The following is a 72,089-nucleotide window of genomic DNA, read 5'->3' on the forward strand; positions in this document are numbered from 1 at the left end:
TAAAATTTTGAATTTATGCTTGAGAAATCCCTCTATTAGTATGAGCTCTTCCTTTCACTAGATTCTATTTGCAACAACTGCTACCAAGTTCATTTAAAAAATTCTCCCTCTTTCAACAAACTTCTTTAGAAAACTTCTCCCTCTTTGGTTCCTTACTTTATTCTGGTTCCAAAAATTTCTCAGAGATATGACAGTAAACTTCTCCCTCTTTGACAACACATGCCAAAGACAATAATTCTATAAATACCAATGTACCTTTGGTACTTATTCATTTGCAATATGCCCTTTGCTGATTTTGCACCACCTGATTGATCTTCAATAGGTTCTAGTTGATGCATCACTAAAATTTATTTAGAGAATTTTAGATAGGGGAATGAACCCTAGCTTACCTCTTAGATACAAAAATGCATGCTTAGGTAATGGCTTGGTGAATATGTTTGCAATCTATTCCTTTGTATTAACATATTCCAATCTTACTTCTTTATCCAGCACTTATTCTCTTAAGAAGTGGTATTTTATAGCAATGTGCTTTGTTTTGGAATGCATTACTGGATTCTTTGATAAATTGATTGCACTGGTTTTATCACAATATATGACTACTGGGTCTTTGATGTCTACCTTCATTCCTTTCAACATTTGTTTAAACCAAACAATGTTAGAACAATTGACTATTGCTATCACATATTTTGCCTCTGCTATGGATTGAGATATACAATTTTACTTCTTGCTTGTCCAAGATACTAGTCTTTTACCAACTAGTGCTTTTTCTATCATCAATACTTCTTGCCCAATTAGCATCAATAAATACTTTCAGGTGTAAATTGCCTCCAAGTTTATACCATAAAACATAGTCTTCAGTATCTTTCAAATATCTCATGATTCTCTTGATTTCCATCATGTGATTTTCCTTAGGATTTGTTGAGAATCTTTCCACTATTCCAACTACTACAACAATATCAGGTCTTATGTGTACTACATAATGCAATTTTCCAATCATTGATCTATATGTGGTCTAATCTACTTCTTTTGAATCATCATTTTTGAAGAACTTATTTCTACTAGACATAAGGGTTCCAACTAGTCTTAAATCTTCCATTCCAAATTTCTTCAATATCTCCTTGATATACTTAGATTAAGTGATGTAGATACCATTTTTGTTCTATTGTATCTGCAATCCAACAAAGAATTTTATCTCTCCAAACATGGACATCTCAAATTCTTTACTCATTTATTCTAAAAATGCTTTGCACAGGTCATCATTTCTTGTAAATAGAGTATCATCAACAAATATTTCTACCAACATAATCTTCTTATCTAGTCCTTCCTTGATATAAAAACTACCATTACCATTTGTTCTTTGAAAATTAATTTGTATGAAGTAATTATGAAGTCCTTCATACCAAGATCTAGGAGCTTGCTTGAGACCATATAATGCTTTGTGTAACTTGCAAACCATATCTCTTTTGCTAGGATCTACAAAACCTTCTGGTTGTTCAATATAGACTTCTTCATCAAGAATTCAATTCAAGAATGAACATTTAACATCCATTTGATATACTTTAAATCCTCTATGTGTTGCATATGCTAGTAAGGTTCTAACACCTTCTAATCTTGCCATAGGAGCAAAAGTATCACCATTGTCAATACCTTCTTCTTGAGAATAACCTTTGCACACCAATCTTTCTTTATTTCTTGAAACTAATCCATCTTCATTTAGCTTATTTCTAAATACCCACTTCGTACAAATTACATTTTTATCCTTGGGTATAGGAACAAGAGTCCAAGTTTTTTTCTTTTCTATATGTTCTATCTCTTCATTCATTCCTTCAATCCAACTTTTATTTGCCAAAGCATCCTTAACAGTTCTAGGTTCAAATTCACCAAGTAAACATGTACCTTTTAATTTGCCTCTTGTCATTATTCCATTTGATTTGTCTCCAATGATCTAATCAGGTGCCGCATGTCTTCTGACATATCTTGCAAACATAGGCTCTTTGGTCCTTGAATGAGTTCCACCATATTCTTTTTGAATTTAAGTTTCAATCTTGGGTCCTTTTGTTTCTAACTTGGGTCCATTAGGCTTAGTTTGGACTAGCTTGGTAGCCTCTTATTGTGACTTAGGTCCTTAAGACTATAGCTCGGGTTGCACTATTTGCAACTCAGTAACTATTGGGGTTTCTGGGGACTTAGGAGATGAACCTTCTTTTCTCTCAGATAGATTTGGTAGGGTATTAGGTTCATAGAAAACAAATCATCTATAATATTCTAGCTCCTTTTGCTTTCTTCTTCACTCTTTTCTACAAACTCATCAATTCTAACATGTGCACTTTCTATAATTTTTTGAATAGACAACTTCAAACATTTGTATGCATTACTTCTATAGGAGTATCCTAGAAATATGCCTTCATTACTTTTACATCAAATTTTACTTTTCTAAATTTTTTTAATGTATAACATTTGCTACCAAATACTTTCAAGTAACTTACATTAGGCTTGTAGCCATACCATAGCTGATAAGGTGTTTTGTTTGAATCTTTCTTTAGCTATACTTTGTTCAAGGTATGAACTATAGTGCTAATAGCTTCCTTTCAATATCCGAGAGAAACCTTCTTTTCAATCATTAGGGTTCTTGCATAATCCATGATAGATCTATTTCTTCTTTCAACTATACCATTTTGTTGTGGTGTACCAAGGGCTGATACTTGTCTTTTAATTCCTCTTTCAATGCAAAAATTATTCAATTCATGGGATATGAATTCACCACTTCTATCTAATATTAAGCATTTAAATCTCTTTCCAATTTCCTTTTCTACTTTTTCCAGATACCACTTGAATTTTTGAAAGGCTTTTGATTTTTCTTTTAGATACATTATTGTTATCATTCTAGAATAGTCATCAATAAAAAAATAAAAAACTTTTCTCCACTATAGCTTTCTATTCTAATAGGTCACATAAATATGTATGAACAATTTTCAAGACTTCTTCAGACTAATAGTTTTTTCTTTTGAAGCTAGTCTTTCCCATCTTACAAATTTGGTAATTCTTGCATAGACCCATGTCAAGCTTCTTCAAACTAGGAATACCTCTTACTCTTCTATGTTTTCTTATCTTAACCAGATTATCAAAGTTCACATGACATAGCCTTTTGTGTCATAACCATCTTTCTTCTACTTGAGCAATAAAACATGAACAATCACTAAGATCAAGATAAAATAGGTTACCTTTTCTTTGCTTTCCAGATCCAACCAGATTTCCTTTTCTGTCTAGTAGTTTGGCCTTTCCATTCATGAATTCTACCTTGAATCCAATGTTATTCAACTATGCCACACTCAGTATATTATTCTTTAATCCTTCAAACCAATATGCATTAGGACATATAAGTTCTTTAGTAAATGAAATACATCATTTTCCTCTTATGTTACAAGGTTCATTGTTTCCAAATCTCACACTACCTCTATCATAATATTCCATGTGTTCAAATTTTGTTTTGTCACCAGTCATATGATGTGAGCAGCCACTGTCAATAATCCATATATCATTTTTGCTAACATGAGAGATAATTTCCATCTTATCTCTTTCATCATCAGATTCATCTTTCACAGCAATATATACCATTTCATCTTCGTTGTTATCAAAATATTTAGCTATAAAATAAGATTTCTTACCTTTTTCCTTGAAGTTCTTGTAGTTCTTGGAGTCCTTATTTCCTTTATGCTTATTTATTTTCTTCTCATCCCAGATTTCCTTATTTGGACACCTAGCAATAGTGTGACCAACTTCTTTACAAGAAAAGTAGATAAGAGGAACTTTACCTTTGTACTTTCCTCTACCTTTGGAATACTTTCTTGCGAGTAGGGCTTCAACAACTTCAAGATCAATGTCTGGACTTTCTTCTGATGTTACATCTTATTCACTTCCTAATTGACTAGACTTTGATTTCTTACCCTTTTCTTTGAGTGAGAGTTTAGATTTGAATGCAGATTCAACATGCTTTAAAGCAAAAACATAGTTATCATAGTTGTCTAATTTAAAAGTTGTTAGCCTTCCTACTTGAGCATCCAAGCCTAATTTTTTATTTGGATCACATCTCATTTCTTGAATAGTAGACACTCTAATTACATAAATAGGAAGAAGATATCTTAGCACCTTACTTACAATAGTTTCCTCCTTAATGCCTCCTCCAGATACTTTGATTGCACTTACACTAGCCTTGATTCTTTCCACATATTTTGCAATATTTTCATCTTCTATCATACTCATTTGATCAAATTGTCCTCTAAGACTTTCTGCTTTGGCTCTTCTTACATTTTCATCTCCTCCATAGATATATTTTAATTTGGTCAACATTGCATGAGAAATTTTTCAATCCTTTACCTCATAAAATTTAGCATAACATAGAGCAGATGCAATATCAATCATCATGATATTATGATTCTTCTTTTCAGCAATATCTTCAACTGATAATGTTCCAATGGGAGTCTTGTATTCAACATCAGGATATTTGCAACCTGAATCACTAATGGTAGTTGGATTTAACCTCATAAGTCCTTTCCATGTTGTAAAATTATCTTTGTTCAACTTTGGAATCTCTCTTTTGTAAGACATCTTGATCTTTAGCTTAGGTCATTGAAGCCTTCTCTGCAAGCACCAAAAGATCTAATACCAATTGTTGTAAATATAAGAGGAGTAACTAAGAAGGGAGGGGTGAAGCAGTTACTACTAAAATAAATCAAAAATCTTTTAGATGTCAGTACAGAAATGCAAATTGAAAACTAAATATTGTTGAAGCTCGATAAACACACATAAAATGTTGTAACTCAATAATAACTGAATTAGTTGTATAAGTGCTTAACATATAAGCTTTTGGATCTTTTCTATGATTACCATTACTTTAACTAAGTTGAAAACATATAAACTAAAATAACATGAACACATATGACACCAAGATTTAACTTGGGACTCTGATTTGGGAAAAACCACCAATTGCAACTAGTTACTTTTTTCACTCTTCTAAAGTGAGCCCTAGTAGGAGCCAACCTTATTAAAGGTTACAAAATACACTATTAGTTGTGACCCTATTAGAGGATATAATCACCCTATTAGTAGTGGAATTGTTAGAGTTCTTTAGAAAATTCAATGGTACTGCCACCTTGTTAGGGGATTTGCAAATAACTGTTAAGCCAACTTAGTTAAGAGATTTAGATCACTACTAAAATGGTTAGAGAATAATAATGAAAGACTAGATTTGAATGCAACTGATTTTCTAATTATAGATCTTTTTTCTAGCTTGTACTTGACCCTTCCTAATCAAATATAGCTTTTCCACTCCATAAGGATATTTTGCTTATCCTTTAAATTTTCTTCCTCTTCTCATCACTAAATTTTCAATAACATCTTCATGTCTTGCACAATTTTGAAATTACAACTTGACCTTATACTTATATCTTCCACTTTGTCAAGTTGGCTCAAATACAACTTAGAATAATTAATATTTGTCACTTCAGTCAGCTGGAATCAATGGATAAATCAATTAGGCTTAATATGCCAAAATAATAAAATTCTTTTTAGCTAACCCAACTTGGTAGAAACTAACTTAGAAAAAAATCCCTTTGTTAACCAATAGAAGCTCGGTTAACACTGCAAACTCATAAAAATCTTTTGCCAATCGAGTGAGCTTGGTAAGCACTGGTTCCATCCAACTTTCTTTCATTAATTGAGTGAGCTCAATTAACACTCACTTTTTGCAAATTTTCCTTTGATGCCTGAGTGAACTTGGTAGACACTAGCTTCTGAACTAGGAAAACATAGGAATGCTTGGTAGAAACCAAGAACTATCTTCACTACCCGAGTGAGCTCAACATAAATTGACTAATAATGATATGACATTTGTATAATAGCAAAGGAAACACACAATTAAACAATTGTATCCAACAATCTATGGAGGTGATGATAATGTAAAAGGAGCTAAGGTAGAAAGCTTGAGAGGTCAGTTTCATTAGATGAAAATGAGAGAGAATGAAAACATTGCAAAATATGTTGAAAGAATCAAAGCCAGTGTTAGTGCTATCAAATCCTCTAAAGGAACAATTGAAGATGTGACAATGGTAAGAAAGATAATTAGAACCCTTCTTCCTATCTATGAAATTAGAGTGTTTGATGTTCAAGAGATTAGATGTGATCCAAATAACAAAATAATTTTGGATGCTTTAGTTGGAAGATTGACTACATTTGAACTAGATAACTATGACAGTTATACTCCTAGTTCTTAGCATCTTGAGTATGCATTTGAAGCCAAGGTATCACTCAAGAAGAAAGATAAAAAGTCTAAATGCAAATAATCTAAAAGTAGAGGTGAAGACAATTCTAACAGTGATCTTGAAACCATTGAAGCATTGCTTGCAAGAAGGTATCTCAAAGGAAAAGGAAAGTATAAAGGTAAAATCCCTTTAGTTTTTTTCTCTTGTGAAGATGTCAGATAGATTGTTGTAAGATGTCCAAAAAGAGAAGACAAAGATGAAAAGAAACTAAAAAGGAAAGAAGGATTATAAGAAATCCAAGGGCTACAATGACAAAGCTAAGAAATCTTGTTTTGTGGCTAAAGATTCAGATAGTAGTGAAGATGATGAAATTTTTTATATTGCTATAAAAGATGAATCTGATGATGGAGATAAAATTACACTTAGATCTCATGTTAGGAAAAATGATACTTAGATTATTGATAGTGGTTTCTCACATCATATGACTGGTGAAAAAACAAAGTTTGAACATATGGAACATTATGATGGTGGAAATGTGAGATTCGGAAATAATGATCCATCTTGCATAAAGGGAAAAGATTTAATCTCACTAACCATAGATTTGATAATGCTTATTGGGTTGTAGGACTAAAGCATAATATATTGAATGTAGCACAGTTGAATAACATTGGATTCAAGGTAAAATTCATGAATGGAAAGGACAAACTATTGGATGGAAAATGAAGTCTGGTTGGAACTGGTAAACAAACAAAAGGTAACTTATTCTACCTAGATATTAGTGAAAGTTCATGTTTTATTTCTCAAGTAGAAGAGATTTGGTTATGGAATAAAAGGCTATGTCATGTGAACTTTGATAATTTGATCGAGATAAGCAAGAAAAAAAGAGTGAGAGGTATTCCTAGTATGAGGAAACTTAATATGGGACTATGCAAAAATTGTCAAATTGGTAAGATGGGAAAGACAAGCTTCAAAAGAAAGAACAATCATTCTAAAAAAGTCTTGAAGCTAGTTCATACAAACTTATGTTGACCTATTGTAATAGAGAGCTACAATGGAGATAAGTATTTTATTCTTTTTGTTGATGATTATTCTAGAATGATGACTATATAATATCTGAAAGATAAATCTAAAGCATTTCAAAAGTTTAAGTGGTATTTGGCAAGAGTAGAGAAATAAACTAGAAAAAAGCTGAAGTGTTTAAGATTAGAAAAATGTGGTGAATTCATTTTCAATGAGTTCAATGAATTCTACATTGAAAAAAGAATTAAGAGACAAGTATCAACCCCTACTACACCATAGTAGAATGGTATAGCTAAAAGAAGGAATAGATCCATCATGGATTGTGTAAGAACTTTGATGATAAAGAGTGTTGTAATCAAATACTGGAAGGAAGCAATTAGTACTATATTGCATATCTTAAATAGAGCATAGCTAAAGAAAGACTCAAATCAAACTCCTTATGAACTATGGTATGGCTACAAACCTAATATAAGTTAATTGAAAGTATTTGGTAGAAAATGTTATATTTTGAAAGAGTCTAGGAAAGGTAAATTTAATGTCAATGGTGATGATGACATATTCCTACACTAGACATTTGAAGTCATTTTTTGACCATTATTGGTTGAAATTTCAACTCAATTTTTTACCAAATTCAACCATCCCATTGGTCAAATTTTTTTTGGTATGTTGGTTGAAAACCTTCCAGAGCCATGGTGCAAGTTCTGCCACAAATTGGTCAAAATTTTGACCAATGAAGGTTGAAATCACCCAAGCGTTGGTAGAAATTTTGACCAATGAACATAGAAAAATTTGACCAATGAAGGTAAAAATTTTGACCAATAAAGGTAGAAAACACCCAGGTGTTGGTAGAAATTTTTACCAATGAAGGTAGAAAACCCCTAGGCATTAGTAGAAATTTTGACCAATGAAGGTAGAAATTTCTACCAATGCCTAGGTGTTAATTTTTTTCAGGCATTCTATAAAATAATTCACATGCCTTGCATATGATATGACATTTTACATGTATCCTACACTCTCTCATCTTGCTGATGATGGATTATGAAGAGTGATCTGAAACCATGATGCTAATAAACACACACAATTAAATCTAAAATGAACTTGCATTACAAATGGATTGTGGAAATATGATATTGTTAATTTTGCATGCATGTCTACTAGGAAAATCTAACAATATCAAATTTCCACAATCCATTTGTAATGCAAGTTCATTTTGGATTTGATTGTGTGTGTTTTTTAGCATCATGGTTTGAGATCACTCTCTGTTATCCATCATCAGTCGGATGAGAGAGTGTAGGATGCATGCAAAATGTCATATCATATGCAAGGCATGTGAACTATTTTATAGAATGCCTAAAAAAATTGATAGTAACTAATCAAACTATCTTAAACATTTACAATATCTAATATGCTTCTTCATTAATATGCCCGATAAAATAAGAAAACTTGGAAACTATGCACAACAAGTTATATGCTAAAAGGAAATCATTTAGGAGAAATAGAATATGGGAGAGTGGGACAATCCCAATCTAACACTTGTTCCAGAGTATGAAGCTACATAGATTGAAGTATTTGGGCAAATATTTTTTCAGAACCACATTTATAGAGGCTTGAAATTGATTCATTTGAGTCCCTCATTTGGCATGGCTTTGGCTAAGGCTGAGTTGGAGTATCCAGAGGGACACATATCAAGAAGTGTTGTGGGTGGAGATTACATAATGACAAAATCTAGAATAGGGCTAGTTCATACTGCTCTAGCCCATAGCCAAGAAGATTTTTAACTAGCATGAAATATAAGCTTCCAGTGTTGTCTCTTGTAGATGATAATGGAAAGTTTACTAAAGAAACTAAACATTTTGTTGGGTTGGATATCTTGGGTGATGGAAATGTGGCAATTGTTAAGAGCTTAGATGAACTCAGGATTGATTGCAATCAAAGATAATTACTATTATTTTCAAGTTTGAGCACATAATCATGGGAGATGAAGGAAGATTATTTCTAGTTGTCTAGCTAGGGATGGTGAAGATTGATTAATATAACCATCAATTTAAGACTTAAGTGAAGTGACATACTATTGACCAACAATTCTATAAAGTATGGTCGCAAACTCTTAGCCAACAATCCTATTAGGGATGAAATCTCATAACTTGAAGTCCTATAAAGTATCCTAATGAATTATAATCATTTTTTATTTTAATAAATATAGCGATTAAAAAAGGCATTACAAATAACTACATCCAATCACAAATGTCATTGAACTGTAAGTAGGGAGCCTTTCACAATTTCAGTAGAAGTCAGATGTAAATAATTAGAGGAAAGAGCATTCTTGTAGATGTCACATGCTTTCAAAAGAAACCAATTTCAACTTGAATCACATATATTTAGAATTTAACATGATAGAGGCATCCTATTATAAATTCAGCAACTAGGGGCTTTAGCTTAACATCTTCTTTTTTTCAAACAAGGTGCACAACTTGATCCACCATCATTAATCTATTACAATCTTGTAGTCTCTATCACAACATAAAGCAAGGCTCAGCTTTGTGTAAGTATTAATCAATTCAATACAGCTAATAAATAGACATAAACACAACTTAATATGACAAACACCTGCAACAGAAAATATATCTTTGCTAAACTATAAAGATCATGAGTGTTCCCTATGTTTATCACCCTTGCAACCTCATCCACAGTTATGGTCTCCTTGTGATTCACTATCATATATTGACTGAATGCACCAAAGGTTGCCCCAGTGTAACTTTATTTCAAGAGATGCTTTGGTTCAAATAATGACAAAAATAGGTAGCTTAAAAGTAGAGTAACTACTTAAAGCTATATGCATACATCCTAAAAATATAGAGAGATAGCCACATGATTAAAGTTATAAAGAAGATGAGCATGGATCCAAGTGATCTTTTCAAAGGCCTCAGAAGGCTAAATGACATTTTTGGTTATTGTAGTGCAAAACCAAAGATTTATAATTAAAGGGTTTCTCACCTAATTTCTTGACTTCACCTTTGCATGAGTAGTTGATAGATGAATTATAGTCTTCAGTGTATGGGCAATAACTGGTAATGTGCATCCTCTAGACTACAGCCCAAACATTAAAAAGATTAAATCAAGAGTGTACAAAAAGAAATAGATTGTTCTAAAAGTACTGAATAATGTCTTGAATAAAACTAAACATTTCAAAATGACTAGGCACACTTATTGGAAACCTTAGCTTCTACACCCGCATTGCACAATTCAACATATGTAGTTGCAATATGTTCTAATGCCTATAAATTATCATCATTAGCACACAACTATGAACGTGATAGTTTACTTCCATGTGGGTTTGGAAAACAAAGAAACATAAGAATATAAAACAATTTACACAAGAGCAATGTAAAAAATTTAAAACCTTAGAAAAATCACCTCATCTGTTAGCACAGGTTGATGCCTACTCTTAGCATAATGAATGTATTTCTTCAAGAATTTTATAGTTAGAATTTGATTTTTGAAATGCTTGGTCTTTTTCTCACCATGCAATAGATAATTATATTTCACAAAAATGGATGCAGAAGTCTCTACTTCATCTTCTTCCATGTTTCTTGAATTTTTGTCAGCAATCACTATTCCTTTAGAATATTTTGGTCAATCATATCAACTATCAAATATGAAGACATATTCCAATTATATTCAATGAGCAATGAGTAGACATTTATACCACTATATTATGATAAATACCTATAATGATGCATATGTAAAACATGCTCAGATATCCCACTATCAATATCAGGATCCATTTGATCTAGTACAATAAAGGGCAAATCAAAATGAGAGAGTAAAGAATCTAGAAGTCCAATATTCTTGGTTGGAGTAAGTGAGCAATCATACTACACAAATTTGATTTTGAAGATCATATTTAGCATCAAATATCCCCAGAAAACACAACTTTGTGTTGTATCAAATTATAGGCAATACGCATTACCTAGGGGTAAATAGTACTAAAGCAAAGAAAGCCTATATTACTAGAGCAGAGGTATATACTACTGCGAAAGGCTTGGGAAGTTGAAAACATGTACAATTCCATAGATAGGATTTGCAGTAGCAACCACACTACATCATGCATTAAGAGATGCATGAATTCCTTCTTTAGCAATTGTTACTATCTATTGCTCCATAAGCTCATGTGTAGACACATGGTCTTGATCGCTTATCTTGTCAAATTCATCAATGCAAACGACACCATAGTCTACTAAAACCATTGCTCCAACTTCTAGCCTATGTTCACTTGAATTAATTTAAACTAATTAGCCAAGAACAAAAAAAAAAAAATTCACAAAACCATCCAGTCTTTGACCAATGAAATAATGTCAAATTGGTCATCATCAAAGCATATGGCCATGAAAAACTAGGCCTCTTAACAATAGTAAATGCATAGATAATAGTCAAGCACACAACTAAAATCTCTAAAAACTAATTACCTGTCTCTTGGTCAGAGGTGACAATGGCTGTCAAACCAACTCCAGAAGACCCTTGTACTGTAGTTGATATTTCCAAGGGAGCAATATTCATGATGGCTCTCAGGAGTTGGGATTTGACAATAGAAGGATCACCAACCATCATCATGTTTATATCCCTGCAATGAAGTTGATAGAAATGCATGAGCTCAATAACCATTAGAAAGAAAATTATATTAAAAGTATAAAATTAAGGGTTTTTCCCTCTCAAATGAGTTCCATTCTTTAGATTTGTCTCAACACCCCCTAGTAGCTAAAATACAACAACTTTCTTTATCCAAGTATGCCCATAGATTGAAGGTGCAAGTAACTCTACTAGTAGACTAAATATATCCTTCTTATTTCCTATTTTCTTGATGTTTTTTATGTCATCACTTGTAAAAAAGGGGGTATTTATCTCTTTATTGAGCTAAAACACATTATTGGAAATAATAATAGTCCTACATTGAATGGAACGCTAAATATGTCAAACATGCCTGAATTGGAAAAAGGTTCCAAACTAAAATGGGGCTACCATGAATGAATTGTGCCACTTGTGATTGATTATTCAAAAGGAAAGGTACCTAAAGACACCATAGACACTGTCTTTTCTTTTCCCATGAATTTCCTTGTAAATTCCCACCACTGTTATACAATCTCTAGGCTTTCAAGTGTCAACAAATCATCCTCTATAATAATATCTATTGATCTAGGTATCTAACCAGGAGTAGAGTTCTTAGGTACTTCCTGCATAGATATTGTTTAATGGTCTCTATACTTGCACAAACCAAACTCAGTAACTAAGAGATTCCCTTGATCATCCTATCACAACATTAGAAAATTCACTTGAATTAATCCCTTAAAATTGTATGGCATCACTAGCTACTACAGAAAATATTACCCCGTGAAAAAGTAGTAGAAATATTATGGTAGAAATGTATTGAATACTTACTCATGTAGGATAAATAGACCCTATGGGTAGGCCATGTAGGTAGGTCAGTCAATGATGTTATATCTCAATATTCATTAGCTTGAAATTCTCCAGTGATAGGGAAATAATGGACACTTTTAACAACCTTTGGCTTTACTAGAGAACCTATTGGTCATAAATAGGCAACTTCTATCACATAAATGCCCCAGAAGAAGTGATCTTAGTTAAAAAATCAAATAGGTATAAAACCTACAATCCTAAGATGAAAACATAGCTAAAAAGTTGGCCCTAACAATTGAACCAAATGAGAACATATCAAAAATATAGTGATGTTATGTTAAGAAATTAGTTAATCATACATTGTAGAATCCCTAGGGCAAGGTAAAAAAAATTTAAGAAACCAAATCTTGTGCAAGGAAATTATCACACAACGTGACAGTAATCAGAATTTTTCTTCATCCAGTCACAAATTCAACAACATAAAATAGACAAAATAAAAAGATGGAAGGCAATGTTTTAAACATCCTTTTCATACCCTAGTATCTAGAACTCCAATCTTCTAACACAGTGACAAGTGAACTCTATTTTTTGTTTTAACACCTTTTTTTACAAGTGAAATTTGTCAAGAATTTTCAAAGTAATTTAAATAGGGGGATCATGTGTATGACAATATATACATACATTTAGTGACAATACCCTCAATGCTAACCATGATGCCAAGAAATGGAGAAAGAAGCTCTTGAGGAGTAAGCATGTGAAAGCCAAAATGACCTTCAAAACCAACTTGAAATTTTTGGCCTTCCTATAAATACTTGGGATACACATTTCTTGTCACCTCCCACAGTGCATCAGATAAGGGCTGAATGTACTCACTAGGACTCCTTATCACCCTGCGAGCTAAATCATGGCTGAAATTCCTTAGATCAGCCATTTCAATGAGTAGGTGATGGCAACCCTGAGTGATCATGCCTTTGATCTTGTCCATGTAAACAACTTGCCCCACCTGCAAAATGTTGCCACAAAGATGTTAAAAGGATATGTCATGCATTAATGGCTTCTACCATAGTACATTTGACTAGTAAATCTTTTAAAAGGTTGATGAGATGAAATGAGAGGAGAGAAAAGAATTAATTTACATCTTGGTCTAGAAAGTCCAAGAAAGTGCACTTGTGTGCCAAACTGGCTTCCTCATTGATATCCATCACTGACAATGTAGCTTCCTACAGTGGGAAAATGAGGTGCTGCAAACTATCGATCCAAACCCCCCTTACAAACACCAAAATAGTACTGAAATGAAACGATATATACAAGATTAGTATTTTAATTTTTCTACTACTTTAAAATTTTGATTGCAATATATACAAGATTAATATTGTAGTTGTTCTACTATTTTTTTATTTTGACTCCCTTATGTCTTCTGCAGCTTGTTCTGCTCATTGTAAAACAACAAATATATTTGTAGCTCTCTTGACAATCTACTGTCTTCTCATCTTATTCTTTTTGCATTTTTTCAATTAGAAACAATAGAGAAAATTTAGTAACTAATAATTACATAAGCTTGCCCAAATTAAATGTAGCTTTTGAAGTAATTGATTAAAAATTATTTATGTAGCCTTTAGCAGGGATTAGAACTGCATTCCATTTTCTCAAGTAATGAACATCTATATCTTTCAATACCCAAAAGAAAAAGCTTAGCACAAGTCTTGCATGAAATTTGATAGAATAAGTAGAGCTAGCCATCATACTTCTAAGAACAAAATTTTGAGGCTTGATAGGCTACTCCCTCTGATGTTAAAGAATTTGGTGAGCACGACTATTATGTAATTTCCAAAGCAAACAAAAGGCAAATAACATTTATATTTAAAATGACCTGTGTCAATTTAGCCTTGAAAGACCTAGATTTCTAGCCATTACAATAGTTGATGGCCATTACAATAGTTCTTGGGGTCTTCTCAAACTATATTTACTATGAGAAGAGGACTCAATTGTGCTATTTTTTATTCCATTGAAAAGGTATAGTGGAATTGGTATATGAATTTTTGGAAATATATTTAATATCTTCCATTACTATTTCTATTGTGGTCAGAAAGATAATTAGTGTTGGGAATTGTTAGCATTTTACATCTGTACATTGGGCATTATTGTCACTGTGGTTTGGCATTAGTTTTCTTGACATAGCATAAGTGACTTTCTAGTTATAGCTACACCTATCCCTATTTGGACAATTCTCCCATTAAGAACAGATGTCAATCTTCCCTATCTTTTGGTGTAGAAATCCCTACACTTTTAGGTGGAAATTCTATTCCTCCTAGGTGCTGTTATTTTTAGACTTCACTGCACCTTAGCAAGTAGATGGAAGGTTTACCAGGCTGTAAATAACAGTGTCCAGATTGGGCTTTAAATCTGGCATTGGTTATGATAGCTGGCAGTTATTGGGAGGCTAGAAAGGTTGCTATTTGGTGCTACAATTTATAATCACTGGGCACCTGAATACCCCTATGATTTCTTGTATTTTTCACACATACGGGGACATGAGGATTAGCAAACATACCTTCAATTGTTTATTGCCCAGGTCTCCAGCCCTAGAATGCCATTAGCTTGGCATTCAAGTGTATGTCTCTACTACAAGTCAACCATCTGAACTAAAGTTACAGGTTCTATTACTAGTACTTGTGTATTTCACCAATTGCATTAATAATAATTTGTTAGTTTAGTGGCTAGGTGGAAATGTTAAATTCAAAATTTTATTTCTAGTTCCCCATTTGAATGCATTTATTTTTCTGAAAACACAAGAGCAGAGTTTCAATTATAAGTTCTAATAATGGACTTAATCAGCTATGAATTTCCTTGCAAAGTCTTTGACGAAATGTCAAACAAATGAATTGTAAAGGAATTAGTGCTTGTTAAGGTTATAACTAGTTGGGGTTTTTACAACAATATTACTTGAATTGTTAAATCTACATTTGACATCATTCCATCACATTCCACACCTCTAGACTTAGTTTAATTAGTAACTCATAAACAAAATGATTATCTTGGATCTCAATATTAAAAAAATGTCAAATTTCAATGAAAATGGATAACTCCAAGTTATACCTATTTCTTAGAATTTCAAAAGTAATTCTAGAGTTCTATATTAAAATTTAGATAAAATTTCCTACAAAGAAGTTGATTAATCACCTCAATCACAAGATTGTCACACCACTGAATAGTTGGATTCAATCCATTTCTAGTGGTATACCCAGATGAAATTAAAGAACAAAGAAGAAGGCTTGTAAACAGATTGTCTTCTATGAACTTTCAGGGAATAGAAAAGATTGGTGCCACAACATGATCATTCTGCATATAACGCTTAAGGCTATCAAAAATTGAAGCTCAGTGAAGCCACACAATAATTTTGTATGTAGGCTCATATAAATCAATGTAATAGCTTCAATAAGAATAAAATCATGCATGAATGTAATAGTAACATGTGCCATAAGATGTCCAAAAATATAAAGTGGGACCAGTTGATGGTTCAATTAGAACTTGTAATCAATGGAATACAAACTTCAGTTGACAAGGAAACCATCATATAGTCCAAAGTCCACACCAATTGTATCTTTAGGTGTCATTTCATATCATTTCACATGAATTAAGGAGTTCTCATTATTGATAAAGAAAATTACTAATCCAAGTTTTGTGTAAAATAACATATATCAAAATTGTGGGAAAAAACCTATAAAAAGGAAAAAGCAAAGTAATCCAATCGATGAAAAAAAAATTAATACCCTTAATTTAATCCAAGATGCTTGTTATTTTATTTTCAGTTTAAACTCATGAATTGAAAAAAACCTTATATCTGACGAAAATATATGAGAATCATTAGCTAAGTCACCAAGTTGCGAGGAAAATGCCCACCTATGAAAGCTACCATATAAATTGATAAAGACTTAAATTGGACCTTTAAGTATTAATAATCAATAAAACTATTAGGTTTTACATATGGTTGAGATCACTCCTATTGGGGTTTCCTTGATTTTCAAACTTACTCATGCCCCTTCCTTCCTCACCAATTGTGATCATTTCTTGTCAACTTTCCTTGTTGCAATCCTATTATCTCCATGTCATGGTTTTAACCTACTCACACATCCTACTGCCCTTATTGCTTTCATCTTTTTAAATGATGTCTAGCTCTATGTTATTGATGCCTCAAAGACCAAAAGAGGTTTAAGGGACAATGGATCTACTCTAGTGAAAACATGGAGTAAGAGGATGACTCTAGATGTCCAGGGAAACCATTCTTATAGTTTAACAAGGATACTTATCTATCATTTCCCTCACCTCAATGCTTTGTCAGGCTCCCCTAGATGGTTGAGATCATAGTAACAAGACTCACCGCAAGTCAAGCGAATCATCCAAGTTAGCGAGTCAGGTTACCTTAGCCAAGTCAAAATGACCCATGACCCTGGCTTGGTAGGTCAACTGAGCTAACTCAACTAACTTGCCTAGGTGACTCGACTGACTCATTTGAATCGACTGATTTTTAATTTTTTCCTTTATAGTTACATAATTGATGTATGTTATGCATGTGATCAAATTACCTTCTATTTTATGATGTTATTATTTCTTTAATCTTTATTCAATAATGGGTGCATGGAATTAATTTAAATCCAAAAAAATCTCTAAATTTTAATGGTTTTAATACTTTGTCGAGTCACTACTGAGTCCGAGCCGGGTCACCAGTCAAGTTACCCTTGCTGAGTCAGAGTCAAGATCCAAAAAGATGACATTGGAAGATAGGAACTGAGTCAACAGGCATCTCAATAAAGATATCTTCTCTTTGGAGTAAATTCACTACCTAGGCCTCTGTCAAATCTTTTTAAGTTGGATAACTTCAACCATTACCATTTTCCATATAGTTACAGATATAATGGATGTTATGGAAAACTATTAGTATTCTAATAGTAGCAAAAGCAATAAACAATTTAAAATATTTTTAATAATAACCAATAAGTATGTATAAATCTTTAAATAAGCCCAATTTCAGTGAATAAACCTAAAGCGGCAGATTTAAACTCAAAAAATCAATTAGAATTGCAATCTTCCCAATCGTACAAAATTGGACACACTAAAAAGCATCATAAAAATAAGTTATGATTAAGTGAAATTAGACTCATTATAAGCCCTAAATAAAGATAGCACTAAATTTCAAAATGCATTTATGTATCAATCATACCACTCTAACTGATCCTCACAATTATAGTGAAAAATGCCTATGAATTTGTAACAATTTTTAGATTCACGGTAAAGTACCAGCTATCATAAAAATAATGGAATAACTATAATTTCCATAAATGTACTAGGAACTATTAAGCAATCAGATAGCAATTATTGGGCAACTTGCAGTAATCAAGAATCTTACAAGTAGTGAATTAATTTTACAGCCAAGAAATTTGCACATTAACTCACCTAGCTCAGTTTTGGTGAATTTTTGGCAACTTTTGACTTGAAAAATCATGTTATGTATTGCAAGTTTTTATTGAGTGATATTTCAAACTATAGATGGAACAAAAAAAGTAAAATAATAATTTCACTACCAGCCATTTAGAGCCCATCAAAGAAACTTAGTAAACATACTCTCTAGAAGATTGTTATAATATGAGTCTTCCATCAAGCCTGTCTTCTAGACATTCTTCACATATTGCAAACAAATAACAAACTGCAAAACCCATGATATGACTAAAACATTGCTTGTCAATTGCTACCATAGTATTATTCTATACTTTTTTTCTTTGTATAAAAATGAAAACCTCTAACATCTAGCATCAAAAAAAGAACATAGGAGAGATGAGTATCATAATCTAAGAGATACCCAATCCATAAATTCATGTTTGACACAATGAACAAAGAGATTGAAAATACCAATCATGTTGGATCATGCGGGCCAATAACAATGGTGAAAATGATAACAATGTATCATGTGGAAATCAAATCTAGATCCTATAACAATGGAACAAAATAGATAAAAGAAAAGAGTATCTTCCAACCAAAATATATAGCAAATGGAAACACCTCAAAGTTTAATATTATGTCTTTATGCTTCTAGTTTAAAAAAAGAAAAGGAGGATCAAGGTATCTTAGCTTCAACTAACCATATGTCCAACTAAATTAAAAAAGTACTAACTGAAATAATTATGATAATTAAGACATTTAACAAAAAAAAAGTATATACATAAAAAGAATGTGAATATAGGCCTTCACATTATTACATACTGAAAATGATATGGCCAAAAACACTTTTCAAGATTTCAGCAAAATATATTTTACATCACTAAGTATTTAACCCTAGCTTTGCATCAGATATCTAGGAAAAATGACCTAGGACTAGTAGCCTCAAAATCATTTTGCAATAACTTGGACTTAGGTAATCAGGAAGTGCCTATCAAAATACACAATACATAAGTACAAAATATAACTTGAATGAAAACTTGGTAACTTGTTTGATATATAAAAATATGATATGAAGCTTTGTGACTCAATCCCTACCATTATTTCAGCTGTTAACCTCTCAAGTTGTATTTGTTCAATATAGGAGCAAGGAATATATGACCCATCAAGGCCTAGTTTCTAAGCAACCTCTGCAACTAAGGACCTGTCCTTACCTTGGACTTGATAATGAATTCACAACAATTCAAATCAACAATTTTAAAAACATCAAAAAGACAACAGTACCTCCCAAATGAATGTCTTTCATAGCCAAAAAAGTCTTGAAATGTGTTGAATACCTCTATGTACTTCTATTGTAATTGTTCAAGCTTATCAACTTTCACTATCACCCTATCATCTGTGAATATACAACTTGTTTGCTTCAATGATGAAGTTTTTGTCTATCCTAAGGCCATTAGGCCTCCAAGAAGATGGACACCAACTTTAGATGTTATCCTTAGAGATATGATAAATGGATGATTTGTAACCTACTCCTACTATCACAATGAAATTCTATCACTTCAAAAAAGTAAAGTGCACCAAGTACCAATTGTATATGAGCAATGTTAGTATGCTAATAGAAACCAAATTTAAATAAAGCTTCTACAAACTAAACAAAATTCATAAACTTCAAGATAGACTAAGATGAGCTCTCAATTGAGAATATGAGCCATTAATGGGCTCTCTCAATAAGAAGCTCTCTTGTTGAGTGGCTTTTTCTAAATAGATAGGATGTATGCTGAAGCTTATGCTTCAAAAATGGCTTCAAATGGAGTTGGAATTTGGGTGTGAGTGTATGGTTTTGATGTAAAATGGCTTCTTAAAATGGAATTATGACTTTACTTCATGGATTGTGTTAAAATGGCTTGGGAGAGGATTCTTTAAATAGGCAAAGGGCTTGAGGGATCAAGGGCTAGGATGCAAGGATGAGAAAAAGCTCATGGAGGGCTCAGATTGCATGAGAGGAGAGCACATGGATTGTGCTTCCTTACAGCCAATTAGGGAGTGACACATGTCATAGGCTGAGAGGATGGAAGAAAGGGGAATGATGAGTCAACAAAGGAGGCTCAAGGGATAAAATCTTCATAAAGACCCTCATAATGGCTTGTAAGAGCAATAAAAGGGCTTGGAAGAGTCATTTATGGCCTAGTGGGCTTCATAAAGATTTATGGTTGAGATATTTTGAAGGAGATGAGAGAAATTTTGACTTGGGCTCAATTAGGAAAGTTCTAAGCTTGATTAGGATTGTGCAAATGATTAGAGGATGGATTAGAATGGTTTAGGATTAGCTTAGGGATAGGCAAGTGGATGGCATTTAATGAGGGTGGGTGAAGGAGGAGATATTTATTAACTTTGGCTTGGGTTAGTAAGTCTTAACCCATGTTTAGATAATGTGACAAGGTTAGGAGGGGATTAGGATTAGGTTTAAAGACATCTTCTAGAAGAGTCTAGAGTTTGGATGAGGATAAAAACTTTCTAGAATAGTCTAGAACTTCCTAGGATGAGGATGAAGACTTTTTAGAAGAGTCTAGAACTTCTTAGGATGAGGATAAATTAGATTTTTAGGAAATAAATAAAGTTTTATTTATTTCAAGGGTTTGGGTTGAGGAGATATTTATTAAAACTTTTCTAATAAACATGAGTATTAATATTTAATCTTAATTAAATATTTTGAGTTGGGATTAGGGGTAGGAAATGATGAGATTAGCCTTTAATCAAAATTAAAGAAGGATTAGAAGATTTTGGAAGAGGTTAGTGGTCTTAAGGAAATTGGCCAAGTTTTGGGCAAAAAATAATTTTTTTAATTTATTTTGGGTTTTTTGGTCAATTTATTAATTAAATAATTAATAAATAAGGAAATAAGGTTTAAATAAGATTTAAACATTTTTGGGAGGGATTCCTTAATTAAATATTTTTAATTAAGATAAAGGGATTTAATGGCATAAAAATAAATTAATTAAATAATTAATTAATTAATTAATTAATGATGATGTCATCAAAAAATTTTCAAAAAATAAAAATACTTTATTTTCTAAAGGTTTTTAGGTGTCTACATTTTGCCCCTCTTTGATGTGATGCCGCAAGTGGCATGGCATCGAAGATAAGAAAATAAGATGCCCAAGGCTAGAGCATAAGAGGAGAGAATAGACTGCAAGGTGCCCCCTCAAGAAGGCGACGGGGAGAGAAAGTGAGGCTCGACAACTTCTTGAAAAGTACAAGAATTTGAGATGAGCAAGAAGACTCAAATTGGCTTAAGAGAAGAGGTTTAGTTAGCTCAAACTCTCACTACGGGAGAATGATAAAGGGAGAATTAGAGGCACAAGAGGAAGCAAGCTTAAGTTCTCAGGGATTGCAGAGGATGAAGGAGCGGAGCGCTATAAAAGGAATCTAGGATGGGGAGATGGATGAAGGGATTAAAAAGCTGATGCAATAGGATTTCAAAGAGTCAGATTGGCAGAAGATGGGTTTCGAAGATCCCTAGGACTAGGATTGTGGATCTCGAAAGATGAGGCTTGGTGGATTGATTTGGATTGGTGGATCCCTAAGACTAGGATTGTGGATCCCTAAAGCTAAAGGTGAGGAGTGATTCAAAGAGATACTGATGTATAAGCTAGGGTAGGAGAGACGAATGCTGGATATGGATGGGGGATAATGGAGATGAAGGAAAACCATTGAATCTTTTTGAGCGGGGGGATACTTCAAAGAGAAGTACCACCATGTAGTTGAGCACTAGATTTGCTATAGGACTGTTGGTTAATTGCCAAGGTTACCAAGAACATCAAGGCCTTTTCACCAACTGTCCAAAGGACTGACGAACTGACTCAAAACAAACACGTAAGGATTGCCCCAGTATCACACATGAATCCCAGAGGAAGCAGTGTGGAAATGACACTGGGTAACCCACAAGCAAAAAGGAAAACAAGAAAAAGACATGATCAAGACCTTATCCTCTGATTGCCCCATTTGTAGCATACCATGATATGGAAGATCATGGCAACCTTGAGGAGGGAAAAAAAAAGATTTCTTGGAAAAGATACTTCAAGACCCAAAAGGGAAGATTCCAAATCAAAAGAAAGTGAAAATCCAAAAGAGAACCATTTGCCAATGAGATGGGTAGGACGAGGTACTAACAAACCAAGATCAGACATGAGGAAAGCTATATCCTGCAAGGATCTATTGGAGAGCACCTAAGCTGGTGGATTTGGATGAGTGATGCGTCTGGCAAGCTGAACTAAGAAGGATAACACTTTGGTGACAGGAGATCTAGTTAAAGGATGCATTGGAATAGCTAACCAAGGGTTGTGCGATGTGTGCAAGATGTTGATCAAGGAGGAACTAACATGAAAGCTAGATAGATACAATGGTACTAAGCTAAAGAGGATGTACAAGCTAACGAACCAAGATATTTACAAGCTAAAGCTGATCAAGATAGTTACAAGCAGGCAAAAGCTCAGGATGATAGGATAGCGGGATGGTTTGATGTTGTGCAAGATGCGAAAGCTAAGGGTGGGGTGATAGCAAAAGATATGGATTTGGCAAGATGCATCCAATGATGATGAGAAATTTTGTGACGAAGGATAGCTAGAGGAGTAGGATGAGATGGCTAGATAGGATGGTAGATAGCTAGGATTATGATGGATATAAAGAGATGACATTGGGTTTGCATGAGGATAGCCTAGAGCTAGATACCAATGACAAGGGAGGATGGACAAGACAAGATCTCCAAGGAATATAGTGCCCCCAATTAGAATATAACTTGCGGAAGGAGGTCTTATGATGTGTGTGATAGGATTGAAGCTAGGATGGAAAAAGATGAAGGGGCTAGGGAGATGGATGATAGCTGGGATGGTTGGTTGAAGCTGCAGGAGATAAGTGGATGGTGTGAGATGGAAGATGGAGGGTGGAGGATAGGTGGATAGATTGGACGATGGAGTTGGATGTCAAGAGATGACCAAAAGCATGAGGGTGATAGGCTAAGCTGGGGATGGTGGGATTATGCATGATGCTTGTTTGCCAAGTTTTCAACATGGTACTTGTCCAAGGTGCTTGCATTGCCAATTTTTCACCAGTGGACGCTTTATTTTTCTTTACTTTTTTTTGACTTTTTGACTTTGGACTTAGCTGGAATGATTTTGGCTTTCTTCAGCTATTTTTGGCTCATAGATGTTGGTTGGATGGATGAAAAAGGATTGGATTGAACAAGTGGAATGGTGGGTGGGAGTTTGACAGATAATGGATGCGAAGACATAAGGCTTGTAGGTAAATGGATGAGGAAAATGGAAAGATCATCATTGGCACACACCTTGAGACGTCATAAAGTAGTGGGAAAGATGGTTTTGAGTGAGGTTGAGGAGAAAATGGAGGAAGAGAAAGATAATGACTAAAAGTAGAGTTGGAAGATGGAGGATGGAAAATTTAGGATAAGAAGCATATGGACTAAAAGTGGATTGGGGGGTTGAAGGATGCTTATATGGGGATTTGGATGAAGGATGGATGGATGAGGCTTTTTGAGTAGCATGAATGGATGCCAATTGAGATTTTTCTTTGAGATGCATTTCTTTTATGAGCATATTGGGTATCCACATGATTTTTGACTTTTTTAGCTTGGGCTTTTGTGGCCTCTTGACTTTTTCTTTGATTGGGAATAAATGTTTCTTGTTTTGAACATGTATTTTAGAAGGGACATGTTGAGACTTGGATTCTTGTGGATTTTTGGATTTATGCTTTTGTATTTTGGCATCCAATATGCTTCTATTACCCATGGGATGGGAACAAGAGCATGGAGGAGATGGAGGGATAATTGATGGAGTGATAGGATTTAAAGGTTGGAAGGGATTCAAGGGTGAGTGCCTTTGATGATCTAGCTGGTGGATTTGAGGGGATGGAAGGATAGATTGGAACATAGGATATGGATGGATATAATTGCCCAAAATGGATGGAGGGAAGGAAGGATATGGGCCCAAAATAGATGGAAACAGGGAAGGTGTAGGTCCCAAAATAGATGGAGGGGATAAAGGATTCATATTAGGTATGTAAGGACCCAAAATGGATGGAAAGGGTGTGGGATTTAGATAAGGGATGTATGGACCCAAAATGGAAGGTTGGAGATAAGGAGTAGGATGAGGGCCCAAAATAGATGCGGAATAAGATGGATGGGAACTTTGGGGTGGAGATGGAAGGACTTGGGACCATGCAGGAATAGGGGGGATACCAACATCTAGAAATACATTTTCATTTCTTTTTTCAATATGATGTTCATTATTTGGAACACAAGATATGAGTCCATTAGTAGCTGAAGGAGTTGGAGCTTTGGATATGATAATTAGTTCTTTTTTTATGGATCTATCATCATGGATTATGGGAGATGTATGATCATGAAGTAGAGGAGATGGGAGGATAGGATCTTGAGTTGGGTGGGCTAAGGGAAAGGGATCTTGAGATGGAGTAAGTAAGATGGTAGGATTTAGATATGGAGGGGATGGTAAAAGTGGATCATGTAGGGGAATAAGTGGGATGGTGGGATCTGTTGTTCTATCGGAGGATATTTCAACATGCTTTTGGACAAGATCTTGACAGGAATGGTTGGGGGTGGATGCATGAGGTTCATTATATGGGTTTTGGATAATGCTTGGACAAGGAGATGTGGATGGGATTTGGAGCAATTCAATGGGTGGTGGGAATTTGATGCTTGCAAGAAGTGGAAGGATTTTAAGAAATTTGATGGATGGTATGGGGATGATAGCTATGAGAGATGGGGGTGATATTATAGATGGGGAAGCTTCATCACTGACTACTTCACATGGTTGGATTAGATGACATGGCTTATCGACTTTTGGAGGCGGCTTTTCTTGTATTTCCTCTAGGAGATTCCTTGGAGACTCATGTGTCAAAGGTGGAGGTGGTGGATTGATAGGAATAGCTGGTGTAATGAGGGTGGAAGATTGGAAGCATGGTTGATTGAGGAGAAGTTGGGATATCAGATGGCATGAATAGATAGTTTGGAATAACTCTTGGATTTTGGGGGATGCTTGGATGATTTTATAATGAGGTAGTGACTACGCTAAGTATGCCTTGAGCTGGGAGATTTTTTCTTTTTTGGGATTTTGACCAAAGTTGGAAAACATTCATTCAAAAGCTATGAACAAACAAGCAAAAAATTTTTTGGAGCAAGCACGTCAAACACACCAACATCCTAGGAAGCTTTCTACAAGGATGAAATTTGTTATAGCTAGGGAGTCCTCGATATATGCAAGGTACATGAGGCCCAAATATGAGAGGAGCGGTAACCCACTTCTCCTCTTTCACTTCTCAAGGGTATAAAGTTCCTTGAGGCTTAGCCCAAGTGAAAAAATCTTGATTCCAAGAGAGGTGTCTTTGCATTCACCTCCCAATTTTTATACTCCGCTGGAATGATAGAGTTGAGGTCGTCCCAAGGGGTGATGAAATCCCTAAGAAGGCCTCCTAAAAAGTGTAAAACAAGACCACATACATGATCTTGGGCTTTAAAAGACACGCATTTATTCCAATTGATGATTTAGATTTTGTAAGCTATGATTGAAGACACTTGTGATTATGGCATACAATGTTCATTCCAATTTGACAGCATCGTTAGCATAATGAAAGTTGAGAGATCGTCAACATAAGAAATGAGAGTGTCATTGAAAATGTGTCCAAACCATGCAATGTTCATTGATTGTTAGGCATTCAAGATTGAGTGTGAGTTTTTTTTAAGCCCAAAACAAAGATGTGTGAAACTCGATTGCCAAGCACACGCCCCAGAGGCCCTCCATGTCAAGATTTGTCCAATTTTTATGCCCAAATGAAGTGTGAGCGAGACTAATGTGCATTCAATGAATTTTCTAACTTAGAAAAACCACTAAAGACCCAAGTGAGTGGAGTTTGATCTTTGTGGAGCACTTAACACCCTCTTAGGTAGACCCATCCCCATAGATGGCGTTGAAATTGCAACCAATGGTTAAATTGATGGGTGATTAAAGAGGGTGAGTCCAACTACAAACTTACTAAAAGAATCTTTATTAGTTTTTATAACTTAGAAGATTTCAAAAATGTGGATTCTTTTTATGCCCCAAAAGATGATTATTTGATCTATGGCATTCAAGATTAGATTTTTTGTTTTAATCATGCATTCATAAAAAAAAAAAACTTGATTTTAATCCATGGCACTCAAGAGTTATTTTAGCAACATGCATTCAAAGAAAAGTGATTAAACATTCAAATTTTTTCCTTTGAGCATTCAAGATTGAGATTTTGTGTGTTGTTTTAAGAACTTTGAAGTGCTTTGTTTTAACCTTAGATCATTCAAGATTGTTTTGGACTCAAAAGTGAAAATGACTCTTTGGACTTTGGTTTTCATTCAAAATTTTGTGTTCTAGTTTGCATATTTTAAGCCCAAAAATGATATTTCTAGATTGTTTTGATGCATGAAAAACCTAAGAAACATTCAAGATTTTGCAACAAGACATTTGTTTGGAACAAATAACAAAGCTTTTAGGACAATTTTTGGCAACCATTTAGAACTCTTAGTTTTCATGATATTTTTAAAAGAACTTTAAAATATTTGCAAATGAGGTTCATTTTATCCTTGATTGATGCTTTGAGTTTGATTTAGATTTTAGTGTGCACTTAGTGTTGATTTTGAACCTTTTGAAATGGAAACTTGAAGTTCTTTTTAAATTTCCAAAAATGAAGTGTTCCTAACTTTGCATGAATGCATCTAAAACCTTGATGTTGCAAGGATGCAAATGATTGGATTGGTTTAGTTTCACTTGTTAAAAGATTTTTTCTTTTTTGCAAATTTCTAATTTTTTAATGGATTTAAGTATGATTTGGGGGTTCATTTTAAGCACTAAAAAGAAGTGTGTATGATTTTTCTTCCTTAAAAAAAATGGCCAAGATCTCCCATAAGAAGAAGAAGAAGAAGTAGATGGAATAAGAAGAATATAGACAACAAGAGGAAGAAGAATTCCAAGTGCTTTGTCCACCTATAAGCTTGAAAAATATGCAAATACTATGAGATAGACTATGAGTTCCTTTGTCTTCTTCATGCTCACATGGACCTACAAAACCAATTTATGCAATCCTACCAATCACAAAAACAAGAAAAATTAGCCAAAATTAGCAAATGACATACAAAACTTGACTAAAAAAGCTAATGAAGACGACCCATGCAGGGTCCCACCGGGCGTGCCAAAATGTATACGAGCAATGTTAGTATGCTAATAGAAACCAAATTTAAATAAAGCTTCTACAAACTAAAAAAAATTCATAAACTTCAAGATAGACTAAGATGAGCTCTCAATTGAGAATATGAGCCATTAATGGGCTCTCTCAATAAGAAGCTCTCTTATTGAGTGGCTTTGTCTAAATAGATAGGATGTATGCTCAAGCTTATGCTTCAAAAATGGCTTCAAATGGAGTTGGAATTTTTGTGTGAGTGTATGGTTTTGATGTAAAATGGCTTCTTAAAATGGCATTATGACTTTACTTCATGGATTGTGTTAAAATGGCTTGGGAGAGGATTCTTTAAATAGGCAAAGGGCTTGAGGGATCAAGGGCTAGGATGCAAGGATGAGAAAAAGCTCATGGAGGGCTCAGATTGCATGAGAGGAGAGCACATGGATTGTGCTTCCTTACAGTCAATCAGGGAGTGACACATGTCACAGGGTGAGAGGATGGAGGAAAAGGGAATGATGAGTCAACAAAGGAGGCTCAAGGGATAAAATCTTCATAAATACCCTCATAATGGCTTGTAAGAGCAATAAAAGGGCTTGGAAGAGTCATTTATGGCCTAGTGGGCTTCACAAAGATTTATGGTTGAGATATTTTGAAGGAGATGAGAGGAATTTCGACTTGGGCTTGATTAGGAAAGTTCTAAGCTTGCTTAGGATTGTGCAAATGATTAGAGGATGGTTTAGGATGGTTTAGGATTAGCTTAGGGATAGGCAAGTGGATGGCATTTAATGAAGGTGGGTGAAGGAGGAGATATTTATTAACTTTGGCTTGGGTTAGTAAGTCTTAACCCATGTTTAGAGAATGTGATAAGGTTAGGAGGGGATTAGGATTAGGTTTAAAGACATCTTCTAGAAGAGTCTAGAGTTTGGATGAGGATAAAGACTTTCTAGAATAGTCTAGAACTTCCTAGGATGAGGATGAAGACTTTCTAGAAGAGTCTAGAACTTCTTAGGATGAGGATAAATTAGATTTTTAGGAAATAAATAAAGTTATATTTATCTCAAGGGTTTGGGTTGAGGAGATATTTATTAAAACTTTTTTAATAAACATGAGGATTAATATTTAATCTTAATTAAATATTTTGAGTTGGGATTAGGGGTAGGAAATGATGGGATTAGCCTTTAATCAAAATTAAAGAAGGATTAGAAGATTTTGGAAGAGGTTAGTGGTCTTAAGGAAATTGGCCAAGTTTTGGGCAAAAAATAAATTTTTTTATTTATGTTGGGTTTTTTGGTCAATTTATTAATTAAATAATTAATAAATAAGAAAATAATGTTTAAATAAGATTTAAACATTTTTGGGAGGGATTCCTTAATTAAATATTTTTAATTAAGATAAAAGGATTTAATGGCATAAAAATAAATAAATTAATTAATAAATGATGATGTCATCAAAAAATTTTCAAAAAATAAAAATACTTTATTTTCTAAAGGTTTTTAGGTGTCTACACCAATAACATAGCAACTACTTTTAGTTTGAAATGAAGACTTCCACTATCTCAAAGACAACTTCTTGGATAAAGTGGATTTCACTTTTACTAAGAAAGAAATGGGTCTTTCTTAAATTGGAACATATTTGCAACTATAAACATAAAATTTACATATCAGATCCTATTATAAACTGAGGTGAGGGACAAAGTCATAATTACCTCAAACATAAGGTTTTATTTTCCCTCTCTACTTTGCATCCTTCGGTAAGACTAGCATGTCTCTACATCTTCCCCAAGGGGGCAAAAGATAGATGTCGTAAGTTTCTTCAGATTTTTCAAGATCTTCTATGCACAAAACTTCCCTAATTTGATCCTTTGTAATAACACGACTAGACTGCAAAAAAAGTAGTAGGCATATGTATCAGGTAACTAAAGTGTCTAAGTAAAATTATCCATTAAGACACATAGCTAAGTTATGATTTGCATCAAATCATAAGATGTTATATTATAATACCTTCAAAATGCAAGTTGGGGTTTGAAACCCCAAAAATGGATTAAATTTATTGATAATTTTAATATGTGCAATCTCAAATTGAGGTTCAATATGCACCTTACAAATTGGATAAACTTGCAAAATCCATTCTCGCATTTAATTAAAAATTTAAAAAATATCATTTGTAAATGCCTCTCATTAGAGAACACAAAGACAAATATCTATAGATAACAATCCAAACTATAGTTCTTGACAATAGACACCAAGCAGCTTTGTTCTTGGGCATCATCACCATTTAAAATACGTAAGATCCCACCAGCAATGCAAATTAAATTTTGAAGATTGATCTCTTGTTTCTTTATTCCAATGATCAATCAATAATAACAATATATAAAAGACAAAGGTAGACAATAACCCATGCTTACAAAAGGAATTCTTAGAAGTAATATAAGCTTTAGGAGTGAACTCCATATATTGGTTCTAGTCACATGAAGCAATGGATTTTGCACCAGAGGCTAACGTATTGTTCAGCAATAATCTAAATTGAGAAAGGAAGTTTTGAATACACAACTAGTAGCAATACATGCTTAAAAGAGATCACTTGAATCCTAGATAAATGAGGAGTTTCATGGAAGAAATCTTCAAGTAAAGTATGACATTCATGATATTAGATATAGACTATAGTAGAACAATAGGAATGCCTAAACCGTTATACATTGAATAGGCCAACAAGAATTGTGCATCCATGTCTCACTTTCACAATCAGCAGGGTTTTGTTAAAATGATTTTCTGCTCTATTGTAATTATCATATTATATATTTGTTAAAATTAAGTATGTTTTTTAAAGAGGAAAGTAAAATAAAATTACAAATCATCTTAGATGTGTTTTGGTATTGAGCTTCAAGGGAAAAGTGTACACCAGACCATCTATGGGGAGCAAAAACAAATGCAGGTGTGGTCTAAGACCAAGCAGAAGCATTTCGATAGAAAAGTTTCATTAATTAAAAAAGTAGAATTTATGACAGTTATTTTTTCAAATATTTTAATAGGGCTAAGTCAAAGATATGCCAAGAATTATTATTGGTAGTTATTTAATGCCAATTAGAATTGAGCATGTTTGTCCTACATTTGGTATGTGCACCTACCCACAATACTACACAAAGGAGATTTTGAGCATGACAAGACCTATTAAAGTTATCAATATGCTATAGTCATTGACTATGGAAAATTGGAGATAGTGATGTTGTGATTCTTAAAAGATATAACAATAGAATAGATGTCTCCTTTAAGTACAAATAAGCCAGCTATGTGCACTTGCATGTCCTACAGTAAAAGATGTAGACTTATGTTGGATACAATTAAGTAATTATGTATTGTCTTTGATGTTACACAAATGCCATATCAATTATCAGACAGAGTCTACCGAGTTCTGTCGGTCAGGAAAATAGTTTACAGAGTCTACCGAGCTCAGTCGGTCAGTAAAGCCTTTTGCAGTGTATACCGAGCGTTCCTGTATGTCACACGGTGAGTTAGTGTTAACCGAGTTCACACGGTAAGCTAAGGAAAGTTTAGTTCTTACCGAGATCACTCAGGTATCAAAGGATTTTGTAGCGGACGGTTAGTGTTAACCGAGTTCACACGGTAAGCTAAAGAAAGCTTAGTTTTCACCGAGCTCACTCGGTAGTCGAAGACAGCTTTTACCGAGTCTAGTTAGTTTCCAAAGGAAGTGGCAGGTTTACCGAATTCCTCGATAATTGTAGTTTTTATCGAGTTCTGTCGGTTAACACAGGAAGCAGTTTTTTTGTTCTGTATTGACCGAGCAGCGTCGGCCAGTGAAGAATTTTGTTTTGATTGTTAGTTCAAGCCGACTTTGGAATATGTTTTGTCAAGTTGGTTGGGCCGACCTGGTATTATGTATAGTATATAAAGAGGTGCTCAAGATGCGGAAAAGTGTGGAATAGAGAGTGTATACGGATAGTGCAAGGAAGTGCAAGGAAGAGACTTGTGTGTGCCTAAGCAGAGTTGAGCAGAGGGAAATCTTAGAGCTGCAAAGATATATTTAATCAGTAAGGATCTTGTGGAGCTAAACTAAGATCTGTATTCAGCAAGATAAGTTGCATGTATTTTCAGATCATTCATTGTTGCTTTCTAACCATTGTAACAGTGATTCCAAAATCTCCTAACAGAGTTGGTTTAACAACCATTCCATAAATCCTTTAACAAGGTGGCAATTTAGTTGAATTTTTCTAAAGACCTCTTACAAGGCCACTCCTAACAGGGTGATTAAATCCTCTAATAGGGTCACACCTAACAGTGTGTTTTGTAACCTTTAACAGGGTTGGCTTCTAACAGGGTTCACTTTAGAAGAGTGAAAATTGGTGACTAGTTGCTGGTGGTTTTTCTCATATTGGGTTTCCACGTAAATCTGGTGTCTATTGTGTTCATGATTACTTTCTTTTGCATGGTCACTTATTTCAGTAAATGCTTAATAAATTAACTAAACATCTATCAAGTTTTAAGCAGTAATTTATGTGTTTACCGAGTAGCAGCAGCAACTAAGTTTAAGGCATCTTTGGGACTATTGAATTTGTTTTTGTGGTAACTGATTCACCCCTCCCCTCTCAGTTACCCCATCTTCATTTTCCAACAATTGGTATCAGAGCTTTTGGTGCTTGCAGGAGGAGATTTCAAAGATCTAAGCCAAAGATCAAGATGTCTTACAAGAGAGAAATCCCAAGGCTTAACCGAAACAACTTCTTAGCATGGCAGGGATTAATGAGACTTCATCTAGCTTCCATTGGTGACACTGGTCTGAAATATCTTGATGAGAAATATGTAGAACCATCAGGTACATTATCAGTCAATGACATTTCTATAAAGAAGACTGATAACATTATGATGATTGATATTGCATCTGCCTTGAGTTATGAAGAGTTTGATGATGTCAAGGACTGCACTACTGCCTATGAAATGTGGGAAAGACTGAAAGAGATCTATGGTGGAGATGACAATGTCAGAAGAGCCAAAGCTGAAAGTCTGAGAGGACAGTTCGATCAGATGAAAATGAAAGAAGATGAAAACATTGCCAAATATGTTGAAAGAATTAAAGCATGTGTCAGTGCTATCAAAGCTTCTGGAGGAAGTATCAGTGAAGAGACAGTCATAAGTAAAGTTCTTAGAACTCTACTTCCAGTTTATGCCATCAGGGTATCAGCCATTCAAGAAAGAAGGTGTGAGGCCAATCACAAGATAAACCTAGAGGCCATAGTTGGAAGATTGACAGCATTTGAACTAGATAATTTTGATAATTATGTTCCAGCTGCAAAGAACATTGAGTCTGCATTTGAAGCCAAGCTTTCACTCAAGGACAAAGGCAAGAAGAAGAAGGAATCTTAGTCAGAGAGTGAAGATCAATCAGATCAGAGTTCTGACAGTGACCTTGAAGTAATTGAAGCTCTAATTGCAAGGAAATATTCAAGAGGAAGAGATAAATACAAAGGTAAAGTACCCCTAGTCTGCTTTTCATGTGAAGAAGTCGGTCATATTGCTGCAAGGTGTCCAAACAAGAAAGATAAAGATGAAAAGAAAGATAATAAATGGAACAGTAAGAAAGATCTCAAATCATTTAAGGATAAAAGTAAGAAATCATATTTTATGGCTAAAGATTCTAATGATTCTAATGATGAAGAAGAGGATGAGATTGTTTACATTGCTGTAAAAGATGAATCTGACAATGAAGAAATGGCACTCATCTCTCACATAAGTAAGAATGATACATGGATCATTGATAGTGGCTGCTCACATCATATGAATGGAGATAAAACAAAGTTTGATCAATTTGAAGAGTATGATGGTGGCAGTGTAAGATTTGGAAACAATGAACCTTGTTGCATCAAAGGAAAAGGAAGAATCACTCTAACCCAGGAACTTGTATGTGATAATGCTTATTGGGTAGAAGGCCTAAAGCACAATTTGTTGAGTGTGGCACAGTTACTCAACAATGGACTCAAAGTAGAATTCATCCAAGGCAAAGCAAGACTGCTTAACGGTAAAGGAAAGCTGATTGGATCTGGTACTCAAACTAAAGGTAACTTGTTCTATCTTGAACTTGATGAACATTCATGTTTTATTGCTCAAGTAGAAGAGAGTTGGTTATGGAATAAAAGGTTATGTCATGTGAATTTTGACAATTTGGTAAAGATAAGCAAATTCAAGAAAGTGAGAGGCATTCCTGATTTAAAGAAACCAGAGGTCGGTTTATGCAAGAATTGTCAAATTGGAAAGATGGGTAAGTCTAGTTTCAAAAGAAAAAATTATCAGTCTGAAGATTTATTAGAAATTGTGCATATTGACTTATGTGGACCTATTGGAACTAAAAGCTATACTGGTGAAAAATATTTTATTCTTTTTGTTGATGATTATTCAAGAATGATGACCGTCATGTACCTAAGGAAAAAATCAGAAGCATTTGAAAAGTTCAAATGGTATTTGGCAAGAGTAGAAAAAGAAACAGGGAAAAGATTGAAATGCCTAAGGTCAGACAGAGGTGGTGAATTTATTTCACATGAATTTAATAACTTTTGTATTGAAAGAGGAATCAAAAGACAGGTTTCAGCACCAGGTACTCCTGAACAAAATGGCATAGCTGAAAGAAGGAACAGATCCATCATGGATTGTGCAAGAACCTTGATGATAGAAAAGAATGTTGCTATCAAATACTGGAAGGAGGCTATCAGTACAGTAGTTCATACCTTAAACCGAGTATAGTTGAAAAAAGACTCATTCAAAACTCCCTATGAATTATGGTATGGCTATAAACCCAATGTAAGTTATCTAAAAGTATTTGGAAGCAAATGTTATATCTTGAAAGAATCTAGAAAAGGTAAATTTGATGTAAAAGGTGATGAAGGTATATTTCTTGGATACTCGTGCAAGAGTAAAGCATATAGATGCTTGAACTTATCTACTCACAAAGTCATAGAAAATATACATGTGAAAGTTGATGAGTTTGCAGAAAAGACTGAAGAAGAAAGCAGAAGAGAACCAGAAGATTACAAAAGATTCATCTTCAGTGAACCAGATATAATATCAACTGCATCTGAGAATCAAAAACCTTCTTCTACCAATTCATCACTAACCGAGTTGCAGGAAACATCTACCAAGCCAACATCTACCAAGCCAACATCTACCGAGTCAGAGAATACCGAGTTAGAGATTACCGAGCCAGAGGTAACCGAGCATGTGCATACCGAGCCAGTTGATACCGAGCCAGACCAAACCGAGCATGAAGGTGAAATGCAAGAAGATAACGACAAGATTCATCCAAAAGGAAAAGAACATGTTCTAGCCAAGTATGTCAGGAGACATCATTCAGCAGATCAGATCATTGGAAATAAATCTAAAGGAACCATCACAAGAAGTAAGTTGAAAGGTACTTGTTTACTTGCTGATTTTGAACCTAGAACTATCAAAGATGCATTAGAAAATGATAATTGGATTGAAGCAATGAATGAAGAAATAGAGCAGATAGAGAAAAATAAGACATGGACTCTTGTACCCAGGCCTAAAGACAAAAATGTAATCGGTACAAAGTGGGTTTTCAGAAATAAGTTGGATGAAAATGGTAAAGTATCAAGAAACAAAGCTAGATTAGTGTGCAAAGGATATTCTCAAGAGGAAGGCATAGATTATGGAGAAACTTTTGCTCCCGTTGCTAGATTGGAAGGTGTTAGAACCTTATTAGCATATGCTTCTTACAAAGGATTTAAAGTTTATCAGATGGATGTCAAGTCAGCATTTCTAAATGGTATACTGGATGAAGAGGTCTACATTGAACAACCTGAAGGTTTTATAGATCCAGATAAAAAGAACATGGTTTGCAAATTGCACAAGGCACTGTATGGTCTGAAACAAGCCCCTAGAGCATGGTATGAAAGATTGCATAGCTATCTTATTCAAATTGGATTTCAAAGAAATAATGATAACAGTAGTTTGTATATCAAGGAAGGACCAAAAAATAAGATTGTCCTGGCAGAAATATTTGTAGATGATATTATTTTCACAGGGAATGATGATCTTTGCAAAGAATTTTCAGAACAAATGAGCAAGGAATTTGAAATGTCAATGTTCAGTGAAATCAAATTCTTTGTTGGACTTCAAATTCAGCAGAACAAGAATGGCATCTACATCACTCAAGCAAAATACATCAAAGAGATATTGAAAAAGTTTGGTATGGAAGACTGTAAACCAGTTGGAACTCCCATGTGTACTGGACTAAAACTTACCAAAGAAGATGATTCAAAGGAAATAGATCAGACATTGTATAGATCTATGATTGGAAAGTTGCAATATGTAGTTCATACTAGGCCAGATATTGCTCTTGCAGTTGGAATTGTGGCAAGATTTTTAGCCAAACCAAGAGAAAATCACATGATGGCAATCAAGAGGATAATGAGATATCTGAAAGGAACTGAAGATTATGGATTATGGTATAAATTTGGAGGAAACCTAGACTTAAAAGTGTTTACTGATGCTTATTGGGTAGGAAACCTTGACGACAGAAAAAGCACAAGTGGAGGTGCATTCTTTCTTGGAAAGAGGTTGGTTTCTTGGACAAGCAAAAAGCAAAATTGTACATCTCAATCAACAGCAGAGGCAGAGTATGTTGCTGCAGCAGTAAACTGTTCTAATATTGTTTGGTTCAAGCAATTGCTACAAGGCATGAAGATGGAAATCAAGGAACCAGTTGTCATGTTTTGTGATAATACAAGTGCAATCAACATATCTAAGAATCCAGTAATGCATTCTAAGACTAAGCACATTGCAATCAAGTATCACTTTGTCAGAGAATTGGTGTAGGACAAGGAAATCAAATTGGAATATGTCCATACAAAGGAACAGATTGCTAACATATTCACAAAGCCTTTACCTAAGGATGCATTTTTGTATCTCAGAGGTAAGTTAGGGGTCATTCCCCTATCTGAAGTTCACTAAAAATAAGTTTTAGTGATGCATCAGCTCTTACAAAATTGAACAATCATCAGTTGATGCAGCAAATCAAGGAAATATTGCATATGAATCAGTACTAAAGGTACAATGAAATTCATTGAAATTAGATTGTCTTTGGCATGTGTTGTCAAAGAGGGAGAGTTTTACTGTCATATCTTTTCGAAATTTGATTATGTAATTCCTTCACAGAGGGAGATTACTGTAAGAGGGAGAGTTCTCTATCTTAGAGGGAGAATTGTTAATTGTGTTGTGTTGCTGTAGACTTGCTTTCAAATTTCATTTCTGCTATGACATGTTGTGTTGCCATCAATGCCAAAGAGGGAGATTGTTGGATACAATTAAGTAATTGTGTATTGTCTTTGATGTTACACAAATGCCATATCAGTTATCAGACAGAGTCTACCGAGTTTTGTCGGTCAGGAAAATAGTTTACAGAGTCTACCGAGCTCAGTCGGTCAGTAAAGCCTTTTGCATTGTATATCGAGCGTTCCTGTATGTCACACGGTGAGTTAGTGTTAACCGAGTTCGCATGGTAAGCTAAGGAAAGTTTAGTTCTTACCGAGATCACTCGAGTATCAAAGGATTTTGTAGCGGACGGTTAGTGTTAACCAAGTTCGCACGGTAAGCTAAGGAAAGCTTAGTTTTCACCGAGCTCACTCGGTAGTCGAAGATAGCTTTTACCGAGTCTAGTCAGTTTCCAAAGGAAGTGGCAGGTTTACCAAATTCCTCGGTAATTGTAGTTTTTACCAAGTTCTGTCGGTTAACACAAGAAGCAGTTTTTTTGTTCTGTATTGACCGAGCAGCGTCAGCTAGTGAAAAATTTTGTTTTGATTGTTAGTTCAAGCCGACTTTGGAATATGTTTTGTCAAGTTGGCTGGGCCGACCTGGTATTATGTATAGTATATAAAGAGGTACTCAAGATGCGGAAAAGTGTGGAATAGAGAGTGTATACAGATAGTGCAAGGAAGTGCAAGGAAGAGACTTGTGTGTGCCTAAGCAGAGTTGAGCAGAGGGAAATCTTGGAGCTGCAAAGATATATTTAATCAGTAAGGATCTTGTGGAGCTAAACTGAGATCTGTATTCAGCAAGATAAGTTGCATGTATTTTCAGATCATTCATTGTTGCTTTCTAACCATTGTAACAGTGATTCCAAAATCTCCTAACAGAGTTGGTTTAACAGCCATTCCATAAATCCTTTAACAGGGTGGCAATTCAGTTGAATTGTTCTAAAGACCTCTTACAAGGCCACTCCTAACAGGGTGATTAAATCCTCTAACAGGGTCACACCTAACAGTGTGTTTTGTAACCTTTAACAGGGTTGGCTCCTAATAGGGCTCACTTCAGAAGAGTGAAAATTGGTGACTAGTTGCTGGTGGTTTTTCCCATATTGGGTTTCCACGTAAATCTGGTGTCTATTGTGTTCATGATTACTTTCTTTTGCATGGTCGCTTATTTCAGTAAATGCTTAATAAATTAACTAAACATCTATCAAGTTTTAAGCAGTAATTTATGTGTTTACCGAGTAGCAGTAGCAACTAAGTTTAAGGCATCTTTGGGACTGTTGAATTTTTTTTTGTGGTAACTTATTCACCCCTCCCCTCTCAGTTACCCCATCTTCATTTTCCAACAGACTTATGATTAGATACAATGTGTAAGCTCAAATACTCAAAAGACAGGCAAGTAGCAGCCATACGACACATGCATAAAAAAACTAAATATGTAAAAATGTTGTCCCTCTAATTCATCTTGTGTAATGGACCTTAAACAAATAAATGAACCAATAAAGAGGAGATTATTCAACTTTCTTTATAGGTATGTTGGTTCCCAAAAGGAACTCCCTTCCCAAACTTTATAAGGAAAATTCAACCTACCGTTTCTGATATTTGAGAAATGATCTTTGTAGGTTCCTAACCACAATGGCCAATATCCCTAAGAACTCACTTGACAAGATCAAAGTGAACACCTCCAGTGATAGACACAAAACAATCTAGTAATGGTTGTAATTGTTAATTTAGAGCATGGATACCCTCAATGATAATAATCTTAGATGATGGAACTTCAACATCCCTGGAAAATAATTCACATTAGATGTTTGTGAACTCTAAACTTCAATTCATGCAATTCCTAGAAAACATTTAATATTTCTTGCAAAGCATTCAAAATTCAAAACTGTTATATTACAACATGTGACAATTACAATTAATATGTTTCATGCAAACTAAAAGTCAAACCTATAGCTAGTGTGATAGCTGAGCTTAAAATCATATATAGGAATTTTTACAAGTTTCCCATCTTTTAAATCCCTTATGTTCTAAAGAAGAGTGCCATAATTGGTTAGTGTTGGATCTACCAATAAAAATACAAGGATAAATCTTAACAATATGATTGAAACTACATTTGTTTTTCTTAGTAAAAGACGCAAACATCCATCTTTACCAACCAATAAAATAGACTCGTGCATGAAGAATTGGCAGTATTTAGAGAAAGGTCAATGGAATCAAAAATTACATAGGAGGACAAATATAACAATATAGCCAGTCAAGTTTTTCTCATTAAATTTGGATGTTCAAAAAGATAAGAATGTACTATATCTATGCATGTTCTATATCCAAAATCATCCAAGAATTGATCAGAACATTCATATTGAGATCTGAATCTTAATTCCCAGCAACAAAAAATAGAGAAAAAATTAAAAAATTCTGAATAAAAATTTTAGTGTCTTTCATGTCTATTTGGGGAATGAGAATAGACTATTAGCTTCAGCTAGATAACAGTAGAGCAAAGCAAAAACATGTTGTAATGAAATAACTGGACAATTGAATTCAAATAATATCACCCATCATTATGGATGCATTGTTGTTAGCTCTTTTCAAACTACAAAGCACATGACTGAAAGAGATGTCTATAATATCCCCAATTAGGACATTAGGGTTTTAATTCCAACTATGCTTATATTTTCCCTTTTTCCTCTATATGAACTTCACAATCCTCCTATTTGATGATCCTTTCTATAGTTATTCTCTATATATATTTTTTTATTGTAAGAGTCATGTCTCCTCAATAATTTTATTATATTTATTATATAATTATATTAATTATATTAATTATATATTTATATATTAATAAGCTTTGACTTAACTAATATCATAAGATATTTAATAATTATATTATATAATTTTAATAACATATCAACTATATATATCATATTATATTATAATACATTATTAATATAATATTGCTATATTAATATTCATATTTATATTACCACTATAATATGATATTATTATATGATTATAATATAATATTATATTGATAAATATAATATGATTATAATATAATATAGTATTACTTTATATATAATACTTATTAAATTATATGTTAAAATGGGGATATCACAATCCTCTCCTCTCGAATTTGCTTGCCCTCAAGCAAAATCTTTCATACACAAACTTTGTCATAAACACAAAACATATTTGCATTCAAAAGACAAAAGAAATTTATGAAATATACATGAAAGCACAAAGCATACACAATGTAGACAGATGAAAACATGAAGTAGACATGATGTAGATAGATGAAGACATGGAGAAAACATGATGCAAACACATAAGACACACATTATGCATTTCCTTAATTGTGAACCTGCAGCCGAAAAATCATTAGTACACATTATATATAAATCAATCTCCTAACAAGGTGTTTATACTCTCAATCTATTTATTAACTCATTATTTTCTAAATATGGGAGGACGAACCATAATAAGGTGCCTTGTTACCCAACCAGTGGGCCTCACTATTTTCCCTCATTATCGTTACCTCTCTCCGATCATTATTTCCAAGAAGGTGCCCTTGTATGATGTATCTTGAGATATCCCATCACCAAGGACTTACTTGGTAACCATAGGCTTTATCTGGTACCCCTACTGATGTAACCTAGTCCATTCCACTTTAGGCCTTATCTTGACTTGGAAAATCATGATTTTAAGGTGATTCTATCAACTATTTTTCAATAAGAAGTATTTTCAAGAATAATCTTTGAACTATTAGATAGCTAATCTTATCATTCAATTATAGGAGGAGAAACCATAATAGGGTGCCCTATTACCCAATTAGTGGGCCTCACCATTCGCACTCAAGATCTTATAAATCATTTGCAAATTAGTATTTATTCCCAAGAGTTTCCAAGTCTTGATAATATATACACATCTATATATTAGCTTATATTATTCCTTATTACGGGTTTATGCCTTTTCTCCAATATCCACTTATAATAATATCCACTTATTAATAATATCCTTTTAATGGTACCCTCTTAGATTCTCATGATTTGTAAAAGTGGTGTTTTATGCTAAACTACATACTTCCTTTGGTCCCTTCAAAAAATGTTGATGTCTTTTATCAAAGTTGATGTGGAACCCTTTCTAAGTATTTGTATCACCCTATACTTGATTCAACACATGTGTTGTGATCCACATCCTTTGACGCTTCCCTAACACTAGCTTGTTTGGTATGATTGTGATTCCTAAAATGACCTTTGATCCATGCTCTACGGTCTCGTCAATAATGTTCTTGCATCATCACCAAAGTTTGTTCTGTGTTTTCAACAATGGTGAGCCATGTATATTGATGTGTAGTCAGGTCTGAATATTTATACAACTATTAATGTGTACCTCTCAAATTTTGGAAGGCTTACTTTACTTATCTCCTCTCTTAGTCCTTTCTCTTGGTGTGTTTGTCTCTTCTTACTTGATAGTGACTTCATCTGAGCATCACAATAATCTTTAAATGGTATCTCCCTTCTAAGTTTAGGATCAATTCTTGAGTATTCATTTATAATTTCATTTATATTATTTACTTCATTTACCACATCCTCATCTTCTTGTTCTTCTCCATGTAGGAAGGAGGGTCTTGTGGGTCAATGCTTTTTTTCTAGTATATGCCACTAATTATTATCATCTTCAGATTGGTGAGAATTTGTATCTCTCCCATTTTTGTTTATATGATGAAGAGCTTCCAAGAGGAGTTGATTTGTTTCACTTTGCTCGATTATGGCTCGGGCATTTCTTTCAGTTTGTTCCATAAGTGCTTCAGTAGTTCAATTCATTTGTTCTATGAAGGCTTTTAATTCATCACTTATCTAGTTGTTCATATTGCTGGACTATTTCTTTCTTTTCCTCTCCAATGCTCTTTGATCACGTTGGTATTTTTACATTAATTATTTTCCACAGGCTGGCAAGAACGATGCTCTGATACCACTTGTAATGTCCCCAATTAGGACATTAGGGTTTTAATTCCAACTACACATATTTTTTCCCCTTTTCCTCTGTATGAACTTCACAATCCTCCTATCTGATGATCCTTTCTATAGTTTATTCTCTCTCTATATATTTTTATTGTAAGAGTCACCACTTCTAATGTCTCATTCTATTTTCCTTTCAAGTTGCTCTTAGTTTTCTAATTTAAGATCTTATAAATCACTTGCAAATTAGTATTTATTCCCAAGAGTTTCCAAGTCTTGATAATATATACACATCTAATTAGAAACTAAGAGCAATTAAAGGTCATCCTCTATATGAACTCCACAATCCACCTATCTGATGATCCTTTCTATAGTTTATTCTCTATATTTTTTATTTATTGTAAGAGTCACGTCTCCTCAATAATTTTATTATATTGATTATATAATTATATTAATTATATTAATCATATATTTAAATATTAATAAGCTTTGACTTAACTAATATCATAAGATATTTTTAATAATTATATTAATAATTATATTATATATTATTTTAATAACATATCAACTATATATATCAAATTATATTATAATACATTATTAATATAATATTGCTATATTAATATTCATATTTATATTACCATTATAATATGATATTATTATATGATTATAATATAATATAATATGATTATAAAATATTATATGATTATAATATAATTAGAATTACTTTATATATAATACTTATTAAATTATATGTTAAAATGGGGATATCACAATGTCTAGCAAAGAATTTGCAACAAATTAAGAGAATGATTCTGGCCATCTGATTAGTATAGAAATTCCTCTACAGTTTTCAGGTCTTATCTTAAAAAATTGACATATTTAATAAAGAAGAATAGATAACTCTCAAAGAATACTAAATAATCTTTTCACTTTTTATTTCATTAAACAGGCTCAATTTCTTTATTGCACTAAAACTAATGTCCACAAAAACTATTAAAATTTTGAAGAAAGTTATTAATTTCTATATGGCACATTCTCAATGATGTTTACCATTATGATCTATCTTAATTCTTGGCACCTTAGGCAATCCACCAGTATTCCCTAACACATACTTGACCTTTCTTTAGGACATTACAATAGCTCAAGGACTCAAGATAAAAGCCAAGACTACCACATTCTGGTCTCCCTTAAGGAATAAACAAAATTGGGATTAAAAATTTATACAAGATTCTCTTTAAATGATCCAAACTGTTGGAAATAGTTTTAATGTACTGTTAAGAAATTGCATTCATAAAGAAATGGTCCTCCTATTCAATTTATGAAAGAGATTCAAGACTAAGATCTCCAAAAAATGGCTTGACCACTGTTGGTGTTTGAAAATGTTGCAAGGTTTTTAATTATCCCCATGAGAACATGACACATCTAGGGGCAGCTAACTCCCATTATCAACATATCATTTCAGACATAGGGCCAACTATAAGGCATGACCCTTCTTCTACTTTAGGCTTTGCAAAACCTAGGTGAGTGAACCTCTTTAGATCTGACATATGGAACCAGTGTAATAAACATAATTAGGATCTATGATAGTAGATGAAAACCCCTTATATCTCCTAGTGGCTTACGAAACAACATAGATTCTACAATAGCTAGGTGCAAACATATATTATTCATAAAATGAGTGAGGGTTTAAACTTTTATGTCCACTTAAACATGAAGGGAAAAAGGATTGATTTATATTGAGAAAAGACAACATGTCCAATATGCAGCAAAAACTTAGTGATCCTATAAATGACCAATGCCTTATCCATTGGGACAATCTTATACTTCAGAATTATGCATCCACATTAACCAACATATGGTATATGTTGAGACATTCATGTTCAGACTATTCACTTTATGAATTAGACAACAATATCCAATATAATTGCATATTTTCACACATCCTTCTTAATGAATCTGCAACCTTGTTTGAAACCACAAGCAATTATATGACTCCTTGAGTCAAAGGCAAGCAAACTTCAAACATACAACCGAGCAATTGCAAATAGGTTCAAGCTCTTTGTTCTTGAACATATAAAATTAAAAATTCAACAAGAAAGGAGATAGAATTATATTGAAATTCAAAACCTTCTAGACATTGAGTTTATCTCCTTGAAATAAGTACATTAGGAATGCATAAAACAAGATACAAGATCACACTACTATATCAGAACTATCTATGAAATCCATATGCTGTTCATACAAGATATGCTAGGTGTGTGGCCTTCACAGCCTGAGCAGAGCTCCAAGAACTAGAAATTGAAAACCAACCAAAAACACTTTCTCTAGCCCTAGAATCTCACTTAAATACTGTGAGATGCAACAAGCTTCAATCACCGAGAACTGACAAGTGTCCCTTACAAAAAATATCACAAGTTTAAAATAGAAAAAGAAGAAGAATGATTAACAAAACATCACGTAGATCAAATATTTTCCTATAGGCTCATTTCTGTTACAACTTTTTGCTGATTCGGCTCTACCATTGATTTGTTGTTTGCACAACTACTAAGACCACCCCATCAATGACAAAATCAACTCTGAAAAATACGCACCAACCTAGACCTGTGGGTTTTGTCAAGATGACTACTAAATGAGAATCATCTTTACTTCCCACTCTTTACTGATCATGCCAAGCTTCAGAAATAATAGAATCATTACTTAGCATTTAGTACAGAAGCCGAAAAATAATGTGGCTATTAAAAATAACAAAATAGGGATCCTTTGATCTCCAGCCATGTCTACTTCCCTAACCAACTTCCTGCCAAAATTTGCCATCCACTGACACAAGAAGGGGGTATGCACACACAAAATGAAAAAGACTATACCCAAGGGTATAAAATCTTCCTCACCCTCTTCCAAAACTATGCACAGGGTCTCAAATATTTCTGCTACCCTGGCATCAAACTAAGATGCTTTGAAAATTTGTTCAAAAGATGATGTTACTACTGAAAAGGTTGTTATCTTACCAAGTCTATTCCTTGTTCTTCTTACCACCTTGGTGACTTGACTACGACACCTGATTACTAGCTTTCCTCTATCAAAAAACCATACACAGGCATATGAAGCCAACCATTTTCCTTTTGCAAACCATCCTTTGAAAATAAATAAATCATTTTTCAAAACATCAATGCCCTAGAACCAATTACTCTTAACAAGCAATCCTTCTGCTATCCATACCCTTAGACTTAGTGAAATCTTTAGAAACATCTTTTGAATAAATCACTAAAACTAAAAAATGCAGAGACTATGGTACACAAACTTACCTAAGGCTTTTTCTTTTTATCTCTATAACTCTGCACTTTATCCTTGAGCCAACTACTTGACACTCATGCCAAATTTATCTCAATCTCATAAGTAATTATTTTTGTTCAGAGGTGACTCATGAATTTCTACTTGCACAAGTTGAAATTGGGAAAATCTTACCTGTTACACTCTATAATTAGTTCTAAATTGAATCAATGACCTGAGTCTGCCCCACATGTCAGGCTTGCACATTCTCACATTTCTTATCTTGCGAGCATCTTCCAAAAGTGAAAATGCGCCTGTCATTAATTTGACTAAGATCAACGGCCAAGAAAGATCTGTGTAAGCTCATAAGGAAGGACTTGATATCACTGGGAACATGTGTCTTTACAACACACTCCTGCTTTCCTTAATCTCCCTGCATGTTGATAAAGTGGGCCAGCGCCCTTCATTGATCTAAAGAAGATCAACGATTGATGAAAATTTGCTCAATAACCATTGCACTATTCCTTTATCACAAAACATGTGGCATTTCAAAATGGCATGACTTGGTCAATTGTGATACGTGTCCACAACATTTTTACCCACATTATTAAAAACATATTGAGATTAAATAATGCGGGAAAATGCTAGCCCTTGATGCTGGCTTAAATCGATGATGATTCAATATTTCAATATTTGGTGGCCCACTACAATGATCCTGACCAATGAGAAATCACCTTTTAATGCACGTGCTCTGACAAACCTGACCGCGCCATTCAAAACTTCAGTGCCCATGACATCGTTACTTCCATGCTTGGTCCCACTATGCCACGCATCACAAAGTGGCATTCCCGCAATATTTATCTGTCTTGCATCTTGAAAATGTGGGTATGCCTCATCCATCAATCTCTCACAGATTGACAACATTCATAACTTGTCCCCTTCACTCATATGAATACACCCTTGTGTCTTCACAAGGGACAAATGTCACTTACGTGCTTGCCTGCTTTGTTTAAACCATGCTCATCTTCATCTTGCGGGCAAGCAAAAATCGTTGATCTACCCAAGATCATCGGTGAGTCAACCTTTGAAATATCTTGGACCCATGTAATTAGACTGTGCTACGTGCCTTCTTCATGCTCCCCTCATTTTGTAACAGCCTCACATCTCGAAAATGTGGGAATGCATGGTCCGTCGATCTAAACAAGATCAACGATCACCGAGACTTGCATGGTAAGTTTGAAATGCAACTCTTTTAGATTTAAAACCATGTAAACCATGATTACCTTAAACTTAAAATAGATTTAATCAAAACATTATTTCATACTTGCCTAAGGTTTAAAAAGCATGCCCTGAGCAAGAATTTGAGAAGGGGCTAAAGGATTTCAAAAGATGTGGCAAAATGGCATAAAGTAATAGATTCTTGACTAGATTCTGCATATTAATTGGGGTAGAAAGCAGATTTAGGATTGGTTCAAAAATAAGGCTTTATTAGATTACTCGGAATGATAAATTATCATCATGGAATGTTTAGACAAACTGAATGAAAGGTATCAAAAATATTGAACACCTTAAGGGCTTTAAATGTACAGTCAATTACACAAGCATTTACAGGACTTGATTTATCAAATTATTTGAAATGGGACTAAAAATGAAGCATATAATTTTTCGTCCCAACATTGGCTCTATTTGGGGATGCATGCCCCTTGTGGGCATGGCTAGATTTTAGATCTCTCAGAGAAGCAGACCACTCCAAAAAATTTCAAAACTTCTTTCGAACATCTTATTTAAAGCAAGGGAACAACTACTACTACTACAATTATGTACACATGATGGCATTGGGCCACCGAACTTCAGCAAAATTGTTTACCTCTATCATAAACATGATTCTCATCTAAACTTTCATGAGGTAAACTAAAATTTCTTCTCCTATCAGTTTCACCAGTCATATTATCATCATATAACAAATCACTTCGCAAAACAAAATCATCACTCTTACTTTCAAAATGCATATAAAAACTTACTTCATCTTCAACCATTAGCTCATTATGAAAATACTGATCAGCATGCTTGAACATATTAGACTGAAATTGAAAACTCTCTTCATTTAATGGCTCATGCATGCTATCATTCTCAAATATGAAGCTTCATATTCAACTTGGGGAAAAAGACCACTCATACCTTCAAAATGTGTATCCTTTTGTAAAACCGGATAGGAATCAAATGAATAATCTAATTTGTACTCACACATATCATCAATATCAATATCTAAAACTAATCTGGCATCTTCAAATGATTCTCTAAAATCAGCAAGTGGATTAGTCACCACATTAAAATATTCATCATAAAAATCATTGCAAGGTATAGGCAGATTTTCAATAACCGTCTCATCAAACACCTTGTTATCATAATCAGATGCAATATCATGATCATATTCACTATCATATTTGGAAGAGGAAAAGTCTGACCTCTTACAGCAGGAAGACAAAGTATCATCATTAAACTTATTCCCTTCTAAATCTAAAACTTCCATGTGATCTTCAAAAAGAGGATTGATAACTCCATGTAAAGCGCCTTTGTAGACATTAGGACAAGTGATGTGCTGATCAATGTCAAACTCCTCACCATATAACGGATTAGTAAAAATTTTAAAACCATCTCTAACATCACTGTCATGGACACTTTCAGCATATGAAGAAGAAAAAATAGAATCAAGAGGATACACCATTAACTCCATCAAAGAAGCATGCAGAATATAAATCAAAGTTATTTTCATTGTCTTCATGTAGGTGATTCAAATGTCTTGCAAGCAAATCATCATTTATCTGATTAATAGGTGTTGATGCATTAATCTTAGGATCACTCATATATTGATCATCACCATATGCATCCTCAAGATATTCCTCTACATAATTAGGTAATATGTCCTTATAAATAACCTCTTTGTCTTCATATTGTGTAGATACATTTTCTTCATAACTTTCAATCTCAAACTGATTTAGACAATTCTAAAATGGACACTCACTTTTAGATTTGGAAATAGTACTCATACCTTTACTAGTAAGAGAACACTCACTTCTGTCATTCCTCTCTTCTTCCCAATTAGCATCTGATTCACATGAAGATGCATATGTACTATCACAATCCTCTTCTTGACTTCAGCAACAAGTCTTGCCATTATCTTCACATGATGCTTCTTCACAATATGTCGGATCAGCAATTTGTAATGTCCCATTTTTTTTGGGGGGGAGGAATTAATTATAAATTTATCAATTAAAAATATATATATTACAAGGTAACATTATTTATTATATAAAAAAAGCTTCTAGAGGTTGCTGGAAGAAGTAGAGAAAAATTAAAAAGGGAGGCTGACCTATCAAGGAAAAAAGAATAAATAGGCATTGAGGGCTCATTTTCTATCATCGAGACTTATTATTGATTTTTGCTTATGTGCATTGTGGAGCCTAGGATTTCTGTAAATAGTCACAATTGGCCATTGAGAACAAAAACTCTCAATTGGTACGCAATTTTGAGGGTGTGAGAGATCACCTGAATTATTGCAGTTGTGGGAAGGATATTTCAGTCCTTTCATTTGTGCTTAATTGTTGATTTGGAGTTTTAGTTGGAGTTGCACTTTCACCATATCATCTTTAGCAGTCAGTCTCCAGTATTTGATCAATCCAGGATCTTCTTTTCAATTTGTAGTTGCAACAAGTTCTCAATTGTATACAACCAATTAGGGTTTCTCTGTAATGTGCTATGTCATAATGTTTTGGTGCTGAAATTTTCCATATCATTTGTAAAAAAATTTGGTTTTCATTGAATGAATACATTGGCACTATTATTTCTTTTATTTCAGCAATATATTTTAGCAGTGTGTTAAATCTAGAGTTTATTTAGTGGCCTATTGGTATGGGTCATTACAATGGTATCAGAGCAATTTCCTGCTAGCCTGATAGGGTTACCTAGCCATCATTTAATTTAGTTTACATAGGAACCAGCATAACTAAGAATATGGCTAAGAGACATTCTCCAAGCCCATCTAGAAGTGTGTGAGATGATGAGACTTTACATCAATAGGAGAGGATTCTACAGTCAATAGAGGCAAGTACACAGGAAATGATGGTTATGATGCAACATTTGATTGGGGAAAATAGGAGAAATAATCATGATCAGGTTGACAGAAGCATAATAGGATCACAACATAGGACACGATCTGGAATAACTGATAGACCCACACATCCTACATTTAGAGAAGAAATTCTAGCACGCACACCTAATGCTATGGTAACAGATATTGTAGATGAACTCTGACAAGTGAGGAGTGAGTGAGATTCATTACCAGAATATGTATAGGATGGATGGATATTTGACAGGTACCTAAACTATAGAGCTGCCAGGTAGAAGCAAGTAGATAAACACAATGAGTTGCAATAGGTCACCAACAAGTTGGTATTACCCACATTTGATGGCAGTGGAAAAATGACTACTCATGCTTGGATTCATAAGGTGGATACTTTCCTATCTTTGAAGACTATCATAGAAATTGAAGCACTCAAGTATGCCACTTTACACTTAGATGGGGCAGCACATGATTGGTGGACACATGGCATGATCACATTGCAACACAATTAGGTAACCGCTTATCAAGAGTTTGTGGATAGATTGATAGAAAGGTTTGATAAAAAAAATCCTAAAGTTTATTTCCAGGAGTTAGCATAGTTGAGACAGTCAAGAGGCTTAGAACAATTTATCAATGACTTCCAGAAGCTTGCAGTGATGGTGCCTGACATTTCAGAAAGGAGGCTAGTCATTTTATTCATAGAGGGATTAACTAAACCACTCAAGGGGTGGGTAAAGGCCTTTGATCCTCCTACATTATAGGAAGCCATGAAGAAAGCCTGTAGTATGGAACTTGCAGCTCCAAAAAATCGGTTTAGTTCAAAGGCTTCCTCATCATTTAGAGATAACAAAGGGGAATTCAGCAAGGGTAAAGAGAAGGTTAGTGACTCAAAAGACTATTGGAAATATTCAAGATATAATAGGTTACTAGGAGGGGAGGGGTGAATCAGTAACAATAAATTTTTTTAAGTCAACCATACACAATATTTACTCATCTATCCTGCTGCATAAAAATTGTTAAACATTAAAACCATATATGCACAGAGATTTGGTGACCCAAAAACCTTCCAAAATAGAAAGTAAAACTGGGGTGGGGATGATACCCACAAAGCTTTGTTACTACAGTATGAAGTTGGTCGGTTAAGGCTTACAATGATCACTTCTGGTGATCTGCCCTGTTAGGAGCACAGAGGATTGCTAGATCCACCTTGTTAGAGGATTTACAAACATACTTTATAAGTATGCACTCTATTAGGAGATTTGTATAAAGACGATTAAGTCTACCCTATTAAAGGATTTACAAAAATGATTCACCTGTTAGGATGAACCAACAGATCAACTTACAACTTGACTGAGTTCTTTATTATAGATCACCTTTTGTGATTGATGAAATTATTTCTGCTCCTAATGGACCTTGCTGAGTATTCTTTTCTGCTGATGAATTCGCACTATCATCTAGATATGTTGTATGTCTTCTTGGAATATCTATATCACCTTTTTTTGCAATATTCTATATCCTTTTTTAATGTGTCAATTGTATATATACCATTCCAATAATTATTCATGCAAGGTTGGCCAAACACAAGTAAACAAAATATAACTGAGTCAGCCAAACGGTAAAAAAAACTCAGGTTCTTCAGACAGACTTGATGACCTTCTGATATGCAAAATCCACTACATTACTCGGCATCATCATGCATTCGGTAGAGGTAGGGGCTCGGTTCATACTAGTCATACAACGTTGCCTGGAACTCGGTAACCATTGGTGACTCAGTAGATATAGTGTCACTCGGTAGAAACTAACTTCTTTGATAACCTCCTCAGCTCGGTTATCACTGAGTACTTCCTTACTCGGTCAACACTGAGTGTTTCCTCACTTGGTCAACACTAAGTGCTTCCTCACTCGGTCAACACTGAGTGCTTCCTCACTCGGTTAACACTAAGTGCAACTTCACTCGGTTGACATTGTGTCTTTGATGCTCAGTTTGAACTGTGTTGCCAGTGCTCGATTTGAACTGTATTGCCAGTGCTCGGTTTGAACTGTATTACCAGTGCTCGGTCTGTACTGTATTACTCAGTTTGAACTGTGAGATGAGTGTTGTCACTAATGGCAAATAACTTTATGCCAACAATCTCCCCCTTTGGCATTAGTGACAAAAACAATTATGTGCAAAAATAGACATACAATTCTGAATTTTCAAAATTTGATCTTTGCAAGTCTTATTACACATATCTTTCTTACATGTATCTCCCCCATACAATATGCGTAGTATTTACAAGTCATTACACATATTTGCACAATTTTATCTCCAAGAGTGTGCTATCTCTCCCTTTTTGACAATAATGCCAAATTAAACTATATATATTTACATAGAGAGTCCAAAATGGGAGATAAACTTGGAATGTACCTTGAGAATAAGAGCCAATGTCTTATCCCAATTTTCTTGCAAAATTTTGCTGGTGGAGAGTGCTAAATGAACTTTTGCAGAAAGTTCAATCATATGATCTGCAATTGAGAAGTTTTTGTCATGAATCAATGTTTTGGAATGGGCAATGTGCTTTTGCATTGTGTCCATGACAGGAAGGATCATATTTTGGATGTCAATCAGAGTACACCTAATCCTTGCTTCCTCTCTCAACAATTCTGCCTGTTTCTCTAACAATAGTCTTATTCTGAGATGATGGGATGAACTTGAACTGTGGTCAAGCTACAACATTTGTGCACTGAACTTCATATCCTCATCAATTTTATTCAAATTTTCTTTGATTTCCTTAGTATACTTGGTAACATCACAAAGTTTTCCAAAAAGTGAAGTTACATTATTAAAAGAATGTTCAAAATTACTCAAAATTGTAGATAGTTCTACCTGTTTTAATGCAATATGCTGAGCAATGTGCTCAAGCACCTTATTGTCAAATTTCTTCTCTACTTTTTCAATCAATTTTTCTTGGCCGGAGGTATCCTCATTGAATTTATATATAGCCTCTTCTAACTGATTCAAAATGTGTTGAGTAGAATCTACTTCAACACCTATAGCCTCTGTTAGAATATTCTTAGCACTTTCAATGATACTATATTCCTGGTCTCTCTCATGCCTCAGTTGTTTTTGCCTTGCCTTCTGATCTAATAGCTAAGTGACCATTCTCATTTCATCAACTGATGCATTATCCATATCTATCTTAGGAATGATAATGTCCTTATCCAAGTCTATTTCCTCATCCACTACCTTGCTGGAAATCATGTATCTTTTTGCTCTTCTTGTAGTGTCTTCACCTTTTCCCTTTGAGACTGAAAAAATAGTTGATGAGGCTGGACTGGCTGACAAAATTGGAATAGGACTAGCTAGAAGAAAATTGAGAGAAGTGCTAACAGTATAAAAAATTGATGTTCTTCCCAAGATTGATGTACAGGTTGGTAGGGGATAACTAACAGATGCAAAAATCTGAGCAGATGAAGTTGTCAAAATTGAAGTACTACTGGGTATACTTACTAAACACTCTATAGTAGAAGTTGATATGCCTGATGAACTTACTACTTTAGCTGATGATGCCTCAATCAATGAAGATGGTTTCAGCTTGATTAATGAAGTGGTAGACACTTGCATAGATGGTGCCCAGAGCTGAGAGGAGATAGGTGAAGATTGAGCAATTGATGAAGCTGTTGTGCACATAATATCACTAGTAGAGGCTATCTCCATAGTTGATGTAGCTACTTTAGGTGGAGAGTGAGGAAGAGATGCAATAACTTTGGCTGCAATTTTTACAGGATCATCTTCCTCCTTAGCTTGATTATCTTCTTCTTCCTCCATTTCATCTTCCTTGTCTTCTTCCTCCATTTCATCTTCCTTGAATTCTTCCTCAACATTTATCATCATTGAGTGCAGATCCCCTGGAACATCTTCAATATCATCATCACTGCTGTCATGTCCTTGATTTCAACAATATCCTCATTGTGTTTATGTAGATGATAGATATGTTTCCACATGTTTGTTGCATCATTGAAAACATGCTCAATGTCTTTGATAAGTATCAAACAAGTGTGAAATCTAATCATCATATTACCTTCATGATCTTTCAGTGATTTCTTTACTTCTGCATCAGTGAGACTTAGCAAGAGATTTTTTAGGGTTTGTTCAAAGATATCTTTGACAATTTTGGTTGCAATTTCCCATCTTGGTTTCAACCTCTCCAATAGTTCTTTAGGGATCTAAGAGGAAATCTCTTCAGGAGAGTATTTCCATCTTCCCATTTTATTCAAAACCAATTCTTCAATCTGCATTTTCTCCTTTTCTGTTCTTGTCTCAAACTTCAATGCTTTGAAGTTTGTGAAGCTATTACCTTCTTCTAATTGCTTCAACCTTGCCTCAAATGTGAGTGGAGGCTTGACAAATACAAGTTCCTTCTTCCCCTGTCTTGTTCTTCTAGAGAAGACTGCAATAGTTTGCTTTTTAGGTTTGGTGATAATCACCTTACCTTTCTTTCATTGAGGCTCCTCTTCTTTTCCTGACTCGGTTTCCTCTTCTTCTTCATCATCTTCTCCTTTCCCTTCAGTAATCATCAGAGGACCAAGTTCTATTTTTAACTTTGCAATCTTCCTCTTTCCTTTGCTAATGACCTGAAGGATTTTGATTGAAAGCTCAATTCTAGCTTTAGCTTCATCAAAAGTTCCAAAGACTGGTTGCTTTGGATCTACTGGTTCATTCACCAGTGCTTCTATGATGTCTTTGGTTTCATCAATATTAATCTCATAAGGAAGAGGTTTCACCCATGCAACTCGGGGCCTGACTGCCTATATGTAGACCTTGTCACAATCTACCATAAAGCATACATCTTCTTTATATTCCTCAACTAGTTTTGGTGGAATCCAGAACCTATTGTTCATTCTTTCCTTAAAATCTTCAAAGTAATTATCCAAAACACTGTCAAAATTTTCACCTAACTCTGCTATAAACTCATTTATTTGATAGAGAATGGGAATATCCTTTTTCCATACTACTGATCCTTTTGATGGAAAAGACTTTTGAACGTAGAAAAATAGACAGATCAAAAGTGAACCAAATTTGCAGGAATTGTTCTTTGAAGTCCTTATGCTTTCCATATTTTTATTAAATTGAGAAAAAAGCAATTCAGACAGATCAAACTCAACATTCTTCTTTACTATCTTATATGCTAAATCTACTGCTTCACAAGGTACACTGTTTGGTCGGTTGGAACTGTAAATTTTATGAGCAATGACATGAATACCAAATCTTAATTCAGCATCAGTTACTATACTGAGCTTAAGTCCTCTACCATCCCATTCTGCCTGGGTTAGCCTTTGCAATTCTTCCCGACCTAGGGTTTTGGTAGTCTTAGCTTTGCTCAATATGGGAAGGCTAGTAATTTTGTTGATCATTTTCTTTGTGATAAGCATTGGTTGCTCTAACCACAATTGCCCGTTGTGAACCCGCCTGAGTACATACCTAACCCATTTAATTTGAAAATTTCTTGGCAACTGTGAAATGTGGGTTAACCCTTTTGTTTCAATATGCTTATGCTCAAGTTTCAAATTCCCATCTACGCTCATTTCACCTAGGGCATTATCAATTTCTAGGTTTCCAAGCTCTTGAATGGAACATTTGAAATGAGAGCGAATGTCATTTATAAGGAGTACCTTTGAAGGAATTTGAGACTAAGCACCATTAGGGTTGAGTGATTCTGCAATTTTTGGTGCCAATTTGAAGTTCGGCACCTTCCATTCCACACCTTTAACTAGCATTTTTGAGCCTCTTTTTTTCTTGGAGCTGCTACTTCTAGATGCCATTGCTTCTCGGTAGGTGAAGATAAATTTTGAATAGATTCTTCTCTCTTTTAAAAAAGTCACTCAAAATTTCTTTAAGATTGCTCTGGAATTGCAGAAGGTAACTTAGCTCAAAGTTCGTAGTGAATAATGAGATCAAATTTTGCCCTTTTTGACGAAACATTTGTCATAAATGCTTGGTACAATGGTAGATGAAATGACAGGTTGTCATCCACTTGCTCGGTAGATACTATCAACTCGGTGAGCAAAACAAAATTTTGATGTACCAACCTAACTTGGTAAGGTCATGAACCGACCTCACTCGGTAGATACAACTCAGTGAGTGAAACTTTGTTGCACCCGACCGAACTCGGTTGAGTCTTGAACCGATTTGGGATCAAAGTGTATCTGTATACTGATCTGATCATTCTTCTTCCTTTGGAACTACTTAGGATGATTCTTGGAGGATGCAGTTCCATACTTTCTTTTATGAATATTAATTGGAAATGATGGAGTCACTCATTTCTTGAGTGACATTGCCATTGCTTGACTTATCTTGTTCAGTAGATTTAGGAATCCATTGTTGCTTCATTTGCTTCCGGATGTTGTTTGCTTTGATTTTCTTTTCATCTTCAATTCTTTCTATATTCATACAATTTCTGGCTATATGACCAAGTTTTGTACATATATAGCACCTTACAGTAGTGTCCTTCTTCCTTAAGTGATGTCTTGCACAATTTATGCCAGTATGTCCATATTCTCCACAATAGTGACATCTGCACCAGGTGTTGTAGTCCCAAATATGGCTTTCACAAGTTGTTTAGCTTCATTGAATGATTTGGAACTGCATTGGAATGCCTTGTGACCATGTTTATTGCATTTGTGATAGTTGCCTTCAAATTTTGATTTTTCTTTACACTCATTTGCTTTGTGACCATGCTGATTGCAATTGAAACATTTACCATTGAATTTATCTTTTCCATTGCTCCAGTATTTGTTTGATTTATGACATAATTTTCCACATTGATTACAAGTGGGTTTCTAATTCTTTTGGGTACTTTTTTTTGAAGATTCACCTTCTTCATTGTATCCAAGACCAGCTTTACCTTTTTGTCTATGAAGATTCTGCTCATTTTGCAAATTCAATTGATTCATATCTGTTTGGGATTTCATCATTCTTTCATTGACTTGTCTTTCAGAGATTAGGTCATTTTCCAAACTTTCGTTGATTTGTCTCTTAGCTCTCAGATCACTATGCAAACTTACATTGATTTGTCTATTAGTGATTAAAATTTTTCTCAAACTTTCATTCTCAGATCTTAGAATCATGATTTCTTCATTTGCATTAGATAGTTGTCCTATAAGATCTTCATGTTGAAGGGATAGATTATTCCTTACCTCTATGTCTTCATTTTCTTTGTTTCTCTGTTCCAAAACTTCACATAACCTGATGGATTGGAGTTCTTGTTCTCTTTTGAGCTTTCTTACCTCTTCTTGCAGAGATCCATTCTTTTCTAGAAGTTCTTTGATTGCCTTGTTAGCTTCTTCTGAACTACTTGATGGTAACAAATCTTCAATCTTTTCTTCAACATAGTGATGGTCATTCATTTTTCTTGCAAGTTCCTTTCTTCTTTTTAGGGATTGAGAAAGATGCTCCTTTGCTTCTTTGAGTTGAACCATGGCCACTTCAAGGTCTATCTTTTCATTTTCAATCACTTTATCCAATCTGAATATCTCCATAACTTAGATCTTTGCTCAAGCTATCAAACTTTGTCCTGAGAACCAAAAAGCTCTGATACCAATTGTTGAAAATATTCAAGATATAATAGGTTACTGAGAGGGGAGGGGTGAATCAGTAACAATAAAATTTTTTAAGTCAACCATACTCAACATTTACTCATCTATCTTGTTGCATAAAAATTGTTAAACATTAAAACCATATATGTATAGAGATTTGGTGACCCAAAAACCTTCCAAAATAGAAAGTAAAACTGGGGTGGGGATGATACCCACAAAGCTTCGTTACTGCAGTATGATGTTGGTCGGTTAACACTTACAATGATCACTTCTGGTGATCTACCCTATTAGGAGCATAGAGGATTGCTAGATCCACCTTGTTAGAGGATTTACAAACATACTTTATAAGTATGCACTCTGTTAGGAGATTTGTATAAAGACGGTTAAGTCTACCCTGTTAAAGGATTTACAAAAATGATTCACCTGTTAGGATGAACCAACAGATCAACTTACAACTTGACTGGGTTATTTATTGTAGATCGCCTTTTGTGATTGATGAAATCATTTCTGCTCCTGATGGACCTTGTTGAGTATTCTTTTCTTATGATGAATTCACACTATCATCCAGATATCTTGTATGTCTTCTTGAAATATCTATATCACCTTTTTTTGCAATATTCTATATCCTTTTTGAATGTGTCAATTATATATATACCATTCCAATAATTATTCATGCAAGGTCAGCCAAACACAAGTAAACAAAATATAACTGAGTCGACCAAATGGTAAAATAAACTTGGGTTCTTCAGACAGACTTGATGACCTTTTGATATGCGGCATCCACTACGTTACTCGGCATCGTCATGCACTCAGTAGAGGTAGGGGCTCGGTTCATACTAGTCATACAATGTTGCCTGGAACTTGGTAACCATTGGTGACTCGGTAGATATAGTGTCACTCGGTAGAAACTAACTTCTTTGATAACCTCCTAAGCTCGGTTATCACTGAGTGCTTCCTTACTCGATCAATACTGAGTGTTTCCTCACTCGGTCAACACTAAGTGCTCCCTCACTCAGTCAACACTGAGTGCTTCCTCACTTGGTTAACACTCAATGCAACTTCACTCGGTTGACATTGTGTCTTTGATGCTCAGTTTGAACTATGTTTCCAGTTCTCGGTTTGAACTATATTGCCAGTACTCAGTTTGAATTGTATTGCCAGTGCTCGGTCTGCACTGTATTACTCTGTTTGAACTATGAGATGAGTGTTGTCACTAATGGAAAATAACTTTATGCCAACAAAGACAATCTAGCTTCACCTTGGGATAAGGAAACACTTAATGACTTGTGTAGGAAGAAGCTATGCTTCTTTTGCAAAGGTCCCTATGAGTTTGGTCATTATTGTCCTATGAAGCCTAAGGGGAAGGCTAACCGAGTGATGTGGGCTTATTATGAAGGTTTAGATTTGGACATCTTAGAGTACCATGATGAGGATCCTGATGAGGTAGAGGGTGAACAAGAGGTAGATAGTGCTGAGAAAAAAGAGGCTCCAGAGATACATTTATAGGAGGCACGTCTGTCTAGTATTCAAGGAGAGGGATCTTTCAAATTTTGAGGAGTCTTGGTAGGAAAAAAGATTATTACTCTATTGGATATAGGTGCCACACATAATTTCATTGATGCACGATTTGTGGAGAGGCATGGACTCATTACTTAGGAGTTCAAGGGACTAAGAGTTAAGGTAGCTAATGGATATACTCTTCATTGTGATAGGATGGTGCGAGATCTACCTTTGTGCCTAAACAACTATGAGTTTAAGCCGGACTATCATGTGGTCAACATGGGTGACATGGACATAGTACTTGGGATGCAATGGCTACATTCTTTGAAGGAGGTTACCCTAAGATTGGAGGATATGGAGATACGATTCGTGGTGGATGGCAGGACTCATGTGCTGAAGGCTATCCATAATGGTGATGTTAGAACTATCTCATTTAGGCAGTTGGAGAGATTAGCCAGGCATAATAATATAGAATGGGTAGAAATATGTGCCTTGATGCCTACCTAGGGGGAGCAAAAATGGACTAAATATCTTCTACATATTCAAAAATTGAGAATAAAGTATGGGAAGGTATTCAGTGAGATTCCACCAAGCAGGCCACCAGATATAGGTATTGAGCACATTATCGAGTTGGAGGAAGGTGCTAATCCTATCATGATCACACCATATCGACACCCAAAATGACTTAAAGATGAGATTGAGAGGACCATCAATGAGTTGCTAGCAATGGGACACATTAGACCAAGTAAGTCACCTTTTGCATCTTCTATTGTTTTGGTAAAAAAGAAGGATGGAACTCTACGAATATGTATTGATTATAGGGTGTTGAATAAGAGAACTATAAAGAACAAGTATCTCATCCCACGCATCAATGAGCTAATAGATGAATTGCATGGGGCTTGTTGTTGAGATAATGGGTGTTGCACACATTGCATAATATTGTTATTTTATTATTTTATTTTTTATTATGTAATGTTGTGCCTAGATGGACGTGCAACATGTAAAGATTCCCATAGAATATTCTTGATGAGTTGTATTGTAATATTGTGAAAATATTTCATGTAATTATTTAATATTGGGTAAAAGAATTAAATGCCCAATATTAAATGTGGGGTTAGTGGGTTAGGTAGCACATGGTTTATGTAATACCACTTGGTGGTTTTGTGGGACTTGCTACTATATAAGCAGCCACAAGGGTAGTTGTTGTAGTGAGAGAGAGAGAGAGTGACAAGGAGAAGACAAAAGGCAAGAGTCGAGCGGGACAAGGCTTGACAGGTTAGCCAAGGGAGCATTTGTGAAGGTTGAAAGCATGGCATGGGATGTGTGGATTCATGCTTGTTCACATAGTTTGCTCGATTGTGGCTATGGCCATGAAGGCTTCCATGGTTGTATGGCAATGGTATTTTTGCTGAATAATACATGGTGATGGATGCTTTTGGAGGCTGGGTTTTTCCCTCAATGAGGGTTTCCCAGGGTATATCTTGTGTCACATTTTATGGGTATGTTGTCTATTCTCTTGCATGTGGATTTTAATTCCGTGTTTATTTCAGATCTATTATGGGTTATGTGGAAACAGTTATATTCTTTATTGTCAAGTTTCCTTACAAGTGGTATCAGAGCTGTGGTTTTATTATTGTAACCCTAGATTGAATCCATGGGAATGCATGAGAGGATAAAAGAAAGGGCAAGATATATGAATGATTTATTGCAGATCTGAGGGTTTTGGGTTTGCTGTTATGATGGGATGTTAAAATATTTTGGGCATGTGAAATTGTTGGACAAAAGGATTTTTCGGATGTTTCATTTAAAATGAGGGTTTTGGGGGGTAGCTTGCAGAAATGACCTCCTGGGTAAAAACAAACCTCACCATTGGATCCGGGTCAACATTTCCATAAATTTTGATATATAATATGCCCTAGTTTGGCCATGTTCAGAGGAAATGAAAGAATTTTTTAGTTTCAGCTCATGATGGCCGTCAAATTTAATCCCGTCGGAATTTTCGTCACTGAAAAAAAAAAAAAAATGGAAAATCGTACTGAAAATGGTAAAAAGACTGTCTTAGTAAAATGACCATAACTTTATCTCAGAATATCAGATTTTAGACTTCTTACAGGCGTTGGAAAGCTAATTCAGAGCACTACAAGATGGTGTAGGTTTGGTTCTGTGATTTTGAAATTTTGTCAGGTTTTAAGAGCCCTAAAGTCAGATGTTGTTTATTTTGAGCACGAATTGGGGCATAACTTGGGCATACGGAGTTGGATTTTGGACTTCGAGTAGTCAACGGAAAGATCTTGAAGAGCTCTACACATTGGTTCAGATTTGGTGCAGGTTTGGCATGATTTATTTGTTGATATATTGATCTGAACAGTTTATGGTATATATTTTGACTATGGTAACATTGTGAGTTTATGGCATTGGAAGATTTAAGATTTGATGTCATTGTATACTCAGTTCATATTTCAGTTTGGTCTCATGATGATATAGTTATCAATGTTTGGTTTGGATATGCATGATGACTTGTTGGGTCTACAAGTTGTGCAGTGTTGTAAGCGGTCTATACTTACAGGTTGCATTTATAGCTTGGTTATGGGTTGTCTTTGCCCATTGATCTTTCATTATTGATGCATATTCAGATTGGTGGCTTGGATTTGGGTTGTCTATGCCCTAAGTCACATGATTTACTATTTTCTTCATGTAGAAAGGATGAGATGTTGTTACTAGGTATAGTCATGGTGGAGGATTGTGGTTGACTATTTTATGCTGACAGGTTGGACATATTGAGAGCCAGATGCTCAGTTCATGGATGTGATCATGGTGTCATGGATTTTGGCATGACATGATTGGATATACAGGTACATCCTTGATGTTCATTAGCTTGGATTTCTAATTTGGTTATGGTGGTATATCTTCTTGGTTGAGGATCATGGTTATTTAGTTTCTTTTGAGGAGCTCATGATGTGCACTTTGAGTTCTTTGATGGTTTAATGCCTTGGTTGATTCTCATGGTTAGAGGATGAGTTTTCATCATGATGTCATGGATAGCTTAGATACACGGTTTAGTGGGAGCTTGTGACAGTGATGGGGTGACAATGCAGGATTAGTTCCTGATTTGGTTTATATCTTCTTCGTTTGGAGAGGATGGATTTTATGATGCCATAGGTGACTTGGTACCACGGTTGAGTGGGAGTTTTGTTGGCATTGATATATTTATTGAGTGTTTGCAGATGTTGGAGGTTTGTCTTAGATCCTGTTGCTGCAGAAGCATCTTTGACATTTGCATGGTGCACTTGTTATCTTCATGGTGTGTGAAGATGGATAGATCTTGAGAACTCATGGAGTTCTTGGTTATCTTCATGGTGTGTGGAGATGGTTCTTCCTGGTATGTGGAGATGGTTTTCTTCATGGTGTGTGGAGATGGTTGCATCTTGAGGACTTACAGGGTTCTTGGAAAAGGTGTGGTTTATGCTTTTATTTGGCATGTTATCCTTGGTATGAGGATGGTTTCATTATTATGTCATGGTATATGCTTGATACGCGTTTAGAGTTGTGACATTTTATGGTGTGTTCATATGGAGCATGTTATCTCTTTCGTTGAGATGGTTAGATCATGTTGTCATGTTTATGTTCCTGAGGCCATGGTTGGAACTTTGACATTGATCTTGGTTTAGTTTCTTGGTATTGAGTACACTAATCATAAGTTGGATACTTCATGATATTGCTATGTTGCATTTGGAGTTGGCATGGATTGATTGGTTACAGGTGCTCATGGATACTTAGAGACGGTGGTGACATTGATTTCTCTTGGATAAGAGAAGTATTTGTTGGGACAGTTGATGGTTTCAGCAGGAAGTCTGAGGGGCAGTCACCTGATATGGACTTGAGAGGAGATTGTTCTTAGATGAGTCTTGGTTGGAGACTTGGGTATCTTGATGAGCATTCTCATTCCCCACTCTTGGTCTACTCGGCGGTTTGCTACTTGAGAGGTATAGCCCATTGTTTTCTCTCAGTTGCATTATATTTATGCTTGTCTTTCATTGATATGGATCTTGAGCTATGGTACATGAGTTAGTTCTGGAGGGTTCATTTGAGAGATGGTTTAGCATTGGTTATCTCCATGTGCATATGTTGTTATGCTGGTTGATTTTGGGAGATGGTTTTATATTGGGCATATTCCTTGGATTAGGAATGGTTATTCCTTGATTTAGGAATGGTTTTATTGAGTTTGATCTTCTTGTGAGAGGCTTACATCCATGATTAGTTATATGGTATGGTTTGGGTGTTGTTGAGGCTTCTTGTTGGGGTTTTATGGAGGAGATCATACTTGCACAGTTTACATCTAGAGGTGTGTGTAGAAGGACATGATACAGGTAATGATTTGCATAGTTTCTCTGGTCTTGGTTATCTTCCTGGATGTTCAGTTTTGCTTACATTGGATTTGAGATTGGTTAGAGATTGTGATCACTGGTTTGTGCTCATGAATGTCATGTGAGAGATGACATGGTTATTTCTTTATCTCTTTCCTTTGTTGGTTGTGGAGAATTTGGGAGACTATTGGAGACTTGTTACGAGAGTTGTTCTTGTAGGATATTAGTTTATGTATTGTGGATGTCCTTGATACTACATGGATTCACTTCTTTGAGATGTGTTGAGTGGATTGGTTATAGATTTGACATTATCTTTTGCAATGGGAGCTTCTTGGTATATATGTGGAAAGTATTGCTCTTGAGGCTTGTGATTGCAGGTTATAGATTGGATATGTCAGTGATATGAGATTCACTTGTTATACCTTTGAGGTATGGATAGTTGGATGGGTTTGGCACTTGCTGTGGGTGCTATTTCAGCTATGGATATTTTGACAACTACGAATACATGTGATTACCTTTGGATCAGGTTTTTTGTGCTTGGAATTTTAGTTGGTACAGGATTTTATGATCTTCTAATGCAACAGGTTGGGTGGCTTTCTCTTTGGATGGCTTCTATGTATGTCCAGTGGCAGTGGCATAATAGGAGGTGAGATCATTCATGTTCGAGATGCTGGATACTTTGATTTTGTTGCGGGTACTAGGATGGAGCACTTGGTGTACTTTGATCCATGATGGTGGATGTGCTAGGAGGGATTGTTCCCTTGTTCATTTATGTGGCTACGAATTGACCCTATGCAATGTATACAACAAGTGGGAGATTGTTGAGATAATGGGTGTTGCACACATTGCATAATATTGTTATTTTATTATTTTATTTTTTATTATGTAATGTTGTGCCTAGATGGATGTGCAACATGTAAAGATTCCCATGGAATATTCTTGATGAGTTGTATTGTAATATTGTGAAAATATTTTATGTAATTATTTAATATTGGAGAAAAGAATTAAATGCCCAATATTAAATGTGGGGTTAGTGGGTTAGGTAGCACATGGTTTATGTAATACCACTTGGTGGTTTTGTGGGACTTGCTACTATATAAGCAGCCACAAGGGTAGTTGTTGTAGTGAGAGAGAGAGAGAGTGACAAGGAGAAGACAAAAGGCAAGAGTCGAGCGGGACAAGGCTTGACAGGTTAGCCAAGGGAGCATTTGTGAAGGTTGAAAGCATGGCATGGGATGTGTGGATTCATGCTTGTTCACATAGTTTGCTCAGTTGTGGCTATGGCCATGAAGGCTTCTATGGTTGTATGGCAATGGTATTTTTGCTGAATAATACATGGTGATGGATGCTTTTGGAGGCTGGGTTTTTCCCTCAATGAGGGTTTCCCAGGGTATATCTTGTGTCACATTTTATGGGTATGTTGTCTATTCTCTTGCATGTGGATTTTAATTCCGTGTTTATTTCAGATCTATTATGGGTTATGTGGAAATGGTTATATTCTTTATTGTCAAGTTTCCTTACACTTGTTATTTCACAAAATTTGATTTGAGATCAAGCTATCACCATATCAGAGTTCAAGAGCAGGATATTGAAAAAACTGCTTTTAGATGTCATTACGATCATTTTGAGTTTGTATTCATGCCTTTTGGTTTGACTAATGCACCTGCCACTTTTCAATCCACTATGAACAAGGTCTTCCACCATCAGTTGAGGAAATTTGTGCTAGTGTTCTTTGATGATATTTTGATCTATAGCAGGACATGGCAGGAACATTTAGAGCACTTGGAGATAGTATTAAGCATTTTACAGAGTGAGTCCTTGTATCCCAAGGAGTCCAAATATGATTTGGGGATGACAAAACTGTTGTATCTTGGACAAATCATTAGTTCAGAAGGAGTGCGAATGGATCCTAAAAAGATTCGTGCTATTGTTTATTGGCCACCACCAAAGAACCTTACATAGTTAAGAGGGTTCCTTGGTCTATGTGGATTCTATCATAGGTTTGATAGTGGGTACTCACGACATGCAACACCCATGACAGATTTTTTGAAGAAAGAGGCATTTGTGTGGACTCAGGAGGCATAGGACTGCTTTATGTAGTTCAAGGAAATAATGACTACATGCCCAGTATTAGCATTGTCGGATTTCACAAAGCCATTTGAGCTTCAATGTGATGCTTTTGGAGAGGGAGTTGGTGTTGTACTCATGCAAGACAAGCATCCTATAGCTTATGAGAGTAGGAAACTCAGAGGGGTTGACAGATCATTCAACATATATGACAAGGAGATGCTGGCCATCATGCATGCCTTGGCCAAATTTAGATAGTATCTTGTGGGCAGCAAATTTTGTATTAAAACTGATCATAATAGTTTGAAGCACTTTTTGGGACAGCAGGACCGGAATGATCGTCAGTAGAAGTGGGTGAGTAAGTTACAGGCATATGATTTTGATATCACATATGTTAAGGGGACACAAAATATTGTTGCAGATGTTTTATCTCGTAGGCCACACCTCACTTCTATGATTCAAATATCAGAGGATTGGCGACACTTGACTGTAGTAGAATATGCCAAAGACACGTGGGCCTCTTCTATAGTGGAGGGGACAAAAATTGACACTAGATACACTTTCATAGATGATTTGATCATTTACAAGAACAAGATTTACTTAGTCCTAGGATTGAAAGTGAAGCAGTTGATTTTGAGAGCATTCCATAATTCACCTATAGCAGGCCATCCTGGGTATTTCAACACTTAGAGGTTAGTGCGGGAATGATTCACTTGGAAGGGACTTAAGGCTGATGTTTTGCAATATGTGTGTGAGTTTCATGTTTGCCAGCAGAACAAACAAGAGCACACTTATCCAGCAGGGCTCCTACAACCACTTCCTATTCCTGACAGGAAGTGGGAGTGCATCTCTATGGATTTTATTACGGGCTTGCCTAGGGCCTAGGGGCATGGTTGTATCTATGTGGTGGTAGATAGCCTGAAAAAATATGCTCACTTCTTCCCTATCGCTACTACATACTCAGCAACTCAGGTGGCAGAGGTCTTCTTCAAGGAGATTTTTAGATTACACTGGATACCTCGGAGCATTGTGAGTGACAGGGACAGTCGCTTCATGAGTCACTTTTGGTAGGAGATATTTCAGTTGTCTGGCACTGGGCTTACACCTTATAATAGTCATCACCCACAGACTGATGGTCAAATAGAGATTGTAAACAAATGGGTCGAAGGGTATTTGAGGAATTATGTGGTAGATCAACAGCGAGCTTGGATCAGATGGATATATCTCTATGAGTATTGTTACAATACTGCATATCATATGACTATACAAATGACATCCTTCATGGCACTTTATGGTTATGAGGCACCTAGTTTCTTAGATTTTTTGTTGGAAGATAGCCGAGTACCCTGTGTAGGTGAACTATTACAAGAAAGTAAGGATATAGTTGCTACTCTCAAAAACAACATTGCTAGAGCTCAGAACCAGAAAAAATAGTATGCAGATAAGAAGAGGACTGAGCATAGTTTTGAGGTAAATGATATGTTTTACCTCATGTTGCAGCCATATAAGCAGTCCACTCTCAAGAAGAGTGGTACAGAGAAACTCAAGTCATGCTTATGTTTCATGTACTATTATTGATAGCTGAGTTCACAATGTGTTTCATGTATCATGCCTCAAAAAGGCATTGGGTCAAAATGTGATGCCTTCTATAGTATTACCTCCCTTAGATGATGAAGGGAAATTGATCTTAGTGATAGAATTCATTCTGGATAGTAGAGAGAAGTAGCTTCGCAGGAGAGTAATCAAAGAGTATCTAGTTAAGTGGAAAAATTTTCCTATTGAAGATGCTATTTGGGAAGGAGAAGTGATTTTGTAGCATCTAGCATTAAGATTGCTTGAGGCCAAGCAATTTTAGGAGGGGCGGACCTATAATGTCCCATTTTTTTTTGGGAGGAATGAAATATAAAGTTATCAATTAAAAAAATATATATTACAAGGTAACTTTATGAATTAAATAAAAAAAGCTTCTAGAGGTTGTTGGAAGAAGCGGAGAAAAATTAAAAAGGGAGGCCGACCTACAAGGAAAAAAGAATAAATAGGCATTGAGGGCTCATTGTTTATCATCGAGACTTATTATTGATTTTTGCTTATGTTCATTGTGGAGCCTAGGGTTTCTGCAAATAGTCACAATTGGCCATTGAGAACAAAAACTCTCAATTGGTACGCAATTTTGAGGGTGTGAGAGATCACCTAAATTATTGCAGCTATGGGAAGGATATTTTAGTCCTTTCATTTGTGCTTAATTGCTGATTTGGAGTTTCAGTTGGAGTTGCACTTTCACCATATCATCTTCAGCAGTCAGTCTCTAGTATTTGATCAATCTAGGTTCTTCTTTTCAATCTGTAGTTGCAACAAGTTCTCAATTGTATACAGCCAGATAGGGTTTCGCTGTAATGTGCTATGTCATAATATTTTGGTGCTGAAATTTTCCATATCATTTGTAAAAATATTTGGTTTTCATTGAATGAATACATTGGCACTATTATTTCTTTTATTTCAGCAATATATTTTAGTAGTGTGTTAAATCTAGAGTTTGTTTAGTGGCATATTGGTACAAGTCATTACACAATTTCATCTTTATCACTTGATGCATCACTTCCAAGTTCTTCATCCTCATACCGAGATAAATACATTTCCTCTTCCTGACTGATTATGTTTTTAACACAATGTAAATCATCAATGTGAAAATGAATGACCGGATTTATATCTTGCATGCATAACTCATTAAGTGAATCAACTCTCTCATTCGTTGTTGTAACACCATACACATGTGCATTCAATTCAGCAAGAATGGAATCATTTCTTTTTTGCAATAAAGAGATTTCATGTTCACATGTTTTTATTTCTGAATCTTCAAAAAAGCTATTTACAATAGCAGGGGTACTTATTTGCTGATCTGAAATTAAACATTTTATATGACATTGATTTTTTCTTTGCATCTCATCTTGCCGGAAAATATTTATAGAGAAGTGACTCCAGGTTAAGCCATATTTTATGTTATTCTCAATCTCTATAGCTGCCATGAATGCCTGATGCAAAGTCTTGGGTTCTTTATCTCTCAATAGATAGTTCATCTTCCTATCAAATGCACTGAGATAAACCACTAAACACATTTGATCATCCGATTTGTAATTTTCAAGAATTTCATTTAAAACCTTAGCAAATATGATATTAAATTAAGGAACTAACTCACCATTCCTGACTTGGATATTCAAAAACTTATCAAAATAATCAGAGATGCTTATTCTTTCCCCGAACTGCATCATGAAGGCTGACAGTAACTCATTCCAGGATGAAATTGAACATGCTGGTAAAAATGAAAACTAGTCCCTAGCATCATCTTCTAAAGTCTGAACAAACAACTTCATCTAAACATCTTCATGAACAATTTCATAGTCACCCATCAAGTCATTGAAAACTTGAACATGCTGACTAGCTGAAACAAGATGGTTTCCACTAAACTTAGGAAAACTTTTTCTAACATCATTAAGAATGACATTTGGGAAGCCATGAATACCATTAAAATTCAATGGCATATACCGTTTGGTAGAAATGGATCTAGGCATTTCATTAACTGATTGCATATTAGGTGAAATGAATCTTGACATTCTTAACAAATTTGAACCTCATTTACCTATAATAACTTCTAATTTGTAATTAGCAGCAGATCTATACCCTTCTACCCATGAACTTTAAACGCACTTCACAAACTTAAAAACAACCAACTGAAATTCAATCCAATGAAGTGTATAAACTTAAAACCATTCTCCTCTTCTTAGTTCTGAAACTTCACTTGATGGAGAACACATATGTAAAACTTACTTTCTTTCATGATGAGAAACATCATGAAAATGACATACCTAAAGTGTTGCTGCCCAAAACAACTAATCTGTTGATTGGCCTGGTGTGTTAATTTGAATTCTTTACACCACTGATCATAACCTTATAGAGTTGCCATCTCCTTGAGGAGAACTAAATGAAATCACTACTGTGATTCATCTTTTATCATTTCAAAGACTTTTATAACAGCAAATCAAACAACACTTCCAGACTTATTAATCAAAAACTTATAATAAATCTCTCTTCTTGCTTGCAAATTCACCTAACTTTCATATTTTCTTGATTCCACTGAAAACTCTTGAAAATAATTTATACATCATTGATCTATAAATATTTAGAGATCCTTTAGATAGAGTCACCACTCGCTATTGTGAGAAATATTTGAAACATGATTCATAACAATACAGATCTGAATTGAAAATTCAACTTGAAAATTTGAAAATCACCAAACACCATGAAGAGAGAGAAACTTTTGATCACCCCTGACTCTGAAATTTCCATAGCACTATTGAAAACAACTAGATGAATTGAATTATGTCCGTGATTACCTTGAGATGTGTGTAGAGATTGCACTATGTCCTTTTTACCATGCTACACTGGACTAGGTTCCTGTAGCAGTGGTTAGTCATGTTTATGACTGTGTTTGCTTATATGTTTTAAATGCCTTTTTAATTCAGAGTAATCAATCATTATTAAATGTGTAAGTAATTAAATGGATTGTTCTTGTGGGATTATTTGGTTATGTGCTGCGGACATTTACCTTGTTTTATTTTGATCTGAGAGATATCTGTTCTTATGTGATGTTTAACATTTGAGATGACCTGAGGGTCAAATGTTACTCTTTGATTCCAGTATCATGGATTTTAGACTACTATGTTGTTCAGTTAATCATATTGCATGATGATGCCATTTTGAGATGACTGTGTGTTTTATGATGATGTCTGGTTATCTGGTATTTGGACATACCTCTGATTTTGTTATGTGATGGAATTAATGCTATGGTTATTTACTTCATTCTTGCGTTGCTATGCCTTTTGCGAATGTGAGTGATGTAAATAGATTATTTTAATATAATTAAATAAATGGTTAAATTAGTTAATTTAATGCATTTATTGCTTCGGCTATGTTATTATATGCAATTGCACTTGATCATGTTGTTTAGTGTGCAGGATTATATCCCTGGCAGTGGCACATGGAGTTAGTGATTGAGCCATTCATATTTTACCAATGTCGCCCTTGTATGGTCGATGTATCCTTAATTAAATGTTTAATTTAAACCTTTTGGTGATTATTAAACCGAAACTCATTTGCATTATGTGATTAGACCAATAAGCATGGTTGTGCATTTAGAGGTTCGCATTGTCGCGAAAGTTGTTTAGGAGATTTATGTGTTTGTGGGTTTTCGGGCTTTTTAATTGATTTATTTTAATTTCTGGCAGCTTTTCCATAGATGAATTCCTATTTATAGGAATAGCTTGTTTTCATTTGGGTCGATTTGGGGATTAACTAGATTGGCTGGTTAAATGCCCTAATCGATTATTCACCCAAAAAGTGAATAAATATCCAAAAAGGAATTTAATTCCTCACTTCTCACTTTTGAATTGGAAAGTTGGAGAGTAAAACCCAAAATCATCTTCATGAGGATTTACTGTTTTGTTCGTTGTGGGAGCTACGGGCATGGGATCATCGCAAAGTTGGGCTTGTTGGATCCAGCTCGGGCAAACCTTGGATTGTCGCTATTTTCAGCTACTTCTGCGGGATATTTATTTTATGGTTCAGATTCCCATTTTGCCCTTTTGGCTGTGAGGTAGGGCTTTCCTGTTTTATTGTTTCTTCTCCGTTTCTACTTCTGTTTTTGGTAGCCATTTGTTTGGAGGCTGAGAACTAGTGTTCCCCTTTGTTTCTGTATATTAGTTCTACCTGGTTGGGTGGGTATGAACATTTCCCTATTTTTCGGGATGAGGGTTTGGAGTTTTGCACCGTTATGCTGGTCATTTTTGCATACGGTGTCCGATTCCATTTATTTTTCAATTTTTGGGATTTTTGAACCCAAAGGCCAAATGGGTTTTAATTTTGAAATTTTTTTAAATTTTTGAAGTTTTTACCTCGTTTTGCATGCCACCCTATTTTCTTGGGTTTTCTTGACACAATGTGGGTCGTGGACCTTGATGATCTGTTTGGATATCAGTCAGACCACTTTTTCACTTTTAAATTGCATTGGGATGCGTGTTGCATCTATACTCCTGACATTGTGTTCGGTTGAGTGATTTTATACTTGTTGTTATTGTTTCTTTTAGACCTTTGCCTTGTTTCATGGACATTGGGATTCATGTAGAATCCATACTCTTGGATTGAGGTCGGTTGAGTAAGTTCATGACTTTTAGTCTTGTTACATCATTGGGATTCGTGTAGAATCCATACTCTCGGATTGAGGCCGGATGAGTGATTTCATGATGTATGATTTTATTGGCTTTGGGATTCATGTAGAATCCATCCTTCCCATGTTGCTTTCAGTTGGGTGTTTTCTTTGCATTATGTTCTCATTCCTGTCCTTGTGTTATGATCTTCGTGATGATGGTGCGCCACACATGAGTACATGCGCGTACATTTGTTGGGTGACTTGCGAGGCCTGATCTTTCATGGATTTGCCGAAAGTTATGATCATTTTGGTTGGGATGGGAGTATGCATGCCCACGGGCACTTGTCGTAGGATGAGCATGGGTAGGGTAGCATAGCATATGGAGGGGGCTTCTATCCTGTAGCCTAGTGACTACTTCCCGGTTGGCAAAGGAAGTTTTATATAAGCGATAATTAAATTAAAACTTTGGGTGGTAATAAATACAAGATAATTAAAATGTGTGGGTTGTGCACCTTCCGTCGTGAAGAGTAGCTGCCCTAAGTTGTGTGCCTTCTGTTGAGAAGAGTAGCTACCTATACTAGCTTGGGGTTGTCGATGCCAAGTGACTCTCCATGATGTCAGCCCCTACTTAGTAGCCTATTGAGCGTCTGACCAGGACTTGTACTCCTTGCATTGTCTTAGGTTCTTGGTTCAGCCATCATACTATCTCACGTGAGTGTTAGCCATGGATGTTCTTTTGTGTGTTTGTGGTTGGATCATTATCTCCATCAGCACGGCGGGTGTGGACCTATGGTTGCCATGTGGTTGGGAGGCATAGCTACCTTCACCACTGCTAGGGACTGGTGTACAGAGACAGTCTCTTATCCTAGTGGGACCGTTGCTGGATGTTTTCACTTGGTACTTTGGGTTTCATAGTATGCTTTCTTGTGATTTATGCTTTCATTAGAATGCTTGGATATCATGTTTAGATGATGTTAGTTTACTTGACACATTCCCTTATCATAATGTTTAGCATATGATTAGATGATGTTATTTGATTTAGTAGTATATCTGTTGCTTATTGTTGTTTAGCATGTAATAGGAGATGTTATCTACTGTAGGATTATCTTATGCTTTACTACTAGCATGTTAGATTTCCTTATGCTTATATTATTGCATGTTTTAGTAGTGATATCCCTATTATGACAGTACCAATGATTTGGTCAGTGGCTTCAGATGTTACGCACGGGGGATGGCTAGGACCCACGATGGTCTTATGATGCTATTGACAGTTGGAACGAACTGCGTACTTAGTTTGGTTGTTTTGTTCCTGAGATGTATTTACGTACATTGCGATGTTGCTTTTGTTCAGCTCTTTGCGAGGTTTATTTTAGTATGTTCTTTGCTGCTGTAGTTTTGTCAGATCGATGTTCTTC

General features: G+C 35.0%; 2 pseudogenes; both read right to left on the reverse strand.

Moving 5' to 3' along the window:
• Window positions 1–10,271: 10,271 nt before the first annotated feature.
• Window positions 10,272–13,891, reverse strand: LOC149569420 (DNA replication licensing factor MCM3-like; annotated as a pseudogene).
• A 5,144-nt stretch (window positions 13,892–19,035) lies between these two features.
• Window positions 19,036–45,749, reverse strand: LOC149569421 (inorganic pyrophosphatase TTM1-like; annotated as a pseudogene).
• Window positions 45,750–72,089: the final 26,340 nt, after the last annotated feature.

This window comes from Cupressus sempervirens, chromosome 3 (genome assembly GCF_028749045.1).
Source record: "Cupressus sempervirens isolate cs-2001-9-10 chromosome 3, ASM2874904v1, whole genome shotgun sequence".
In the NCBI taxonomy this organism is placed as follows: domain Eukaryota; kingdom Viridiplantae; phylum Streptophyta; class Pinopsida; order Cupressales; family Cupressaceae; genus Cupressus; species Cupressus sempervirens.